Source organism: Rosa chinensis, chromosome 4 (assembly GCF_002994745.2).
Source record: "Rosa chinensis cultivar Old Blush chromosome 4, RchiOBHm-V2, whole genome shotgun sequence".
NCBI classification, from domain to species: domain Eukaryota; kingdom Viridiplantae; phylum Streptophyta; class Magnoliopsida; order Rosales; family Rosaceae; genus Rosa; species Rosa chinensis.
The window spans coordinates 63,753,876-63,822,716 of record NC_037091.1 but is presented as its reverse complement, the minus strand read 5'-3'; the positions used below and the strand labels follow the sequence as shown (position 1 = coordinate 63,822,716).

The window sequence follows — 68,841 nt, the reverse complement described above, 5'->3', positions numbered from 1 at the left end:
CAATTCCTTCTTGGACCCTTAAGCTACAAAAGGGAAAACCATCTGTCATTATGTTCATGAGCTTGCATGCACTTGCTTTGCTTTGCTTGGACCACGAGTCCTACCTTTCCAAACCCAGTTGCATAATATACAACTTTGCTAGCTATAGAAGTACTCATACTTGCATAGACTTTTACACATTGCTTCTATACCTAGCTCTTCATTGTTTCTATCCTCACCACTCTAGTAGATATGATGAAACCCCAAAACTCGTAGCTAGGGCATGGACGAAAGAATTCGAGGAATGGGAAAAGGATAATGGAATCGATTTGCTATCATTGATATGTGCATCCATTTAATGTTTTCCATTGTTTCGTGATCATATATTTTTGGTACTGTATATTTATCTATGAGATCAATCAGCAACTTAGCTAGCTAGCACATTGATATATAATCATCACCGAGTCTAGTGGTTGTCAGATAAGCATTCTTTTCTACTTGATAAGTTGATAGAGACTCGTTCTTCCTTCCATCACCTAGTTTTTTGCTTCTTCTTCTTTTTTTCAACTTTTATAATCTTCTTCCCTCCTTGAAATATGCTAACTGAAAATTTTAGTGTTCTTTACTAGTTAAGTTAATCATTTTTAGCAGGTTTTAGCCCCAGCATGATACACAAACTTGTTCTGCACGTAAATGTGTTAATATCATATTGATTCTTAACTCCTTTTGGGGTTTTCAAGCTTAGGAAAAACTTCATGGAAATACTCTATTTCGATCCGAAGAATTTAGTTTGGTGTGAAGCATGTGAGTGCACCCAAAGAAAACGAAGCTCTATCCAATGTCACTCACATTGTCTTGGCCGGCGACGATTTAATTAAAATACTTGTATAAATGAAATCCACATGCACGTCAATGCGTAATGAAATTCGATCTTGTACATATATTTATGCAAATATACATCTTCGGAATATTAATAAAATTCTATGGACCCTCAGGTCCAACCTATCTGTATTATGCGGAAAATGAAAAGATGCCGTGAAGATGTAGATGTATTTAGCTTAAATAGCTTGGATTTGCATTTTGCAATATATGGACGACAATAACAGACCGATCGATCAAAAATCAGTGTGCTAAGCCACGCCAAAGGTTAGCTAGCTAGGGATGGCTGATTTTGAGTACTAAATATTCCATCTTACAGTTGTCCAGGAAAAAGACTGGCTAATCAAGAGAGATCGAGTATATTAACTCGTTATTACGTACACAAAAATATTGTATGAACTTTAAATTTTCTTCGTAAGATGATAATGTGATCAGATAATTAAAATTCGTATTTTGTCAACATCAAATCCTATTGTTCAAGTCAAGTGACTACAAGAGAGGAACCTGCAGCTAGAAACAATATATACAGCTTTTTTTATCTAATATGCACTGTAGGTATGGATATATTTGCTTGGTTGGTTTATGATATCGTTAACTTTTGGAATTTAGTGTTAAGAGTTTAGATTCGTGACCCAACTACCTTTAGCATTTAGAGTTTAGGGTTTTTGTTAGGGTTAATGCGTTAGGCAGTGCTATAACAATATCTGTGATCGAAAATTAATTCATGTCTTGAAATTTTCTATTTCAGAGTCAATTTCAAAAATGACGTTTCCAAAGAAATAATGTAAGCTAGGATCATGCATGATCATGTGTAACAACCTTCCCCAGAAAAATGTGGTGTTGATTCCAATTTTGAAAAGACCTAATTCAGATGGTCAATCATATGATGGATGTCAGTAACGAATGAAAAAATGTTACAACTTACAACAAGATGAAAACTGTATATAATTGGAGTGATAGAAAGTTGAAATTTGTGGCAATGTGTCAAGCGGGGCTAAAATGCTAAATCATGAAATGGATGGATGAGACCAATCACCAATGCCCCCCTCCATTTCCAACTCCATCAATTGCAGTCATGCTTTGGGCTCCAACAAACCCTATATATCAATCATCTTTCTACCACTATTTTGCGTGTGGACACCACCTACATTATATTTTCTAATTAAAACCACCATTGCAACACTTTTTTTTCTTCTTTTGCTTGTATGTTAGAGTTTTGTTTGTACACATTGCAAAACGTTATTTCTGAAAGAAAGAAAAAAGGTAAGGTAAAGCAAAGTCGAAAAAGGATTAGTTTCATCATCAAACGGTAGCCAAATCGAACCAGGTAATTCAGGCAATTGATGAAACTAAATATATAAGATCGTTCATCATGACAATGAATTGTGATGTTAAATATCCTTTTCTTGTAATATAAGCAATTCCACACTTATATTTAGCCGCCTGATGTGTCATGCTCATGAGAGAGAGAGAGAGAGAGAGAGAGAGGCTTGGCATTTTAGAATAGTTTCGTGGTTAACATGTCGGGAATAAATGATGTGAAAATGGGCCTACAGTATTATATATGCGACCAAAAATATTTTGCAGATACAAAATCTAATTAAAGCGGCAGATCTTATAAAAAAAAAAAACCAAAACCCTAAAGCTGAAGTTGTTGAGTAAGGCCGGTGGTGCCCACTGCCCACCACAAATCCACAATATTGTAAAATCTAGAAAGATTATAATGCATTTCTTTTTGGCCTCATGCGGCTGCTGCTGCTGGGTTCGGTGGAATCTGATGAGTTTTTATACTGTATATCTCCATTTCTGTAAAGAAATAGTAGTATTTGCAGTACGTAGCTAACTCATCGTTTTCCTGCCATTCACCGTGGTTTTCATCTTATTCTGGCCAACGGCTATATACCAAAGAGCCATTTCTTTATCTTCTCGTGTATTTGTTTACAGACCCTCCTTAAATGCTGTCGATCTGTCTGGTGCAATCGTAAGAAATATGTATCTTTTACGTTCTTTAATTAATTGTTGCAATATACTGGGTTTTTCTGTATGAATCTGAATGAACCCTCTGAAAAGTATGTATAGGTTTAAAAAAAGCAAGTGCATAACTACCTCCCATTAAAGTACTACTTCGGCATTTCCCTTGAACATATCCACCTTATTAATTGGGATTACTACTTTACTAGTTAATACTTAATGGTTTATCAAGTTTGATGAACTTTAAGATTTATGGATTTATCAACATAGATATTCATCATTGAGTGGCGCAATAAGTGAATTTCTACTTGAGCACATAAATCACTCTATTTTATTTATGATACAAAAAAATCAAACCAAATAACCTTAAAATTTTTAAAATCCTCTTGAGAACTAGTATTGATAAGATATTTGACACATCACTAGACGTGTCAACCGCTACTCTCTAGTGACTTAGTCCTTCATTTTGCTATTTGTTCCTAAACTACTTTATCCGACCATCCTTAGGGCGACCGTTATACTTTTTGGTTGGCCAGCTTTGCCTTTGTCACATTACTGAAGAAAATTTTAACCTAGAGAGAAAGGCTACTCCAATCCTTTTTTTTTTTTTTTTTTCAATTTGTAATTCAGAAATTTTAAATACACCCCCTCAATTACTTAATATACATCTCTTATATCTTTTCGTCTCATTTTTTCATGAAACTTCCATCTATGCCTTCTTCATTAAATAAATAAATGAGAACAACTTTTTCAAAAATTTGGTCAGCTATGTATCACAAATTTTATCTAATACATTCTTACTATATTTTTTTGATTTATTGTGGAATTAATTGCTAATTAATTCCGGCATATATCAATATGGTAATTATTAATTATATTTCTTCTTTCTCACATTAATAAGGTTGGTATATTGCTAGAAGATCGAATAACTTAATTTTCTTACCTTTGTTGTTCTTCAAGTTGAAAATTTTCATGCCTCTAAGATTTTTAAAGAGTCAATATATGTCAATATCTTCATGATCAATAGTAAAATCGGTAAAGAATGAGCCATGGTGGTTGTTTTGCAAACGAAGTGATTGATGATGATGTATTCATGTATCGAAGATATATTTGATGGTTTTATAACCTCTTTCAATATGTATCAACCAATTTTTTTAGGGCAACAGAAGACCAATCCATTGATGATAAATCATACGACCTCATTCGGTCAAGCATGAAGGGTACAGAACACCCTTCATATTACAACGCAAGCTCACAAAGAGTACTAAATCCAAAAGAAATAAAAAACTAAAGTCCAAAAGACTAAAATCCTAAAAGAACTGCTGAAAAAAAAAATGCAAAATTAAAAAAACCCTTAATCCTACCCTGCCTTAACATGGAACCGATGTCCTGAAAATCTTGACGCCTAAGACCCTCTTGGCGTACGTCGCAACATTCAACACGCCCACGACAACATGTTAGGAACATGTGCATGACAAAGAGTAGGACAGACCACCCCCAAGAAGCCCAAACCCGACTAAGAGTGAGAAAATAGGGGAACTGGGCAAATTAGGCCCAAATCACAAAGACTGCATCTGCTGCCCATGCAGGCAGAGGACCAAGACCCACTGCAGAAACCCTACATTCCCAACCCCCGCCAGCCGAATCTGGAGCCACCAAGAAGTTGTCCGCTACCGCCTCGTCAATCTGGTGGCCTCCCCAGGCAAGGGGCCATAGCAACCATCTCACCGCCCACCAAAACTGCACGCTACAATTGTCTGGTAATCCGGCAGCCCGAAAACCAGACTCTAGCAGACGTCTCCGACCACGCTCCTCCTCAATACCCCGACCTTGTCACTGCCTCCTCCTTGTCGACCCTGAAGCCACCCTAGAATAAAACCGGGTGCGTTTATGATTTCGACGCAATCTGAAACTTCAACTTTCTCTTCCGGCCAAACCACCTCCGTAAACACACTAAGGAGGTGAAGCCTCATCCTTCAATCACTTGCAGCGCCGGAGCGCCCTGCTACAGACGAGATTGGGGTGCCGCTGCGCTACTATACGAAACCTAGAAGGTTTCGGTATCGCTCCGGAAAAACAGGAGTATACAAGACACACACTCAAATTGAATGCGACATAAATCAATATGTATCAACCAATTTGGTTGCTTGCTAATTCTTCATATGGACTACAATTATTTCATTTGCCATTAACGTTCACGTATGATATTGAAGAGAGATTGATTATATCACAATCGAATATGAGAAGAAAATTTAACCTATAAGAAACTATCTAACTAATATTTAGATATATAAAGCATTTGATTCTTATTTTATTTTTGTGGATTCTTATTTGTTTTTATTTTTATTTATTTATTAATGAGAAGGGGTAAAGATTAAAGTTTGATGACAAAAAAATATAGGCGTGTGCATTAAATAACTATGAGTGTGTATATAAATAAAACTTCTCTTCGTAATTAGCTAGATATATGTGTTTCTTTCTTTTCTGTTTCCTAAAGGGTGGTTCTAATTGGACATCCAAATTTGATATTTGGACCTCCATTTTTTTTTTCAATTATTAATAAATTTTGTCAAGTCATATGAAAAGACAAAGAAGGACAAAGTTAGAAAAATGAAAAAAACAAAACAAAAATACTCTTCTTACCTTCCCCAAATATAACATTCAATTAAATTGTTATTTTTTTTCCGAAATTTCCTTATATTGTCATATAGTTTTATAATTTACCTAAAAAAATTAAGTAAAAATAATAATTTATATACATGGCCCACATTTAATACAAAAGTAAATTCAAAATAATCTGATTTGAAATTTCCTTAAACTATATTCATTGAATATTATGATATAGTTATTATTCGATCTTTCAACCCAAAACCCATGAAATCCTTCTTTTAGCAAATTCAAAGGAATTTCAGGAATATATCAAGATCGAGAACCAACCTTCTGATTAATTTTGGTGGAGGAGAGATCTACTCATAAGAGAACAATATCATGTGATTTTGATTCATTCTTTTTCTCATGGTTGAATATAGAGATAAAAAGTAGAGTAACAGATTATTGTATCTTATGTTCAAGGGTGTTTTGGTAAAAATAAGGAGGTCCACTTAGCTTTTCAAGTATTCTAAAAAGTAAATTAGAGATGTACTAAATATAGGAGGTCCAAATAGTAAATTTGGAGGTCTAATTAGAACCATCCTTCCGAAATATAGGGGTACCAACTGCAAGATCATATGGATGGATACAAAAGTTTTATATTTTATTTTACTAGACAAATTACACATGCACGGTCAAACCTCATATCAATTTAGCTGATATTGTCTGTTGGCAAGGTTCATAAGTGACAAAACAAAAAGGACATCATAAACAATTGTTAATTGACTTACATATATCGTTCAATCACAACAAATTTAAAGATGGGTACGTACTCTGTTAAAATAAATCTAGCTAAAAGACATGTATACTTTGGCAATGATTTGTTCTTTTATACGACTAATTAACTCTATAATACTACAACTTGAGACAAGACACCAATTAGCTGAGTGATGAAATGGTTAATATAATTGATGTAGGCTATGCAAAATTAAGATGTACCTACTTATGACATTACCGTCGACCCATAATCAACTTGTTGGGGCAGTAGGATACAACTTTCAAATCTCGTAATCTCATACTCACATGATAACTTGCTTAAAAAGACTTTCGGTCATATGCAATAGTTTCTGACTACCATTAATTCAATTATAATAAGTAGTTAAGGACCATAAAAAATGAGTGAAAGTTAACAGGAAACCAAATATCACAAGAAGGAAAAACTGAAAGCTTGACAACCCTAATTATTACGTGCATGTGATCGACTAGGGTTCACGGTTCTGGTAATCTGAACTTTGGAGCCTTCAAGGTTCACGAAGGTCCTCAATTTTCATGAATTTTATCACTCTAATAATTAATAAAACAGAAAAAAAATAGTTGGGATATTAGACTATTAGTTGTCGAAATTTTGATGAAGCTGGGAAGATTCCAAGTTCGTCATGGTGGTGGGGTTTGTTTTGCACTCCAGAAAATGATAAACCTAAAATCGGCGCTGAAAGAAAGAAAACAAAAAAGCAGAGTCGCCGTCGTCGTCGATGACGTGGTTTTGAGATAATATAAATCTACGCGAATAAGCGTCGGGGGGTTTCCAGATCATCCATGCTAGTGACACGTGGCGGAGGCTCCATCCAACCCTACAGGTCTTAACGACAAAGTGAGAGTGACGGAAAAGCGCGGGGCACGATTTCTTAGACGGCAGGCAAACATCCCACGAGAAGACCTAGAATTACTAATTAATCAGTCTTGGTCTTTGGTGGTTCTGCATGGCTTTGCTTTGGCTTTTTAGCTTTGGGGAGGCAATTAAGCAACTGAAACCTGGTCAATCACAACGTTTAATGCTCCATAAATTCTTCTTCCATCAGTTTTAACTTTTAAGCAAGCATTAGTATGAATATTATTCTATGCATTGGCAATACAAGTTAAGTAACACCTAATAAGCGATCTCAGTTTTTCATATTTATTACTAGAATTACTAAAAATTACACTTAGTATTATCCAGTAATCCGTTTCTATTAATACAAAATACACGTCTGTACTTTAAATCATTTTCAAGTTTAGTCATCTCGAACCAAACCATGCTGGTTAAGGTCTATATCCTCCTCCTCAAAACTAGAGGTAGTCGTCCTCCTTTGAAAAAGGAGATTTCTTTTAACATCTACAAAAATCGAACTAGTGCTCCATTGCCGTGATCACTTAGTTCGATCAACACCATAAATCTTATATTCGTAAGTGTTAGATCATGAGTTTGGTTTCGCCGATAAATAACTGTTAATTGTGCCATCAACGATGAATCCTAACCGTTAAGGGCAGCTTGTCACATTCTCGAGATAAAAGATCAAACGGCTAATAGTGCTTGCATGGCACCTACCAATACCCTCAATTAAGCATGAGCATCATCCTCAATGCACATTGGGATCATCATATGAGACCCCTTACATGTTCCCCAGGCATTGAAAATCCACACCAACGTCTCAACCGCCACCATGCAACATATTCATATTTCATACACCACGGGCGCACATTAGTATAAAGCATGTGGTGTTATCTAACGTGCTCCTGCCCAACCGTTTCCCATGCGACGCAGGCGGCATTCCCATTAAAATGGCCAATGGGGGGCCCAATGGGGGAGAAGCGACGCCGTTTTCGATGGACACGGACGTTAACGAAGCTTAAGGGAGGAGTCACGGGGTTTGATTCGGTTTGACGAGATTGGCCCCGTGATTAACGGCGTTAGGTTCGGAGGGAGGCGGCCAAAATCTCTTTCTTTTTAGGCCATGAATCACGGTCCAAAATCTCTCTCTCTTTTTTATTTTTTTTTCCGTAAAATGGAATGGATTCTGGGTGGGGGCAAGTAACGGCTAGTTGAGAGAGACGGGTTGTCACGTCAGCTGCTGTTGATGGCCATTTATAGGGGTTTGGAAAATTACTTTTTCATCATTTCATGTGGGTGTTGAAATGGAAAACCAAAAGAAATGGAAGTATGTACTTATGAAAAAAACTAATTCAACGGGCTAAATTCTTGGAACAAATTTCTGTTTTTGACCCAAAAATGGATTCTGATTTTTCCTTAACTAAAATACTATCTTATCTTTTGAGGGATAAATGAGAAATTATGTGTCAAATTGATAAATAATAATATAATCACAAAGAGCTTAACAGACAAGAGATAAGTCACTTAATTAGTATCTCAATAAATGTGAGGAAGATAAAAACTGACATATTAATCATAAGGATCGAACATTCTCATATCCAAAAATTGAGACACTTGTACTCAAGCGACTATTAATTCAGAAGAAGCGACAAATTATTGTGAGGCGAAGATCCGGAACGAATGGACCATTGTCCGCCCCCAATGGCCACAATTGGTTTTTTGCATGTTTGTCATCGTCAATTTAAGAGCCATAAAATTGTCCAACGTAACTAGTTATGATAATTCTAATTTATATCAGAGTATTACTATACCACTCATCTTGACATTTTAAAGTAATTTAGCTTTTTATCAGCCAAATTAGTTTGATCTTAAACATATACTATAAATTTAGAAATATCAACATTTCAAAGTAATGAGTTTTTGTGTTTTGTTTGGGTAATAGGATATAGAGTAGAGTTGGTAACGAAGTGGTGTTAGCTCAGTGATTAGAGCACCCACCACCTATGTACTAAGTCATGGGTTCGAGTCACCATGGGGGCAGGAGTGAAACCCTTTGATCCTCTTTTAAATAATGAAAAAAAAAAAAAAGGATATAGAGTAGAAATATGCACAATGTTGCCTCAATTCCCAATTATATTCCAAATCTTTTCTAAAAAGAAAATATATATTCCAAGAAAAAGAATCCGAATATATACTGAAATTAGTCAAATTTTCCTTTACAATCTTTTCCCAAGAAAAAAAATTTCGGAATTTGTGGCAGGTGACCGACCTGTGAAGGCGCGTACATGCGCCGTCCGAGTCAACTAATCTTGACGCGTGTCCACTTAGGGCGCCGAAATTAGACGCGGCGGTCTGAGCCGTTATTGTCTCATTAATACCCTAGGTAGTTCGACCTTAATTACCAGGTTGCCATCACACCGTGTTTGTTTGTGGCAAATCCGTAAATAGTGAGTCAGGTTGAGGGTCTTCTCGGCACTCACCGAAAGCAGGTACATCCGACACGAGCCGAAATTTAGTGCTTTTGGCTAGGTGTCCACGCATCAGTAAATGGCCCAAGATAGTGCATTTTATTTACAACAATGCCATCCAATAATGGCAAATCCGTAAATCTGTGAAACATCATGGGTTCTTGTTGGGGTGCAAAGCCAATAAGGTTGAAAAGGGACGGCGCCTTGGGCGGGGTTACGGTTACCCAATTTAGAATGCAACTATCCCCCTTTTTATTTATTTATTTTATCCTTTTTTGAGCCTCTTTTTATTTTAAAAATAAATTCTTCAAAGGTAAACCTCTTTTAGCCCTAAAAGTCTTGATAATCATTGTTTTAACCCCCAAATGATTCTCATCTCCACTATTCAGTATTCACTGTATTTCTCCACTGCTTTTATTTTTCTACTCTTACTTTCAATACAATCATAGTTTTGGCACTTTATACCTCTTTGAAGAATGAAGACTTCAAAGTTTAATTTTGAAGCTATGAGTATTTTATGTGGAAGTCTTGATTCTTGGAGGAGGGATAAAGTGTTGGGAATCATTGTATATTGAATAATAGGTTTAAGAAGAAATTGGTGTATATGTTGGTGTGTTGACCTTTAACTTTGAATTTTTTTTATTCCGAGAATGTGGACAAGAGATTAGGCCAAAAATGTGGAATAATTGTGTTCTTGTCATAATGCTCGATGGGATCCTAAGTTCTAATCCTTATATGTTAGTTTTGGAGTTGTTGACGTTTGTAATGTTTAATTCAAACAGAAAAATCAATCTCGTGTGTAAGAGGAAAAGAAAAAGTAAAAAATAAACGTTAGGTTGTAAAGACTATGATACTCCAAACCCCTTAAAAAAAAAAAAAAAAGACTATGATAATTTATATGTAGAAGGAAATTTGATTAATGAATGATATGATAAATAATGAAATTATCATATGACCTTCACGGGTGCTTGATTATAGCTAATCTGATTGGTTCAAGTGACATAAATTATTTATCTGTTTGAATTGTTAATTGATCCACTTGGCATGATTCTTGTGTTCTTTTTTCTACCCTATCCAATATCTCTTGATGTATTAGACACCAATTTGTTGTAATTTATCTCTTCTCTTTTCTAAACTACCAAAATAAAATATAGTTGGGAAAAAAAGAAACTTAATAAAGGTGATATGAATATGAAAAGAGAGTTTCTATTGGGACCTCTAAATCTGCTTAATTACTTGACCTCACTCTATTATGAATTATTAAATGACATATATAACCTATTATAAAATGACTATTAAGGACAATAATTATACCAAAAAATATTATATTTATTTTATGTAGACTTTCCAATTCAATAATAATAGATTGTGTTCCTTATCTATTTTCATTTTCCAATTTCACTACATTTTTCATATATATTTAATAAGAATTAAAAATATGATTAAAATCATGTGACATAAAAATATATGATATATATGTTGAACACATATTGGTGAGGGAAAACAAAATAAATCCTCTTATGATTTATGACCTAAATCTAAAACAATCTATTATATTTGCAAAAAAAAAAAAAAAGTATTCAAATAATTAATCATGTGGTACAAAAAATACAGAAAAAAATAAACATTAAAAAAGAATGATTTTTTTGTTTGAGAATAAAAACAAATGATTTTTTTTTGCACAGCTAAAATAGAAAAAATAAAAAATAAAAAAACTAATAGTTCATGGCATTTTCTTATTGATTAGACATTAATTTTTGAAACTCAAGTTTGATTAAGAAATGTATATTTAGTTCAAATTTATAGAATGATTAAATCATTGAAATGACTAAATTTTTTATTTTAAAGATAATAATTTGTTTACAAATTATATGAGTAAGGTTATTTGAGGAAGTTTAGTGAGTAAATTTAGTATTTGAAAATTTGATAAGAGGTGTAAAAAGCATAGAGGTCAAATAAGTAAATTTGAAGGTTCTAATAGAAAAACTCATATGAAAATGACTATATAAATGCCTAATACGCGCTCACTTGGATATACGAGTAGTGTGATATTTATTAAAAGATAGTAAGTAAATTCACACTCACTCGCATTCTACTCAATATCTTACCAGAAACGCAAAATTATCGCCACCGTATTAGCAATTACGTACATCATATGATTACACTCTATTAATTCCAAATACACATTCGAAGAAAACAAATCACCATAGAAGGAAGGAAGGAGATCACGTTAATTGAAGAAAAGGAAGAACAATATCACTTTCTTAATGACAATGGATCACACAAAATCACCTCAAATTAATTCCTACGCGGTGACAGTGCACTGTTAATACAGCATGCATCACAAAATCTTCTGCATTAATGCAAATTTGAAAAATTCTAAAAAAAGAAGAAGAAAAACTTGCCTTGTAAAGAAATAGTACTTGAAAAACTCCTTCAAAATTAAATAATATTTGCTGAGAAGAAAACAGTAGATAAAAAAATTAACCTCTAAAAGAATTGGTATAAAAAAAAATGGTAATTGAAAATTAAATAATTTTTGCCAAGGGAAAAAAAACGAAAAAGAAAAAGGTGGTGCAAATGTGCGTACGAAGAGGACACAGCTCAACAGCTCTCTCTCTCCCACTTGGCACTCTCTCTCTCTCTCTCTCTCTCTCTCACACACACACAGCAATAAAATGAGTTCCCGTTGGCATTGTCCATCTCTCTCTCATTTCCATTAGCCTTTTGGGCTCTCTCTATCTCCCCATAGCTGTAGAAATTTAATTCAGAGAGATACTCCTCCTCCCCTTCGCTCTCTCTCTCTCTCTCTCTCTCTCTCTCTCTCTCTATATTAACCATAACCCACGGAGACAGAGAGAGAAATAAAATACTCAATCAGAAACAGCAGAACCAAAAACCATTTTTGTTTTCAAGGATTAAGGAAGAAGATGGGTTACTACCACTCTCATCTGCGGTTGTTTGGTTTGGTTGTTCTTGTAGCCGTTGTCTCTACCTCAGCCAAAAATTTACCAATTATATCCTTTGATGATGGATATAACAAGCTCTTTGGGGACGACAATCTGATGATTCTCAGGGACGGGAAATCCGTTCATCTTACGTTAAACGAACGGACAGGTCCGTTTCCTTCTTTTTTCTTTTTTTCTTTTTTCTTTTGGTTTATTGTTCTTGCTTGGTGGTTTTTTTTTACCATGGTTTTGTCTTTGTTTGGTGGGTCTTTCTCCTCTTTATAATATTTGCAGGGTCTGGATTTGTTTCTCAAGACCTTTACATTCATGGGTTCTTCAGTGCCTCCATTAAGTTGCCAACTGATTATACTGCTGGAATTGTGGTCGCCTTTTATGTGAGTAATCAATCACCTTTTCATCATTTTTACTCACTTGCTCTATTCTATTCTTGGTTGTATCGAAGACGGAGGTGATTTTTTTTTCTTTACTTCTCATTTGCATGTAAAGATTGCACTTTTAAGCTCTGTTGAGTAATCCAACTATAAGAACCAGATGGTTTCAGTTGTAAATTTGTTTCTGGAGTGGGTTTTCAGCACTCTGGATCTCACCTTTCAATTTGGCAATGCAAGTTTAGTACTTGTATTTTTCTTTCTTTCTTTCAAAGTCTCAGTTTCTGTGATACCCAGAAGTTTACTCTTTAGTTTCTTGAATGTAAACTTCGTTTTATGGCCCAAAGTTCAAATCTTCAAACAAACCAATCACACCCAAATTACTCTGTTACGTGTTCATTAATCCGGACTTTAAAAGATAAGATGCTCATCCGTTTTATTGTGTTTTGTGTTAAACAGATGTCGAATGCTGACATGTTCCCCAAGAACCATGACGAAATCGATTTCGAGTTTCTGGGTAATATAAGAGGCAAAGAATGGAGGGTTCAGACCAACGTTTATGGCAATGGAAGCACTGATACTGGGAGAGAAGAGAGATACAATCTCTGGTTTGATCCTTCGGAGGATTACCACCAGTACAGTATTCTCTGGACTGACTCTTATATCATGTAAGCATCAATCGAAACCCACCACTCCATATTTGGTTTACTCAGCTTTTTGTCAAAGCAAATTTTGTTTCCCAATTCTCACTAATAATGTAAGATTCTAGAGTCTGAAGATTACTGTTTTCGGGGTTTGAAGTTGGCTTTTTTCAGAATATAGATTTCCCGTTTTGATTAGTGATGTTAGATTGTGAAGTCTGGAGTTTACAGTTTTTGGGATGTGATGGCTCTGTTGTAGGGTAGAGGCTATGTCTTCTTCTCTAGGGAGAATACAGAACAGAACTTGCCCTGTTTTTATCCCTTTATACGAGACCCCGGTTTCATCAAAACCAGCAGTCCTCTGTTCGCATGTCTAGAATAGTGTGTTTCCTGTTTGGTATGCAAGTAAAGAAAACCAGAGGTTGAGAACTCTAGTTCGAATGGTAGATTCTTAAGTTTAACGGCAGATAAAACATCTTGGTGTGATTAAGACTCCAGAATTTCCTTTCGAAAAAAAAAAAAAAAAAAAAAAACTCAAGAATGTTGATGCAAGCAAGAAACACTAAAATCTTACCAGCACTAGAATTATCTGCAATTCAATTCATAGTCTTGTTCTTAGTCATTTTTTGACTTCTACAAGTAACTAAATAAATGGAATTGCATTCTTTCCATGAAAAGTTGTCTCTTTCTTTGTTGAAGTTCTCCATCAGTTCTTGTTCCTAGTCATTTCTTGACTTCTATGAGTAACTAAATAAATGGAATTGATTGCATTCTTTCCATGAAAAGTTCTCTCTTTTCTTTGTTGAAGTTCTCCATCAGTTCTTGTTCTTAGTCATTTCTCGACTTCTATGAGTAACTAAATAAATGGAATTGATTGCATTCTTTCCATGAAAAGTTCTCTCTGTTCTTTGTTGAAGTTCTCCATCAGTTCTTGTTCTTAGTCAGTTCTCGACTTCTACGAGTAACTAAATAAATGGAATTGATTGCATTCTTTCCATGAAAAGTTCTCTCTTTTCTTTGTTGAAGCTCTCCATCAGTTCTTATCTACTCTGTAATTTTATATTTTAACTGTGTACTTGTTTCAATTGTGTCTCTTAACTGCAGATTCTATGTTGACAATATTCCCATTAGAGTGGTTAAGAAATCAGAGGCGATGGGTGGTGACTATCCCTCGAAGCCAATGTCATTGTATGCTACAATATGGGATGGATCCGATTGGGCTACCAATGGAGGCAAATACAGAGTCAACTACAAGTATGCTCCATTCAAGGCCGAGTTCTCTGACCTTGTTCTACATGGCTGTGCAGTTGATCCAATTGAACAGGTATCAAAGAAATGTGATAAAACCCAAGGTTCTGAATATATCCCTACCGGTGTTACGCGCCTACAAAGAATGAGGATGGAGAGTTTCAGGAAGAGGCAGATGACATACTCCTATTGCTACGACAGAATACGATACAAGGTTGCTCCACCAGAGTGTGTGATCAATCCCCAAGAAGCTGAAAGACTCCGCGTGTTTGACCCCGTTACATTCGGGCACGGGCACCACCGTCAACGAAAACATCACCGCAGGAGCAGCAGCAGAGCAAGCCTAGCGGATACCACTTCTGTTTGAGAATGAGAGGGAGGGTTGCAGATTCAATTTCTCATATGAGCACCATTGGCATTCATCAACTTTTGTGTATAGAGAGGGTGGGGAGAAAAAAAAATGCATAAATTTTATTGTGGGTGAATAGAGTTTTTATATGGTTGGAGGGTATGTATATAGTTCATACCTTTATTAGTTCCCAGTTTATTATTCATGCTTGTCCTTTTGGTTTTTATAAATTGAATTTAGTGGTGGGTATGTACTTTGACACAACCTCATGGGTTCAATAAATTTTAGCATATGGAAGTTTACTGGGCTTGGATTCTGTACTGTCTCTTTGCATTATTATTCTACTAAATTATTATCATGGAGCATCTTTCATTTTAACTTATGCCTAGTATTTAACCCAAGTTGAATAAAACCTTATCATTCATTCATTGTCTGTTTGCAGGGTTATAAATAAAGTCAGACTGGTGTCATATACTTTGTCAATGGCTAATTGGAATCCAATGACAATTAAGATGTGACAAGTGATGGAAATGGTTCAGCAAATGGCAGTGTTTTTATGTTGGACTGGACTTACTTTCCTTCCACACTTGCACAGTTTTACAGTGAATGCAGAAGAACCAGTAGCAACAGAAGCAGGTTAGGTTAGGTTTGGTTGGATTCATTCATTCATTCATAAAGGCTTTCAAACTTTGCATCCGTGACTTTGAACAAGAGACTAGGAGGAGTTCTTAACCCAATTGCAATACTTTTTCTGAGTCTCATTTCTGGTGGAATAAACAAATTTGAATTATCTGTCACATATATCATATTTTCCATATGAAGATCCCATCTAAGTGTTTTCGACCACAAGAGAAATGAGCTGCTGCCAATATATTTGTAGTGTCTCATGTAATCATCATGTGGTAAGTGGTTAACTAACCCTTTCCGTAAAACACTCGCACTGGGAAAACTCTAAAACAAATCCAAAGTTGGTGAGGTGATGAGCAAGTGTGTCAATAATGAAGGGTGCGTTTCTTCTTTTTCCAAACTGGGAGATACTCCATAGTCCATGGAAAAGAAAGACCACACCTTGCCACCACTCAACTCAGCAACATAAGTTCAGTTGTTTAACCTCCTAAACCTTACATTTTCTTTATCCTCCATTCAACTCATGATTAACAGCCTAACTGCACAGAGAAGAAAACCCTTTTTTCTGTGCAACCTTGGAGGACCGTTCGCCCAAATTTTGATATATCTGCAGATATTTTGTCTTTTTTACTAGGAAAGATATTTCACATATTGCCAACAAAATGTTCTTTACGACCGATATATCTTTGACATGTAAACAACACATCCTTAGTGTCTCAGTCACCTTGGCCCAATTAAAATGTAGTGAGGAAGGCTCTGCTTTTGGCATTCATATCATCCAAGACCGAGTTCAAAGCGACTCCTAAAGGGTTAAATCTGGCATGGGGAAGTTAGAACTGTAAGAACTCTTCAGCCAGAGTCATACTAAGAGTATCATGCAATTTTACTGTCCTCTTTTCACTCCCATCAGAAAATATGTTTGATTAATATGAAGAAAACAGATAATGGTCAAGATTCTGAGACAAATAAACCTTCAGAACCGACCCAAAAACCTTAAGAATCGACCATTTTGGCTGACTCCTGTTGGTGCATGTTTGCATCTGGCACAGCTAATCTTGTCTGTAGCATCATGCACTAGGAATACATTAATCAATTATAGAATCTTACCCAACTTTGTTTTAATAATACGAGTTGCTGCAATTTTTGTACATTTCATTATTCAGAGATGTTACAGTTTCATAATGTTGCTCATTTCCAGCTTTTATTAATAGCACAGCTAGGTCAGCCCTAATGCAGCTGTTAACAACCAACTGTTCTAGCCTAGGTTCTTAATGGGATAGGCTGCCGCAGCAAATTTTGATAATTACATTATAGAATGCCTTGTGGACTTTTGAGCATGTTATTATTGAGCATTGACATTTAGGCTTGCCTGAGAGAGAAGGTTAACTCATTCCACAACTTAGACTACCTTCCCCATACAAGGATGGATCATAGTATTTATGAAATTATGCTGTATGGTTTGGTTTGGAAGGAAAAACTATAAAGCAGGCATTGAAAAACAAGGATTATCTTCAGGAAGTTATGGAAGGATTGATAATACTATAATAGAGTTGAAATACTACATGTCTACATGTGATGAAGTACATTGAAAGAGTTGACGAGAAACATGATCAGCTTCTGACTCACTAGCGAGCTGACTTAAAGGCCCATAAATATATATTGATCCGATACATTACACTGTGTAGACAAACCAAACCTCTAACTAATTCTCAGATTCCGACTCACTTTTCTCGATCAGTTTTACAAAGTTGCGAACGATTGTCCTGCCTTCGGAAGTGATGATACTTTCAGGATGGAACTGGACACCCTGCAATTTTGAATTCAATGGGTTACAACAAGAACACTACATTAAGCTTATAGTGCAGAATCTACAAAACAAACATCACAATAGTCTCGCTCTACAAAATAGAATGTAAAAAGGACGCCAATGTCTTACCTGAATATACCTATATTTCTTGTGACGAGCAGCCATTATCAGTCCATCCTCGGTTCATGCTGTAATTTCAAGTTCTTCACTAGGAAAACTGTCCTTTTCAATTACAAGACTGTGATATCTGCCAGCAGTGAAAGGGCTGAAAAGAAAAGAAAACAAATCTGTTAATAACATTAATTCAGAGCCCATGTAATGCCCAGGGTGTTTAATAAGTATTTGTACAACTTCAAATAATTGCAAATCGGTGAAACCGTTCATTTTTTTTCAATAAAATACCAAACAAAGTTGGGTGTGTTTGACAGGAAAATACTTTGGACATTTAATTCCACCACACTTGCATACATCATTTTTTTAGCAACAAACCAAACCCCCAATATGCTACCGTCAAAAGCATAGATAAGTTTATAGAAAAAAAGTAAGACCCCAGATTGTTTAAAACAGAAGTAAATCCACCAACTCACTTTGATAGTCCAGCAAACAAGCTGTCTTCCTCCTTCTCATTATAATACACGGGAGAGCTCTTCCCATGCACGACACCATAAGGAGAACGAACAACATTCCCTGCAACACCACAAAGATCACTTACAAGGCAAAATAGAACCAATAATTCCACTGATATTTTATGATTTAATTTGCTAATTTTACAAGACATGAAAAAAAAAATCATAGAAGATCTAGGTAATAACATGATCAAATTTATAAACCAAATATTCTGTCTTAGAAGACTTGCCTCCAAAAGCCTCCCCAATGCACTGCAGACCCATACACACACCAAATAAGGGGACAATGGGTCCTAACTCCAACACAGTTTGCAATGATATTCCAGAATCTTGGGGTGCCCCTACAAACGGGAGGATACTATGTGTTAATAAGTACAACATGCTTGCTCACCTAAGGGACAGTTTTAAGGGACTGTGAGGGACAAATGCATCTCAACCACATGTATTAAATATAAAAGCATGTTAAAGGAAAAACATATTGTGTGCCTTCGTCAAAGTGATTGACGGAGAGGGAATCAAGCAATTACCGATTAACATCAATCAGCATAGATTACGAACCAATCAGTAGTTAATGTCATCATTGTAATTGTTCTTTCTATTGTAATCCTCTCTCTATATAAAGGGGTTATGAAATGAAATGAGTAGACCATTCCAATTATCATTTTACTTTAACACGTTATCAGCACGCTCAGAGCAAATAGCCAATAAAAAAAAAATTCTTAATTTTCTAGTTTTCTTTCTAACGAAAAAAAAAAAAACCCTAGAAGAAAATCTTTTTTCTTCTGTCTCTGCCGCCAACAACAATCAAAAAAAAAAAAAAATACGGCAGCAACCTAGCCCATCTCCTCCCATCAGCGCCTCTGATTTGCAGCACAGAATTGCAGCAGCAGCCCAGCGACACCGCTCCACAGACCGGCAGCTAAGTCCCACAGCGCCTAGCCCAGTCGCACAGCCCAGTGCTTCGATCCCGTCAACCCCTACCGGCCAACAGCGTAGCCCAGATCGGCTTTCGTCTCCCTCTCCGGACCGGCCCCAGCACTACCGCCAGCCTAATCGACGGGCCTCACCTCACCGGCCAGACCTTCATATCCTTCTTACGGCCCCTTGCCCAGCACCCACACAGCCTTCGATCAAGCCCCACCTACGCGGCCTCGCCTGCGCAGATCCCAGCAGCCACTGCCCGGCCTCGACATCCCTCCAGATCGACCTTTAGCCTGCTCTACCCGCCTGACAGCAGCTCCGCGTCACTCGTCCAGCGCGCGTCCTCCAGCGTAGCAGCCCCTCAGAGAGCCTCCTAGCCAAAGAAAAGGACCGAAAAGAAGAAGAGAAAAAAGAGGGCGGGTTGACCCGGCCCAAAAGAAAAAAAGTGACCCGGCCAAAGAAAAGGACCGAAAAAAAAAAAAGCATTGTGGCCCAAAGAAACAGGTTGGTCCGGCCCAAAAGAAAAAAAAAAAAAAAACAAACAAAGGCCCTGCGGCCCAGCAGAAAAAGAAGAAGAAAAAAAAAAGTGATAATTCTCAGCCCAACAGAACCCGAAAAAAAAAAAAAAAAAAAAAAGTACTACGCACGCCTGCATCAACACGCGCGTGTGCTAGGATTGTTTTATTTTCTCGAAATCAAGTATGTTTTCTTTATTTTATTTTATAATTTTAATCAAAGCATGTGAATTTTTTTTTTTTTTTTTTTTTTAAGCATGCTTTATACCTTATTGTTTATACATTTATTACATTTTGTTATTGAGCATGTTTAGTTAGATAATTTTGATCATTTCAAGTATGTCTTGTTATTTATGTTTTATATGATTATCTTTAAGCATGATTATATATTTTATTATTTATATTTTGTTATATATTAATTATGCAATTTTGAAGCATGTTTTGTGAATTTTATTTACGCTTGTATAATTATTCCTAAGCATGCCTTTATATTATGCAATCGTTTGTATTTTATTTTACGCTTGATATATATTATGTGTAACATATATATTTGGTATATATTTGTGATTTTGAGCATGCCATGTAGTTTATTTTTATATGCTATATTTAAATGTACTATGATTATTTTTAATACAACATATCAATACCGTTTAGCCATGATAATGAAATTTCATGTGCATTATACACACAACATTACCGTGATAAAGTATTTTCACATAGCATCGAAAAAAAAATGTGACCATTACGAATCTTGGTCTTGAAATCTAATTCATACGTTTGGAAAATAATTCACGTGGATGTCTTTATGACTGCGTAATTTTTTTCCTTCTCTCTTGTTTATGTAGATGGCTGATCCAACTCGACCTGAGTTTGACATTTTGGACTCAGAAGGACTTGAGTACCATCGTTGGGTTTCCGATATGGAAACTGCCTTTGTGGCAAAAGACTACACTGCCACCATTACTGATCCCAAAGATGATGAACTATCTAATAAGGTGAAAGCAGATGCCTTAATTTTTCTGAGGCGACTTATTGATCCTACCCTACACTGAGAGTACCTTCAGTTGAAGACACCCAAAGCACTGTAGGATGCCCTTAAAGGACGTTTTGGGAACATTCACGATACTTTGCTCCCAGGACTGGCTGTTCAGTGGAATGGAATCCGCTTGCTTGACTATAAAAAAGTCAATGACTTCAACAAGGACATGTTGCGCTTAAAGGCACGTCTCAATTTCTGTGGAAGGGAAATCACAGAAGATGATATGATCTACAAGACTCTTACCACCTTTCCTAATTCAGCTTTTATACTAGCGAACCAGTATCAGTTGGATTATAACAACAAAAGAATCACAACCTTCAATAAGTTGATAAGCCTACTGCAAGTGGCTGAGAGACAAAATAAGATTCTCTTGAATAACAATGCCAGGCCCACTAGGACAAAGAAAATTCCCGAAGCTAATTATGGAAAAATGAAAGGTGGAAATAACTCCAATGCAAGGGGGTTTAGACGTGCTGATCCCTACCCACGTGGCAACAATGCACCACGTGGAAAGGGACATGGGGATCATGGAAACAAGATGCAAAAGGAAAAAGTTGACAATGAACCATGCTATAAGTGTGGATTCATTGGGCATTGGTATAAGAACTGCCAAGCAAACAACAGAGTAGCAGCTAATTACAAGAGGTATAGAGAGTCTAAAGAACAAGTGGCTCACTATATGGAAGAAGGAGGTCATGACCTAGACGTCAACCTTACAGTTGCAGACTCCAATGGCAAAGAGGAACTTGCTAAGTCAATGGATGCTCTCAATCTTGACTGATCTGCTTTATTCATTTTATTTTCCAAAGACAGTTGTGAAGGCATAATGCCTCATTTTTAATTAGACTATTGTTTGGTCTTAAAGTTTATTTTCAATCATGGATTGATGAATAAGATTTCTGAACAAGACCTTGATTTGATTATCGTTGGCTTATTAATAAATTTTGAATTTTATTCTGAAGCACTGAATTTATTCAAATTTATTTACTATACACATATTTACATGGTTCGACATAGCACTATAAAGATGTAAAGCAATACATCTAGAGAAAAATTATTAGAATGAAAAGAATACCATTCTACGCAAATAGAAATACTCTAAAGAATATGAGTTATATTTTCTAAATACTTCCCATTTATTTGTAGAAATGAATGGAGGAGAACTTGAGTGCTTAGATGATAGTGGGACTACCCACACAATATTAAGAAATAGGCAATTATTCATTGAACTAAATAGCCTATAATTCCTCTGTGACTACGATGATTGGATTATCAAAACTAATAAAATGGCGAGGAACTGCCAAATTTTTTTTTGTTGCCTAAAGGCGCAACATTTCAAGTCACAGACGCTCTATATGCACAAAGAGCTAATCGAACCTTGTTAATGTTTCAAAGCTATTTGTGCCAACGATTATCCAGTAAAAACACACCGTGAGAATGGAACTGAATACCTTGATATTACATCTAATGATTGTGGAAGGAAACACATCTTAGAGAAACTTATGAGTCAATCTAGTGGACTGTACCTCACTACAATTCGGATCATTGAATCCTATATTGTCACCAACAATGAAATATGGGACACTGACTCATACAGGCTTTTGCATGACCGCCTATGGCACCGAGGTCATGACATGATGATCCGTAATTTTCAAGAACTCACACGGACTTCCCTTCTTTCGAGTGAAAAATGGGAGAAAAATCCGCCACACTATAAGGTGTCGGTTCTAGTATTGCCCAAATGCAGTCATTGCCTTCTGAAGTACCAGATGCACTACCTCCCTCACATTATGCCTCATTGACTATTTCAAAGGCACATCACTCGTTTTGCAAAGCCTGCTCTTTAGCAAAAACAGGATCGAGACCTTCCTATGCTAAAGATACAAAACAAAACATTCCATTCTTACAAAAGATACAAAGAGATGTCTGTGGACCTATCCATCCAGAATGCGGACCATTCAAGTACTTTATGGTTCTGGTGGATACTTCGACAATCTGGTCACATGTCGTTTTATTGTTCACAAGAAATGCTGCAATACTCCTAGCATAGATTATACGTTTAAGGGCTCACCACCCTGATCACCCTATCAAGTCTATAATGCTTGATAATGCTGGAGAGTTTACACCAAAAGCATTTGATGATTATTGCATATCTATTTGGATCAATGTAGAGCATCCTGTACCCCATGTGCATACACAAAATGGTCTCACAAAAGCCACCATCCAAAAGGCTACAGATGGTGGCTAGGGCATTGGTTATGCGCACTAACCTGCCTATATCTGCATGGGGTTATGCAATATTGCACGCAGCTTTACTTATTCGTTTAAGACCCACAGCTAGCCATCCATTTTATGCGTACCAGTTGGTAACTGGATATGAGCCTGACTCTTCACATTTAAGCATATTTGGTTGAGTAGTATATGTGCCTATTGCGCCCCCACAGCGCACTACACTGGGTCCTCAGAGACGATTAAGTATTTATGTTGGATACGAATCCCCAACAATTATCCGCTATTTGGAACCCTTGACAGGCGATCTCTCTACCGCTAGATTTGCGGATTGTCACTTTGATGAGACAGTCTTCCCGTCGTTAGGGGGAGATAGGAAAAAGGATTTTCCAAGGGAACGACAGGAATTGTCTTGGTTTGTCCCCACTCTGTCTCATCTTGATCCCCGCACTTCATAAAGTGAAAGTGAAGTGAAAAGAATAATCGATCTTCAGAACGTAGCAAATTCGATGCCTGATGCGTTTACTGATATCGTAAAAGTGACGAGATCATATATACCAGCTGCAAATGTGCCTGCAAGGTTAGAAGTTCCCTACAAGGGGCACGGTGCCGCAGATAGAGGCACTGCAACCGCACTTAGTGGAGGTGTGGTTGAGGCCGTGGCTCCCCAAGGAAGAAGGGGAGGTCACTTGGTTCGATTGACACTCACCCAAGGAAGAAGAGGGTGAGTAAGGCACAAACCAATCATCAATGTATAGAATCCCTCTCATGAGATTGTCTCTGATTATAGTTATGTCCATGAATCAATACTGGAGGACGCTCCGATGTTTGAAATGATTCCAGAGAATAAAGAAATCTCAAAGGATTACGAGAGTACGTATGAGTTGATAGAAAGATCTTCCATACACATTGATAATATATACTGTTGCTCAAGGAATCATAGAGCACGATGATATCGAACCACGCTCTGTTGAAAAAAAGTCAACAAAGAGTAGATTGGCCTAAATGGAAAGAAACAATTCAGGCAGAATTAGATTCTCTGACAAAGAGACAGGTATTTGGTCTGGTAGTGCTAACCTCACCAAGTGTAAAGCCTGTAGGACATAAATGAGTCTTTGTCAGAAAGCGTAATGAGAAGAATGAAGTCCTGAGGTACAAGGCTCGCCTTGTGGCGCAAGGTTTCTCACAACGCCCTGGAATTGACTACGAGGAGACATACTCTCCCGTAATGGACGTTATAACGTTCCGCTACTTAGTTAGCTTAGTAATTTCCGAAGGACTGAAAATGCAGCTCATGGATGTGGTTACTGCATATCTCTATGGGGTTCTAGATTCAGAGATATATATGAAAAGTGCCTAATGGCCTTACATTGCCCAAGTCAAGTGACTCTAAACCACAGAGTGCGTTTGCAATTAAGTTGAAACGCTCACTTTACGGATTGAAACAATCTAGACGGATGTGGTATACCCGTCTAAGTGACTACTTGATTGGGAAGGGATATAAGAACGATGAATAATGCCCCTGCGTATTCATAAAGAAAACAAGTTCCGGATTTGCAAATTGTAGTAGTATATGTCATAACTGGTACTCTTGATGAAATAAGAGAAACCGCGAGCTATTTGAAATCCGAATTTGAGATTAAGGATCTTGGGAAAACTCGATTCTATCTAGGTCTTGAACTAGAACACCGAGTTTGTGGAATATTAATCCACCAGTCTGCATATGTCCAAAAGTCAGGCGATATAACATGGACAAAGCACATCCTGCTAGCACTCCCATGATCGGTCGAAGTTTGGATGCAAGGAAAGATCCATTTCGTCCAAAGGAAAATGACGAACAAGTGTTGGGAGCTGAAATTCCCTATCTAAGTGCAATAGGCGCATTATTGTACTTAGTCCAATTTACTCGACCAGACATTGCATTCTTAGTGAACTTGTTAGCTAGATTTAGCTCAGCGCCAACGCAGCGTCACTGGAATGGTATCAAGAACATTTTCGATACCTAAAAGGAACCATTGACTTGGAACTGTTCTTTCCCTACAGAGAGACAAGAGGGACCGCAGATGGAACTGCAATCCCTAAAGGAAATGTTGATGGCGAAAATGTCACTCACTACACTAAAACGCCAAATGACGTTTTGGTCGGTTTTGCCAATGCTGGATACGTATCTGACCCACATATCGTTCCCAAACTGGTTATGTATTTACCAATGGGAACACAACGATATTTTGGAGATCAACCAAGCAAACCTTTGTGGCTACCTCCTCGAACCACTCAGAGATCATTGTTGTACATGAGGCGGTTCGTGAGTGTGTATGGTTAAGAACTATCATTGCACATATTCGAGGGACTAGTGGTTTGAGTTCTACCACTGAATAGCCTACTTGCATTTACGAACACAATGCAGCTTGCATCGAACAGATGAAGCTAGGTTATATTAAGGGTGATAACACAAAACACATATCGCCAAAGTTGTCCTACAATCAGCAACAGCAGACTCTCCTCAAGATTCAAATGAATCAAGTAAGGTCTGAGGAGAATGTGGCAGATTTGTTCACCAAATTATTACCTAAGGACACATTTGAGAAACATGTGAAAAGCATAGGAATGCGAAAATTTTCCAAGCTCCCTAGATTAATGTAAGTATCAGGGGGAGGTGTAGACGTCAGGGGGAGTCTAAGACACACATGTCATACTCAAATGTAAAAGGTGCGTTGTGCTCTTTTCCTTCGACCAAGGTGTATTTTTGTCCCACAGGGTTTTTATTGTTACTTGGCAAGGTTTTTAGTGAGGCAACAACTCATGCACTATTTCGTCTTTGACTTGGCACAAGGGGGAGTGTTAAAGGAAAAACATATTGTGTGCCTTCGTCAAAGTGATTGACGGAGAGGGAATCAAGCAATTACCGATTAACATCAATCAGCATAGATTACGAACCAATCAGTAGTTAATGTCATCATTGTAATTGTTCTTTCTATTGTAATCCTCTCTCTATATAAAGGGGTTATGAAATGAAATGAGTAGACCATTCCAATTATCATTTTACTTTAACAAAGCAGAAATTATAACAATTTAAAACTGTGCATTTATTTTCAGCCTTCAGATTCACTTGTCTCTGACAGTCCCTTAAAAACTGTCATTTAGGTGAGCAGGCCTTATAAGTACAATTGGTTACGTGTTTCTCCTTTGTTTCGGTTTTCAAGCATCTATCAAAGGGAAATATCAGCAGAACTAACCTGGCCCTGGGGAGATCAAGACTCCTCTGGGATTTTTCCTATAAGAATGGAAAGATGTTATGATGAGACATTTTACAAACTCAGACATTTTAAGAAGGATACATGCCCATTCATATTTGGTTGCACCCACATTAAATAATGTTTATGGATTGGCAAACAACGATCAGGTAAAGACGTAAAGTATAGCTTCTTACCTTTTTAGTTCATCCACTGTTAATTCATCATTGCGATAAACTTCAAAGTGACATCCGAGCTCTCCCATATACTTCATATCATAAGTAAGATATTAGTACCACGCCTTCTTGACTTGTTGGAACCATCAATAAATATATAACGACAGAAAACAATCATATAGGATCGTTACAGAAATCAGTACTACGCCTTCTTTACTTGTAGGAATCATTAATTAATATAACGATAGAAAATAATCATATAAAAGCATTACAGAAAAATACTTAAAACGCATACATATTCGGGAGAAATTTTGAGTTGTTATATAAAATCTCGTCAAAAGCTCGATACTTTGACAAGTATCACTCCTCATTCCCACATTTCATCTTCATTTTGCATGTGTCATCAACTCAAAAATATCCAACTACAAGAAAGTTCTAATCACTACTCTCATTCTTCACCTCTGTCCAGCTTTCACCATTCCTTGAATGAAATACATCAACTTTTCACTAAAACATCCCTCAGTCCAAAACAAGAACAAGGAAACAGAGAGGTCTAAACCAGGTGTTTCATTTCATTTTCTTTAACCTATCTAATGTTGTAGTCACAGATCTAATACAAAACTCCATGGTATTCCTTACATTTTTATAATTCACAACATAAATGACAAATGAAGAACACAATTCCATGAAAGATCAAATCTTTATCACTGTACACATGCATTTTACTAGCACCAAACATCAAACGAACCATGGCTTATCAAATCCAACATATTGAAAAAAGGAAAACAGAAACAAACCTGGCAGAGATTGTAGGTGAAGCTATCATAATTGTCAATAACAATGATGGGGCTGTTGGCCCTCTTTTCAGAAACTAAAGACTTCGAATTGGTCTCATTGACAACCATTGAAGCTTTTGCAACGAACCCATTTCCCAATTTGAGACCAGATTTCAGTTCTGCACATAAAGATAAGATCTCTGCACATAAAGATAAGATCTTTGAGTCAAAATCAAATCAAAACCCAGATAAGTTTGGGAGACTTACTTGAGTTAGTGAAAGAGGGCACATAGATTAAAGTGGGGCGAGGGTTTTGAGGGGTTTTGGGTGAGAAAGGGAGCAGCTTTGGTTGTTTCAGATAGGCCTGAGATGTCACTGCGGCAGCCATTGAAGCACAGAGTGTGGGGTCTCTGTAATTACCAGTTAATACTACTTGGACTGGAGAGGTGGAAGAGTCCGACGTTTGATTTATATGAAAAATAGGATTGGCTTTACTGAGAAAATAAAGGATGCGACCGCTTTCTCTTTAGGGTCCTTGACTCACAATCATGATCCCCTGGTCAGCAACTGACCATGGATCATTTGGTTAATCACTGTTCGATTGAAATCGGACGGCTGATAGACTATCTGTCAGCCGTCTGATTTCAATCGGATGGTGACTCACCAAATGATCCATGGTCAGTTGCTGACTAGGGGAACGAGACTCCCTTGACTCAAAGCATCAAAATGAGCAAAAATTATCTCACTTACTCTTTCAAAAACTAACCTATTTAATAGCTAAATGACAATTTTACCCTCGGGCTAATTAATAAACTACCTCATGCCATCTTCTCTCTCCTCTCTCTCATTCCATTCCGATCTACAACTCTCTCTCTCTCTCTCCCCGCAACGTGCCCATTGCCACGCGCCACCGCCGTTAGAATCATGAGACGATAGTGCCTTGGAGGTCGAGAGTGTCGGAGACGACGCCGCAGTTCGAGGACTCTGTTGAGATCGGACGGAGACGAGCACGGAGTGCTGAGTCAACTCGGGTAGGAAGCGATCGCCACTGACGTTCTTAGGCCTTGGCACGTGCCGCAAATGCCTCCGTTTACAGCCCCGAGCTTCTAGTCGATTTCGGCGACCTGGCCTTTTTTTTTTTTTTTTTTTTTCGTCTGAGCCGTCGATCAGAGAAGCAGCATCCACTCCTGAAGATGACGAAGCAGCTTCTTTGGAGCTACCTTGCCGTAGTCCAACACCTGGTAGGCTATCTTGGAGTCGGAGGTCCGAAGCACCGGCGAGAATGGGGTCCAACTATTGACGTGGGTGCCCAAATCAGATTTTTTTTTTTAAGTAATGGGATAGAAGGAAAAGAAAAGAAAAACAGTTTTGAATGTCTATTGGGGGGCAATAGATGTTTTTAAATTGATATAATCTCTTCGTTTTTTTCTTTAAACAAAGTTTTATTGTCTAAATTTTGAGAGATTAGTTCATATTCTGGCAACCGAAAGTTCTATTGGAGGATAATAGACGTCTATTAGGGGGCAATACATGGCTGATAGACGTCTATTGGAGGGCAATAGACTTCTATTGGAGCAGTAAACCTTTCCGGTGAGGTTTTTTGAAAAGTCTGTCTGGTGACCAGCGACCGGATTCCGGTAGCGGTCGATGATCGGATTCCGGCTGCCGGTGACTGGGCTCCGGCGAAGTGTCATATAGTTTCTCTCTCTTCCATTTTTTTTCTCTCTCTGTAGGTAACAAAGGGATGAGTGTAAAATGGTATTAAAAAAAAAAAAATCTTAATGGGGTCTTAGGGAAGACCTCCTTAAAAAGTGTTTTGGGTAAGAGGAAATTAAAAAAACTTAATAGGGTAAGTGGGAAAAGAATCTCTAGAAATGGGGTGAATAGACAAAAACCCTTATTTTTATTTTATAATGTACACACCGATGACTTTGATGCTTTGAACAATTTATCAGCGAATTTTTGGGGCAATTCAAATTTTGATGAAACGACTGAAAATCTTTTGACTCAAAGATCCTGTTTGCGATTGTTTCGTTTTTAAAAAAAATCAGCTTATGTTCAAAATTTTAAATTTTATTGTGTTTGGTAAATAAATAAAAAATAGCTTTAATTGAAAGTTATAGGTCACTGACAGCAGATTTTAGAAGCAGCCAAGATGTTGCTTTTAGAAGCTGATGTGGATCAAAATACGTTCTGCAGTTGTTTTATGTACTGACAACACTTTTAAAAACACGTTCTGCAGTTGTTTTATGCACTCAATAGTAAGAAGGAAAACCTTTCGTAGGTAAGTCGGATTCTTGATGATTGTAGAGATTATATGTCTGCTTTTCAATCTGTAAGGGTTCGGCATACTTACCGTGAAGCAAATGGTGTGGCACATAGACTTGCCCACCTTGCTAGCTTATTTTCCAGTTGATGTTTGGTTATATGAGACTCCTGCTATTATTCAGGATGTACTTTACGAGGATTATTCTCTTAGTTCTAATGTAGCACGGGGTTCAGGTATTATGTCCCCCCTGTTGCAAAATTATGAAATTAATATAATAAATGGAACCGGGCGTGGGGCTGAGCCTCCCAGCTAGGTTGGGTTCCAAACCTATTTCAAAAAAAAAAAAAATTATATTATTTACCAAACACGAAACTATTTTAATTCACAACGGATTATTCTCACAATACAGCATTTTTAAAGTCACAACAATCCCAAACTAGCTCAAATTGAGCCTCCTTTTATGGTAGTAGTAGAAATTTAGGCTTTAAATTATTTCCCTTCTATTTTCAAGTTTCTAAATTCTCTATCAATGAATTTGATTACTAAATGTATTATAATTTTTTGTCAATGAATTTTCTTTTCTTGTGGTCAAAAATAGAAAACAAAAGTCAAATAAAATATTTTGTATGCAATCAGCATCACTGTATCAATTTCACTCAATCAATTTCGAAACAAATGCTCGACTAAATGGGAACCCAAAATTAATGAACAACAAAGCCCTAGTGGTACCCTACCCCTACAAACCTCCAACACTTAACCCTACCATCATGGTCCTTATATTGAGGGGCTCAATTTCCGACCACTCTTATTTCTTTGCCTGTTGCACATGCTACAATTCAAGTTAAAAAAACAAAATGGTCGTATTAAAAAAAGCAGACGATAATACCGTTAAAGAAAAATTCGTTTAATGTTGTTAATGAAAAGTTTATTCGCTTTAATTACGTCGATAATGAATATGCGTATTGATTTTTTTGATTGAAAGACAAAATATTGATCTTGCAACCATAAACCACAAACAAGACTGCAAATAAAAATATGTTGGGCATGCACTTAGGATGATAAGAAAATATATGGTTAAGATAATAACAAAACATACTTAAAAGTCCGTAGCAAAAAATGTCACAGAATATGTCGTTAAAAATGTCCGTAGCATATGTGCTTCTTTGATTCTCATGGATGCTTTAGTGTAGTTTTGGCTGAGCTTCATGATCTTTAAAAATGTTAAATTACTTAGGTAGTGACTCTTTTGACAGTCAAACAGGAATGAGTCATTATCAATGCAATGAGTTGATAATTTTCTCAAAAAAAAAAAAAAAACTTAAAAGTTTCCCACCATACTAAAACTAGTGACATCTAAATTAAGTTTAGGACGTAAGGAAAGTGATGAAAAGCCTAGAGCAGTGATGACTCTGGGTCACGGAAATTAAGCTAGCTTTTTTCCAAATGAGTGTAAAATCCAAAACCCTCATCCATTCCAATTCCACGGGGACTAAACTCAGGAAAAACCCTAAATTAGAAAAAGACACAAACACCCCCAAATTCAAGAATATGCTATCTTGGTCCCCTTTCCCTGCCCTCACCTCAAGTTAGAGAGAGAGAGAGCAGAGAGAGTGAGAGAGGGTTTCACAGCCACCATTTAAGACCCTATAACAATATACCAAATGCGTGCTCAATAAGCCAATTCTTCACCTTACACAAAATCACTCCACACACGCGCTCTATTTTTCTTGCCAAACCCTAGATCTTACACTCATCTTTTTTATATATAGAAAACCCCATCCCAGTCTCTACGCCACTGAGACTTTCAAACCCCAACAACAACAACAAATGGATACATGAATTCAAACGCAGACTCACCCTTTTTCGATCTCACTTTCAATTCCCCACAAGCCCCTTTTTTTCCAGATCTGACTTGAGACCTAAACCCACCAAAGCTCCGAGCTTTCACCCCAATTCAGCTTCAAATTTCCACAATTTTGCACGATCGCTGCGGAATTTGAACAACATAAGAGAAACCCATTTCAGGTTTTGCATCGTTTCTTAGAAATTCCCACTCTTTGTTATCGTAAATGTGGTAAAATCGAAGAAAGTTTGAGTCTTTAAGCCGGTTCCTGCTAGATTCTGGGTTTTATTTGGTGGGATCTGCTTGAATTTATAACGTAGCCGTTGTTGGGTTTTTTGGGTGTAGAAGATAGCGACGAATGCTTTATATGTGCTAGTACTGAATCTTGTGTAGTGGGTTCTAATGACAATGCCATCGGGGAATGTGGTTTTATCCGACAAAATGCAGTATCCTAGTGGCGCCGCCGGCGAGATCCACCAGCAGCCTCTTCGGCAGTGGTTCCCGGATGAACGTGACGGGTTCATCTCGTGGCTGCGGGGTGAGTTTGCAGCGGCCAATGCGATAATTGACTCGCTCTGCCACCATTTGCGTGCAGTGGGTGAGCCGAGTGAGTATGACATGGTGATCGGGAGTATTCAGCAGAGGAGGTGCAATTGGACCCCGGTGCTTCATATGCAGCAGTACTTTTCCGTGGCGGAGGTGATATATGCGCTGCAGCAGGTTGCGTGGAGGAAGCAGCAGAGGTACCATGAGCCAGTGAAAATGGGGAACAAGGAGTATAAGAGGTCGAATTCTGGTGTGGGGTTTAAGCCGAGAAGTGAGCCTGTCAAGGAATGGCATAATGCTAGTGTAGAGTATCGTAGTTATGAGGGGAGTGGTTTGGAGAAAGTGGGGAGCGAGATACGTGAGGAAGTCAAGCCTGGTGGAGAGGCGGGGAAAGTGGATGATAAGGGGGTGGCGCCGGCTGCAGAGAAGAAAGGTAGTCTTTTGGGTTTATGATTTGTGACTTGATGCTCATATATATGTTTACGTTATGCTTGTTTGATGGTAATGAAGTCAAGACATTAGAGCTTAATAAAAATGGTAATGTGCTAGGTTACTAGGTTAAGAAGTTTTTAACATTTAAAATTCATAACATGTGCCCTGATAAGGGAAGAGTAGTGCCACCTGAAAATGGCTCATTTGGGACTAGGAAAGTGATGAGAATAATCCACCATTCTGAATGAAGTCTGCATTCACTGAGGGTAAATGTGCTGTCTTGAAAGTTGTACAAGTGTAGTAGCCAGTTTCTTGGTATCTCAATGTGTCCCGGTCTTTACTTGACAATTAGATTATGATAAGATGTCTAATGGAGGTTAACCTACTATAAAGAACTATTATTACCTTCCTGTTTCATGTATGCATACACGTGCATATTCATATTATATGCATGTATGTTGTGCACTGGATCATTGATTCTGAGTTGTAGAAATTAAGAAAGATGTTTATTTAATGCGTTACTGTTATATTCTTCTTTATGGTTCCTCGGACAGGTGCTCCTACAAAACCTCATGAATATATCAGCTCAAGGAGTTCAGGGAATTCTCAAGGGGCGATATCTGGCAATTCAGAATCTGAAGACGTGGTGGTAAATGAAGGATGCACTTCAAGTTCTAAAGGTTATACACCTTGCCATTTTCTTCATATTGTTGTCATAGTATGTGCTTTGCATCATCCATCATGATTTGGATTTCAATTCAATATCTGGGTTATGTGATTTTTTTTTTTTTTCAGAGAATGAATCACATTCTACCCAAATTCAGAATGAGAAGCAGAACCTTTCCCTCATTCCAAAATCTTTTGTTGGTAACGAGACATTTGAAGGAAAAACGGTAGTTACTTCATCGTATACCACCTTTCTAACTTCAAGTTGGTTCAGAATCAGTAGAACTTGTTTGGGGGATCCTAATAATTTTCTTTTGATTAGGTTAATGTGGTTGATGGACTGAAATTGTATGAAGAGTTTCTTGGTGACACTGAAGTCACAAAACTAGTTTCTTTGGTAAATGATTTGAGGGCTGCGGGAAAAAGAGGACAATTTCAAGGCAAGTTTACATATCCATTTTGTTTATAAATACACCACAGATGGGAAAAATGGTATTTAGTGGTCGATGCCGGTACTCAACATAATCAGCTGTGTAAATGTCATGAAACTTACTGTCTTGAAAGACCCTGATTCTCACTCCATCGACTTTCAGAATGACAAGCACAAACTTTGTCTCATTCCAAAAACTGTTGTTGGCAACAAGATATCTGATGAAAAAACGGTAGTTACTTCATAGGATAAGATCTTTCTAACTTGAAGTTGGTTCAGAGTCACTGGATTTTTTGTGGGAAACATATCATTTTCTTTTATCTTACTAACGTCACCATCATCAATACATGCTATGCAATTGTACGTTTTTTAAACTTTTTGTCTTTCTTTTAGTGCTAGTTTCTGTCTGTATCTTAGTCATTTACCTTTTAATATAAGTAGTCTTCGGTTCTAGGTGTATCCAGTAGTTTATGATGTATGTATTCATACTTCATGCAACCTAAATCTCACTCTAATTAGTTAAAACTTCATACTTCCATATATTATGATTTCCTTTTATCCTTACAAGACTGAATATTTGGCTGTTTGATTATGGCCATTAGTTTTCTTGTCCAAGTTTTATGTAGTGGCTACGAGGATGTATCTGCCTTTCAAATTTAACCGCGTACTGTATAATTTAATGCACTTGTTTCCTTAATTATATTATTTCTTGGAAATTCCATATACCTTTTTCAATGCGATCTAGAAGATTTTTGGTTCTTTTCCCATTGAAACTTTTTAAGCAAAGAAAAAGAAAGAGGAAAATAAGTGTACTAGCAATGATGCCATCATAACTTTTATTTTTTATTTTTTTATTTTTTGCATTACATTTCTTTTTTGGCACTTTTGGTCTCTGTTATCAAGCTAGGGTATGGTGTTAACGTCTAACAAAGTTTGGTAATTTTTGTATTCTTTCAATAATGTTGGCCCTTTTTTTTTTTTTTGAGAAGCAGGTCAAACATATGTGGTCTCAAAGAGGCCCATGAAGGGACATGGAAGAGAGATGATTCAATTGGGAATCCCTATTGCAGATGCACCACAAGAAGATGAAATATCTGCAGGAATCTCCAAAGGCATGTTCCAATTTGCAATTATCTTTTGATGGAAAAATTGGACTTCTATTTTACAAACTCACATTCTATATAAGTTCCATGTCTAATTTTTTTTCTTTCCCTTTTTAAATGAAATCTGTAGATCGGAGGATGGAAGCCATCCCCCCCTTGCTGCAGGATGTTATCGATCGCCTAGTTGGGATGCAAGTTTTGACTGTGAAGCCAGACTCCTGTATCATTGATTTCTTTAATGAGGTTAATATTGTACATTTCCCTTTGATATATTAAGAGTTCCATTTGTTTAGAAATCAAAATTTTGTGATGATTGTTTGTAGGGTGATCATTCACATCCTCACATGTGGCCATCATGGTTTGGAAGGCCTGTTTGCGTCCTGTTTCTCACCGAATGTGGCATGACTTTTGGGAGAGTATTAGGAATAGAACATCCTGGGGATTATCGAGGCTCTCTCAGACTTTCTCTTACACCTGGGTACTTTTTCTGACTGCTATCTTCTGATAATTAACGCCCCCCACACCAAAAAAAAGAAAGAAAAGAGTTCTTCTGAAGTTTGGGACCACATACATTAGTAATGATTACAGTAGTTATTCCAGCAGAACGTATTTTACCTTGTTGCTTCTGCTTTCTGTAAGTTTTAGAGTTGCATAATTCAAGATCATGACATAGTTAAGCCTGAATTCTTTTGTTATTTAATCTGTGAATGGTGGGCTCAAAGGAGTTCTCCTCCATAAAAGCTGGAGTAACATGTTAATTGTGGTGAATATAACATCAAAAATTTACATGGCTATACACATTACGTTATCCTGTCTTGTAGACTTCTCAGTTTTGTTTTAGATCAACTGTAATTAATTCTTCATTTTATTCATGACACTGCAGATCCCTCCTTTTGCTGCAAGGAAAATCAGCAGACTATGCAAAACATGCAATTCCTTCCATCCGGAAGCAACGTATACTCGTCACTTTCACAAAGTCTCAACCAAGGAAATCCTTTCCAACTGACAGTCAGCGTCTTCCTTCATCTGGTCCCAGCCAGTCACCCTACTGGAGTCCACCACCAAGTAGATCTCCAAACCACATCCGCCATCCTGTTGGTCCCAAGCACTATGCAGCAGTTTCAACAACTGGTGTATTGCCTGCACCACCTAATCGTCCCCAACTTCCACCTCCAAATGGCATCCAGCCTTTGTTTGTGGCTGCCCCTGTTGGACCAGCCATGCCTTTCCCTGCTCCAGTTGTCATCCCACCTGGTTCGCCTGGATGGGTAGCAGCTCCTAGGCACCCTCCACCTCGGATGCCTCTCCCGGGCACTGGAGTTTTCCTTCCTCCCCCAGGGTCAGGTAGTTCATCAGCTCCTGCTCAACAGTTTCCAAGTTCTGCAACAGAAATGAACCTCACTGTTGAGACTGCTTCTTCAACAGAGAAAGACAATGGGACTGGAAAATCAAATCATGCAAGTGCTTCTCCTAAAGCAAAGTTGGATGGGAAATCTCAAAGGCAAGACTGCAATGGAAATGTGGATGCAACTGGCAGTGGAAGAGGAACAGTGAAGCAAGAGCAACAGCAGAACTCTAACAATCCGGCTGGAGCAGTTTAGGACCAGAGTGAGAGAAACAGAGAGAGAGAGAGGGTAGGCTGCAAACTGCAATGAGTTGGAAGCAAATGTAAAGAGCGGCAAGATTCAAGACCTAAAGATCATACTAGCAAGAGGAACAGGCGGAAAAAGGAACTTTTGAGTTCTCTTTGGATTCCCTTGTCCTCTTTTCTTTCTTTTTTCTTGTCTTGTTATATCAAACTCTTACTCTAGGTGCAAAAGCACATTCTTAAATCACCATCTTTTGGCTCTTCTATCTTGTTCGGAAATTTTGATGTTTCTTTGCTTTCGATTCTCAACACATTTCTATCTTGAACGTACCCTTGACCACTGTGAATACAATCGTACAAGATGGAGTCAAGTTTCAACTGTGTGAGCTTTCCACTATAACACTCAACATGTTCGAGAATGGCCCATGCCGCCTATAAATTGTAGTCTCAAAATAGGATGGTAATCGTATGCGCTTCAAACTCGAGTCTCAGCAGAGCAAAATGTATATAACAAACTAACTAGTTGGCTTCGTCTCCCACACTTCGAGTCTGTGTCACTGTTTGACCTTAATGGCATACCCAGAAGAAGAACATCCTCGGCTTCTTCTCCACAACTTCCTTTCTGTCCAGGAATGCAAGGAACTGGAATATATACACAAAAGCAATTGCACTGTGGGTTACAGACCCAATGTCTTCTCAACAACTCTTTCACATCTCATAGCCACCAACTGTGCCCATCTCATCATGCCCTTCGTCCCCATCAGAGGTAAAACTGAAACAGACCCACCAGGCCACTGCTTTGTAAAGTTTGGTTTCTTTCTGATTGTTTATGGTTTTTTATTTTTTTTATCATGGGTGTGCGATTGACTGACAGAGAGGTTGAAGGAGAAGGTAGAGGAATTCTTTGGCTGCGAGTATGAACTCTTTGTTGAATTCACCGGTTTGATCAGGTAACCTCTCTCCGATTGAATTGCGATCAAGAATCTTAAGAAAAGAATTGAACTTGAAAATATTGTTCTTAAGCAGATTGTTTGTGTTTTATGTTTGTAATTGATTTGTTGATGTTAAAGAAAGTAGTTTTCAATACTATGAAGCTTCTCCATGAATTGCTTACTTTCTGGGCTGCCAATACATCTTAACTGTCTCTTCAAAATGGTGTCTTGGAGTCACTTTCAGTCATCTTTCCGACTACACTATGTGATGATACTTTTCAATTTTCGTCGTATATCAGCTGGAGTAGAGGATCAACCATTGGGTGGCATAGTGATGACAACAGGCCCTATCTCAAACAGCGTGACTTTGCGGTGTGTATACAATTTTGTGAAAATATTCCTTTTTGTTGCAATTGCATCTGTTCGTAATGTTTTTTTTCTAGTTTTTCAGCTGATACTTTTCGTTCTATGTTGTAAAAGGCGGTTTGTTATTTGAACAATTACGGGGATGATTTCAAAGGTGGACTTTTTCACTTCCAGGATGGGGATCTAACAACTATTGTTCCATCAAGTGGGGTAAGTGAAACTTTTAGAAGAAGGTTTTCCAGTTTCTCTATGCATGCATTGGAATCAACAACATTGAGATTCACTTAGGTGCAAAATTAACTACCGGTTTAAATATGTATTTGGAAAGAAAAACTATTTGGGTGACGTGTATTATCAATTGGCTTACTGTCCTGTTCGTTTCAACTTTGGATGAGAACTCATGAACTACTGGATGTTTATCAGGATGTTGTGATATACACGGCTGACAGCCGCAACACTCATTCTGTTGATGAGGTAGATTCAGCTCTCACTCTCCTTCTGATGTGTCTTTAGTGGGGCAAAGAATGTGATTCTCCCATTATGAAGTGAACAATTTGATCTTTTTCTACGTTGATTGAACACCTGGTGGCCTTCCATCATGTTCGGTGAAAAGTTGGGATGTTACTCATTCTGTTTTGTTGTTTTTGCGGTCCTGACATGCAAAACTTGCAGTCTGGAATGACAGTAACTATATTTTCTTTGATAGTATCAGGGTCCATGTATGCTTTGTTTCTGATGCTCATATCACTACACAGATTACTGATGGGGAAAGACTCACAATGGCATTATGGTTCAGTCGTGATGCAGCCCATGATGAAGATGCTAAACTTATTTCGCTTCTCTCACAGACCCCGTTACGAGATAATGGTCCGGAACTATGGCTACCTTTGCCAGCATCGAGTAATATGTACTGGTTTTCACCAGAACAAGCTTCGTCCCATGATCAGTTGGGATTTGATATATGCTGTGCAAGGCTGCATGTTCTTGGATATGATGTAGTATACTCTGAAGACAAGATCTCCTGTTCAAATATTTCTGAGTTACAGATGGAGAAGTTGCGATTAGCAAGGGGAGATGAGTTGTTTGACTATGAGTTTGTCAACATCTTGCATGCACTTCAGGTAGTGTAACCAATGCCAACTAACTACATTTTCTGTCGATGTTTAGGATAAAAGATGAAAGGAAATAATGCAAAGTATGTTTTAAAACTCGAGCAATGGGGACCCTTCGCCGTGTTATTTAACCTGCTTTGCTCGTCATATGAAACAGGTAGTGCAATTCTACCGTTGGAAAGCTTCTGATCTGAAATCTAGCAAAGTAGAAGATAGCAATAAGGTGGTACTCTTATTGCAATCACAGCGGGAGAAATCTCTCTGCCTCAAGTCTTTATTTCTGAAGGATCCTCATCTAGCAGAGTCTGTATTTTCTGCTGAGAGTGCAAAACATTCTAATTGGGACCATTTTACGGTTGCAGTTGCTATGTGGGAAGATTATGCTCACAGGTTACATAAAGAACTGGTAATGTGCTTACCTCACTGGAAAACACATCAATCTATATTTCATGTATTTGATGACAAGTAATACATTTATACTGGAGAACTAAATCCCCAATTATTCAGTAGTTTATGATATCGCTTCCAGCTAGATATGAGTTATACAACTCTTCCTTCATACATCAGAGCTTTTCTTCCAAGCATTGGAAACCTATGCGTGGCTGAGTTGACCTCTTTGGATTTTCTCCATTTGTGCAAAACATTGCCAGAGACATCATAGAATTGTATATCAGCGCGGGTTTTAGTCATTTGTACTGACATAAAACCTTGGCCGTCGTAATACAGCTTCAATTCTCTTGGATCCCACCACTTTATATCACCTCTCCATGCCTTGGAGCCACCTCCACTGGTAAAAAACTCAATTTTACTGCAGTAACTACCAAACCCACGTCAATTTTGTATTTTACAGAAGAATATCTAGTTTGATGTGGGAATTATGTGTACAGATTTACCTGTCCGGATCACTGATGTGTTGCAAGCAATGGTCATGTCCGTTTATATAAAAATCTATTTTGTTTGCCTAAACACGCGTGAAAGAAAGAAAGCAAACATTGAAATAATGAAATTAGTAAGACCTAAATTGCAAGATTCTTTTAAGTAATGGAACATTTGTTTTGATCAATTAAGGGATTACCTTAAGGACTGGGAGAAGGTGGGTTACAAGATCAGTGGTGTTACCATGATGTCCTGCACTTCTAATTGTATGGTGACCGATCACAATTTTCCATTTTGCACGGGAATTTTTCAGTGTTACATCCAGATCCTATGTTATATATATTAATCACATACCCCAAAATAACAATAATGTAGTCGCTGGAAATTGGTTAAAAAAAATGTAATAGTGTTGCAGACCTTCAGGAGTTTTGGAAGGTAATCCTCTCGAGGAAGCACACCTCTCCAGTCATAGACATGCTCCTTTGGATTTGTAAAGTAGTCATCCACAAATGGGGTTGTGTCCACGAAGAAAAACTCTGCGATTGCTGCATAAAAAAAGTGAGACTAATCAACTGTCAAGAACAATTTGATTAATGTGAAATACATATATAGTGATAGTGAGTAGTGTTACCTGAATATATAATGAACAATGGCCTGGAGCAAAACCATCTACGGTCAATTTTTAGTTGTGCTAAAGCATCACCCCTATAGTCATGGTTGCCCAACACTGCATGCCATGCACCCCATTCAAGTACGTGCAGTCAAGGTTTACCGACTTGAACAACAAGATTAAGATTGTATTTTAATATTAAAAATGTTGTAATTAAATTAATTAGTATATATTACCAATGTACCAAGGTATATGTAAGCTTGGGGCAGTGTATATGTTGGAAAATGACTCATTGAAGGCTGGATCATCCGGCCCTGTCAAGCCATCATCGTAGAAATTGTCGCCGGTGGAGATGACGAAGTTTGTCTGTGCTTTCTCTCCAATTATTCCCATCTACACTTAGATTTGCAAGCTCGTTCAAAATTACTGGCTTCATAGTATATCATTGAAGTTGGTGAAAGTTAAAATATTGAACCTGGGTAGCGACTTTAGATTGGTTGTAGAGTCCTCGTCTTCCCCAATCTCCAACGACCAAGAAACTCAGAGACCCATCTGCATTTGCTTGCTGTTGAAAAGGTTGAAGATCAGCTTTAGCAACCAAACAAAGTGAGAGGCAAGCCGTGAGGATCAAGAATTGAGGAAATGAGAAACGCTGCATGGTTCTGTTGGAATTAGAAGAGTACAAAGAAGCCATGAGGTTGATGGAATTTGCTGAATATATAGCTCTGCAGTATTAGACAGTTACCAGAATTATAAGTAAACTTTCATTTATTAAAAGCAACAGAAAATCACATCCGATCAGATCTTCTAGATTCTAATTTGCATGAACTGCATTAATTATACCACCATCTCTTTTTCCTTTTTAGATCTCCTATTATTAATTCTCTTCAATATTTCATGCAATTTTTGCTGCAAAGTAATATATACATCATACTGGGAATTGTAATCCCTAATTATACAATAGTTTATGAAAACTTAATTACTCATATCAGTAAAACGTTTCCTTCATGCCTTGGAACCACCTCCACTGGTAAAAAAACTCAATTTTACTGCAGTAACAACCAAACCCACATCAATTCGTGTAATTTAGGTAAGAATTTCTAGTTAGATATATGAACACCCAAATGGCTAAATTGCAAAATTCTTTTGGCTAATCGAACATTTGTTACCTTCAGGATTGGGAGAATTTGGGTTACAATTTCAGTGGTGTTACCATGATGCCCCTGCACTTGTAATGTAAGGTGACCGACCACAAGTTTCCTGCAGTACGTGGTATTTTTCAGTGTTGAGTTCAGACTCTATACATATAATATGTGCCCCAAAGAACAGAAATGTATATTAGTGTTGCACACCTCCAGGAGATCTAAAAAGTAATCCTCTTGAGGGAGCACGCCTCTCCAGTCCCCTTCGGATTTGTTAAGCAGTCATCTACAAATGATGTTGTGTCCACAAAGAAAAACTCCGAATACTGCATAAAAAGGAATTTGAATTAATCAAATGGTATACAAGATTGAGTAATGAATCCACCACCTGTGATGATTCGATATATTAATTTCTGGCATATATTGCATGTAGTGATTAGTGAGTAGTGATGTTACATTGTTGCCAGCGTACATAACGTAGAATGGCCTTAAGCAAATCCAAGGAAGGCTAATGTCTTCTTGTGCTGATGCATCACCCCTATAATAATCATGGTATCCTATTCCTAACACTGCATGCACCCCGATTAATCATGCAATTAGTTCGATCAGTCGATCGATCAAGCATGCATGTTTCACTGACTTGAACAACATTTTTAAGATAGCATCTCTTTATCCAAAGCATGCATGAAGTAGATTAAGGAATTAGTATAGATTACCAAGGTAATATACTGTCTGTAATCTTGGGGCAGTATAGATGTTGAAAAATGATTCATTAAAGGCTGGATCATCGTTCCCTGTCACACCATCTTCGTAAAAGTTGTCTCCAGTCGAGATGACAAAGTGTGCGTCTTCTCTCTCCGATTATTCCCGTCTACAGTATATGTATTCGCAAGTGAATAAGTTCAAAATTACTGGCTTCATACACTGATAGTTAAACATCAAATTTTGATGAGAATTGATTGATTAAACCAAATAACTATCGCATGCATATGAATATAGAATCTAGCTAATAGCCTAGTCAAAACAACCAGTCCCATGAAGCAGATGGGGTTGTTGGGGATGGTTAGAGATAATGTAAAGCAAATCATGTACGTGGTGGTTGGTTCTGGATGAGCGCTATCTGTGTTACGTGTTGCTATTAAACTAAGTTAGTATTCACGGAATATGCCTGGAATTATACGTACCCTTTCAAATCAAACAACTTGCTTGCTTGCACAGTTGTTACGTTTCGTTGATTCCATTTTGCTAATCAACAGATGATATATGAACAATCACACACCAATCAATTATATAGGGAGAACTCTTGGGTGAAGCCGGCGGGTCGTTTTTGGTGAGTGCCCGCGCATCTTAATATGCATGTCACATTAAACGTTTGACTTACCATCTAAGAATCGTAATTTTCAGTTTTTCACCACACAATAAAATAGCATTAGTTTTGAGTGGTGATGACACGACCGACCCTCCTTAGTTTCTCTCATCAACAGTGCCTCGATGAAAAGGCGTTCCGTGGACAATGATCATGCATTCGCCTTCAAACTTTTGGCAGCCTAAAACTAATATTAAACAAAAAAAGAAATGAGAGGATATTAATCCCTAAAATTCATTCATTCGGTGTTACATGCGGATATTTGAGTGGAACTCTGACCTAGTTATAGATCACTAAGTGGACCAAAATGGAAGTTAATAACGATTGAAAGGACTCCCCCTCAAGGGTCCAACCAAGAATATGCTTCCCATGCGTACAAGGTACAACCATGTTTCTCGTCCAAAATTTGTGGAATGGTCAAAGAATGCAAGTCACATATTTCTACTGGAAATCTTATAAAATCTTGGAGTCTATTTTCTTAAAGAAAAAAAAAGCTTTGGCCCAGAAGACACTACTACAATAACATGATTTAAGGACACCTAAATAGTGTCCTTAAATATATACAAGGTTTAAAGAGTCCTCTATTCTGGTGTCATTGTAAGTCATATACAAGGACACCGGAAAAGAGTCATCTTTTCCCTTCTAGGACACTTAAACTGTGTCCTTAAAAGTCCAAATCAAGTGTCCTCGTATCCAATAGAGGACACTTAAATTGTGTTCTCATATCAGGAAAAATGTGTCCTCTTTACTTTACTAGGACACCTAAACCGTGTCCTTAAAATCTAAAAATAAGAGTCCTTATACCCAATAGAGGACACATAAAATTTGTTCTCATATAAAGAATTTGTGTCTTCTTTACCTTATTATATATGAATGTATGGGAGAATTATAATCCGTACTTAATTACTTATTCATATAATTATCAATCATTTGATGAAAATTCGTACATCATATGATGTATGGGAGAATTATAATCCCTACTTAATTACTTATTCATGTAATAAGCTACCTACGACATATGAGCTCAATAACGTACTCTTCCTTTTTTTTTATGAACCTCGACGAAATGAGGATAATTTATTGAATAAAAAATAAATACAGAGAGGGGGAACTACACCAAACCTCTCGACAACATCAACAGAAACGGAAATTAGGAAGACCCATTTGGTCCCGGTTAAAAAAACTATGAATGATAGGCGGAGCCAAATCCCACCAAACTAAACCTGAAGAAGTAGTTCCAAAATTTGCTAGTGCGTCTGCAGCTTGATTCCCTTCACGAAATATATGAGTAGAACGAAATTGCATTTGAGAAATACGATGCAAACAATTACTCCATTCCACATGAAGTTGCCAAGGTACAAGATGAGGAGATCGTAGAAAATTGAGAACCAGTGTAGAGTCCACTTCCAACCATATGAATTTCCAATCTCGGACCCATGCTAATTCTATTGGTTTAATAACCGCCATGACCTCGGCTGCAATAGAACTAGGCATATCCAAATTAGAGCAAAAGGCACGCAAAACAACACCTTTATAATCCCGAAACAAGCCACCATAACCTGCTCTTCCTTCATACACGTGTACACGTGCACCATTGTTTTTCTTTTAAGCATAGATAAACTTTCTATGCGTGACCGAGTCTAGGACCTTGGATTTGCTCCAATTGTGCAAAACCTTGCCAGAGACATCATAAAATTGTATATCAGCGTTGGTTTTAGTTATTTTGGCCGACAAAAAACCTTGGCCGTCGTAGTACAGCTTCAATTCTCTTGGATCCCAGGGATCTATATCACCTCTCCATCCCAATATGATTAATGTGTAAATTTACGTGATTACTGATCGGATAGTGGATTTCACCTGCATAACCGATATGGAATGATCTATAGCAAAACCATCTACTGTCAATGCGTTTGAGGAGTGGATTCAGTTGTGCTAGAACGTTACCACGATAGTCATGGTTACCCAATACTGGAACAAATTGTTAATCATGCAGTATAATTTGCAGTCAGCTAGATCCTTAATGATGTTTTACTGGTTAGTTAAATAGGATTATAATTTAAATATATGCTACGATCGATACCACTGAACCAATATGGTTTCTTTAAGCTTTGGGCATTGCAGATGTTGGAGAATGATTCTTTAAAAGCTGGATCATAAACGCCTTTCAAACCATCGTCGTAGAAATTGTCACCGGCCGGTGGAGAAAACAAGGTCTATGTTTTCTTTGTTCGCGATTAATCCCATCTACAGTCATATATACATGCACAAGTAAGTTCAAACTTATTGATGATTTAATCAAGCATTAACTAAAGTTGGAGAAATTTCAATTATTAGTTTATAAACCAAATCACCATCAAGTACTGCATATATGAAACTAATATCTACTTGCTAATAGCCTAGCTAGTCAAAACAACCAGTCCCAAAATCAGACGAGGTTGACGGGCATGGTTTGAGATTGATAATGAAAGCATATGATCGATCATGTGGTGGTTGTTAAACGATGGAAGCCAAGTATATCTGTATGTATAGAGAGACACTAAGATAGTCTAATATCTAGGTAAAATTTTACACCATCATATATAATTTAAAGAGAAATGAAGCTAGTGTGATTAAAATGATATCTGGGTAGCAAGCTAGCAGGTAGAACCTGGGCTGCAACTTGAGATTGGTTGTAGAGTCCTCGTCTGCTCCAATCTCCAACAACGAAGAATTTCAGAGACCCTTCGTCGTTTGTTTGCTGTTGCAAACGTTGAAACTCAGCTTTGGCAACCAAACAAAGTGAGAGACAAGCCGTGAGGATCATGAACTGACGTCGGAAGGATAAAAGCTGCATGGTTTTGTTGGAATTCGAAAAGTACAAAGAAGCCACGAGTTTGAAGGAGTTCGCTGAAGAGCTACCTAGCCTAATTGTGTGGCTACATATATGTATACCTTGCTCTGCAGTATTAGCCGGTTACTAGAATTATAAGTAATTAATCTTTATTTATTAAAAGCAACACAAATTACAAAATCAAATCAGATCAGATCTTCTAGACTTTAAATCTGCATGAACCTCTCTCTCTTTTTTCAAAATCTCACACTATTTATTCTCTAATTCATTCTCACTCACATTAATTACTTGAAGGCAAATCATTTTCTGGTTGGGAATGCTATGTACAACCGCATGGGTGTGGCTGGATGATCCAGACTCACTGTCCTATCAGACACTACACGTGTGTTTGCATTTACCAAGCAACATAAACATATTTCTTCAATGGAAATATTTCCAATTTTGCCCCTTTTGCGTTCTCGATTACATAACACACCACATTAAAGCTCTCTCTCTCTCTCTCTCTCTCTGGCTGGGCATGCAGAGGCCCCTTTCTCCTCTTCTCTCTCCTACCCGAATAATCTGTTCTCTCTCATCTGCAACTGGATTCATAGAGAAAGTGGAAACGACTTCCATGTTCATCAATGGAAACTTAGTACGCATCTCCACGATTCCTCAGCTCTAAATACACCTCTAATTGATGTTTCAATTCTCGATCTGGGTTTCTTTTCATACGATTCGCCTTTGTCAATCTTCCACTACACTATTCGATTACGTTCAATTCCAATTTTTTTTGACAAATGTTACATCTTTTTTGTCTGTCTCGGGAAAATTTTGTTGCTGTCAGATCAAACTTTTGATGGGTTTCAAGCCATGTTTCTATTACAACAACATTAGAGCATACTCAGATTGGATTCTTGGGTTTTAAGTTTTGTGGTTTATGCCTGGGCTATTGGGACCTCGTTATAGCTCAGAGGGTGTGGCCAATTTCAAGAATTGCTGACCTGGGTTTGGCTTGGATTGTTATGAGCAGCTGAGAGTTGAGGTTTCTTCATTTTTTGGATCAATATAGTGAATAGAGAGTTTGGAGGATCTGTGGTTGGGTGAGAATTGTTCTATGGTGAGAGACAGAACAAGAAGCCGGTAGTATACCCCTTTTCTGGTGGTATACCGTATTGTTTGAGTTGTCAGTTGTGTAGCTTCATATAAGATAAAATTGTAAATATACATAAGTACAATATCAAAAGAAGACATAATGATCGTATCTAGAGACTAGTTCTCTGTTAATAATATCGAGACCTTGAAGATAAAATTTCATCGATCAACACGGTTGAGTGTACCAAATTTTTTTTGAGTTGAGTTCACTGTCATGACTTCAAGAGTACGTAAAATGCTTTATTAATACATGCACAACCTAGGTTTACACTAAAATTAGAGATTTCCCCGTATATGCAAGCTTGAATCACATTCATGAATCATCTTATTCCAAGCCTTCATTTTCATTTGGTGATGATCAATTGAATCTCATCATGCATACGTAACAAATGTGGTTTATTCATATCATAACATATGAACCGAAAGAATTAGCATTGAGCAGAATTCGTAGGGAAGATTATATAGATTATGGAAATTGGAATCAGAAATTACATTTTCTAGCTTGGCCCCTTAAAAATGATATTTAAGACTTTCCGGGATATATAGAAATCAATCACTGCCATGGGGGCCTCCGATCCTTCTACCATCCTTATTAGAATATACAATCTCACTTGCTTGAGCTCCATCTCTACATATACATGGTAGTAGAGTAAAGGTCCTTTGATGTGCCCCATTTGTGCAACACATTACCAAAAACATCATAGAATGCAATATCTACTTGGCTTGGAGTGATTTGCACTGACATGAAACCCTGTCCGTCGTAATACAGCTTTATTTCACTTGGATCGTACGGCATTACAACGCCCCTCCATGCCTTCGATCCACCACCACTCGTTAGAAATTGAATCGGTCTGCAACAAGAAATGTTTCAAATTAATTCCACGCATAGTTTGTTTAATTAGCTTAATTAATAACAACCAAATGAAGTATAGTATACCTGTTGGGAGTACTGACGTGTTGTAAGCAATGGTCGTGCCCATTGATGTAAAGATCAACATCGTTGGCCTCAAGAATTGGGAGAAGCTGTGATACAAGCTCTGGAGTGTCACCATGTTGTCCAGCACTTCTAATTCCATGGTGACCAACCACGATCTTCCACTTCGCGTTCGATTCTTTTAGCGTTGAATCCACGTCCTGTAACAAACCCATAACATACTCAGTTTCAAAACATAAATTGCTCCCTAAATTATAACCAAGCTAGATGTGTTAATTAAGTAACTAGAAAGTAAGTGCATGTCTTGGGTACTCTACTACCATGTAAGTTTACCTTGAGAATATTTGAGAGGTACTCATTTCTGGGTAATATGCCACTCCAGTCGTAGACATGGTCCTCTGGGTCAGTGAAGTATTTGTCTGCAAAGGGAGTTGTGTCCACGAAGAAAAACTCGGCAATTTCTGCACCCCAAAGATACATAGAAAATTCATTAACAAGACTAATTATCTGTTTAGTACAGGACTAGTTGCTTAATTTAATTATAAGCTAGACGTGTGGATTGATACCTGCATCAACTATGAAGGATCTCATGCAAAGCCATCTGCCATCCAATCCAGTCAGGACAGGACTTAATTGGGCCTCAACATTACCCCTATAATCATGATTACCCAAAACTGCAATAATTTATTGTAGAAACGATAATTAGATTAACTTTAAATAATCACCAAAAATTTGCTTTTTCCTCTCTTAATTATGCGTCTCAACGTACATATGAGGTCCACCGGCCAATTACAATATGTCTAATCACCAAGATTTTGGGATTTGTGGATATACCATTGTACCATTGCTTTTGCAAGCTAGGGGCTGTGTAGATCTTGGAAAACGACTCTTCAAAGGCCGGATCGTCGATGCCCGTCAACCCATCATCGTAAAAGTTATCGCCGGTGGATATTACAAAATCGATATCCAACTTCTCTCCAATTACTCCCATCTACAAACAAATTTTAATTTGCAGGGAATTAGTATTACCTAAATTTACTAGTGAGACATAGTTAAGAGTTAAAACTTGAAAAAGCAGAAGGTAATACAGTGGAAAACATGATTGTTGCTTTAGAATAGTGCAAGCCTGCAAAACCTTTGATGAGGAAGAGACCTGAGAATTGTCTATACAACATTACAACCAGGAACCATATACCAGCTGTGGGCCTGTGGTTGGGTCCTGAGTCCATACATGATACAACCACCAAATTTTGGTGGGTCATTCCGGCCAATCCGATCAAATGTCTCTCCCTAAGTTGATTTTTTTTTTTTTTTTTTTAAGCAGTGGATGAATTAATATTTGAAGAGTGCTAATAATCCGAAGTGTTTCATTATTTTGGAATGAAGAATTAGCCAAGATGAATTATTATACAATTGTGGCTCCACATAAAGAGTTGTCTTCAAGCGTTAATAATATCACTGTCTTGGAATAATATGGGAGAGCATAAGGAATCTGCTTGGAATTATTCCCATAAACAAAAAAAGGAAAGAAAAAAAAAGAGTATAGGAGATGTATCGACTCGCTGGGGAATGGGGGGGATGGATACAAATACTGGTTGGACAAAGCAAAGATCGAAAAGAGAAGTAAATATTTATTCATGAACAGACTCGATCATATAGTCTTGTAGAAATTAAGTATGTATACGTACTAATAGAAAATGGTTACGTAGCTAACTAGGTAAGCTGGTAACGTACGTACCTGAAGAGCAACTCGGGATTGATTGTAAGTTCCTCTTCTTCCCCAATCTCCAACGACCAAGAAGCTCAGAGATCCGTCGGCTTTGGCGGAAGCGTGTTGCAGCCGGCGTAGCTCATGATCTGCATCTGCTGCACAAGAGGATAAGCTGCAGCAGCTTACAAGTACAAGAAACAGAGCAGAGAAGAACAGAAGGTTTGCATTCATGGTCGACTTGTTTTCCATGGCTAGCCAAGCCAGGAACAAGTTTAGGCAGGGAAGAGAGTAGTAGAGAGAAATGTAGAGAATGAGATAAAGGAGCTGGGGTAGCTCCGAAGCAAAGAAAGCAAGGCAACCTCTTTATATATGTGCCCGATCTAGTTGGACTGCAAAAGAATGATAGAGCTAGCACGAGGTTTGTGAGGCTCAGATACATGACATTTACGCTTAATTATACACAAGTGGACAAGACATCTCCACCTCCTTGTCTATGTATAAAGAAAAGCTAGCTAGCTTTAACGCCCAATATATATAATCCAATGGCGCCCCACTCCAACATAGAGATAGAGCCTTACATATCTTGCCACGCATGCTAAAGCTCATCCTAGACGTTATATATTGTGTGTTGTTTGTGAACTTCATTATGTATATTCTACCATGGATAATCTTAATTACGCCTAGCTAGCTGGAACTTACAGACACTGGAATGTACGTGGATTTTTCTTACTTAATGATTGAGTAGAAGGTTCGGTTGTATAATCATTTTCCAGTTCCGTCTCATTTCAATGTCAGTTGAGAATAATTCCGTTTAAGTGATCGATAAGACATTAAAGCTCACAAACAATACTTGAATTAATTTTCAGTCAATAGACACTTGCTTTGTGACCAAAATAAATTTTCCGTGAAATTGTTCAAACAAATATCTGTGTATTTGATGAAAAATTTGATAAATATCCATGATGTGAATCATGCCATTTATTATTGTTTTACAAAATGACAAGTAGAGAGATACTAATGTGTGAATAAGAAGACGATCAAGGGAAGCATGGGGCGTGCAAATTAATTAAAATGACAGAGGGGCTGACATCCACAATACGTGGAGCATGGAATCCTTCTACTTTAGAATTCGTGTCATCCACAGTATTCATATCCATACTTAATCTTCAAAAACAACAAAATGCTTATACATATATATATATATATATATATATATAAATCTATAAATATATATGCTCACATGCAGGATATGGTTTATGATTGATATCCAAAATTTTGTGTGTTCAAATAATTCTGATTTTCCATAGCTAGCGTATCAGCATCAGCATGTATCATACAAGCATCCACTCAACTATGAATTGTTATCTATAATTTGTGTATGTATATATTATCAAGTTTCTGCAAATGATCGATGTGATATGCGTAACGTTTTCCACTAGCCAAACTTTTTTTTAGGTGGATTAATTCACTTTTTAGAGAAAATTCTGGTAACCTCGCGGTTTCTCTTAGCTTAGCCAGCCACTGTTTTGAATCAAAAGCAAATAAAGCTACTTGTTGACGTAGTTGTGGCTAATAATTATGAATGAAAAGCTGATTTATTGAATAAAAGAATAAAGTTGGGACACGTAAAAAAGTCATGTCCCTTTTTTCCATCTTTACTTCTTTGTCAAAAAGCAAAAAAAAAATATAATCTTGTGAGAAATGAAATTCAATAATTAATCTTCAGACAATGGTCATACTATTATTATCGGGCTCATTGTCTCTAGTCTCAATAGAACTCGATTGAAACGCCTTCTCCATGCCGGATGCTCCCGATTTCTTATCTCTATCTAACTTTATTCAACCAAAGATACTACTACAAAAAAAACACACTAAGAAACTATATGTATTCTACTTTTTGTCACATGTATTTGTTTGTTTACTATATATAATATATGAAAGACATGGTTGGCATGGGTATCGATGGAGTACATATCATCAGCATTATTTGGTTCGGACTAGCTAAGCTACCACCCCCAGTTATTATCTGCCTCAGTGGCTACCTATACATGTATATATCATGAATGTCGCTATCGTATGCGATGTTATGTTATGTGATATGATTATTTATTTATTCCTTCATTGAACCTGTCGATTGATAATCTTAATTTGATTGCCATAAAAAAAAATTAAAAAAAAATCCTTAATTTGATCGATATGTCAAGTGAAGTTTAGGCTTATTTGGACTATCAAAGAATGACAATCATTGATCAATGCAACAAAATCATATATGTATTATACTAGGCATTTAAGAGTAGGTCAAAATTCATTACGTTTGCTTCACATGCACAGTGGGGGTTTAAACCTTAAGATATGAGAGTCTGTTCACTTCCATTAATTTGCCTGTAGTCAGCTGTCGTTGAATTGAAAGTTGAACTCTTACACCGCGGACCTTATAATTAATTGGTGGTGGTTCAACGGGACCTTGGTTAGGAAGCGGTATTTCCATAACCTAAACTTTATTCATTAAAAAAAAATCAGCAGAAACTAGTCAATTATATCCATTTCTTTTACAAAAACCTGTACACTATTGTTAAGAGGGTCTAGGCATGTACATTCTTTCTAATTAGAAAGCGGAGTGAAGCTGCTTATTGAGCTTCCATGTATGCAAAATCCTGCCTAAAACGTCATAAAACACGATAAGAGCATCCGATCGGGTCAAGTTCACAGACATGAAACCTTGACCATCATGGAAGAACTTCATGGCCTCACTATTGTATTCCTTAATATCACCCCTCCATGCTTTCGAACCCGCTCCGCTTGTGAAATACTGAATCGGACTGCAAGAATTACATCCATCGATCCCAAATGTTAATCATACTTAAGAGACACTAACAGTGTTGTTTACATTTTTGAGGTTTCCCTGTATTAGTTAGTGTACCTATTGAGGCTGCTAATGTGCTGCAGGCAGTGGTCATGTCCATTTATGTACATATCAACATTATGAGCCTTGAGTATTGGCAAGAGGTGCCTCACCAGCTCCTGTGTCTCGCCGTGATGTCCAGCACTTCTGATTGTATGGTGACCAATCACTATCTTCCACTTGGCACTCGACTTCCTCAATGCTACATTTAAATCCTTGTTAATCAAATGTTGCATATATTAGCATAATGTTGTCCTTGAAGTTTTATGTGTGGGTATTTGAATATAAAAGCAATATATATAGGAATCATAAACATTTTATGATCTTAGGGTAGAAATTAACAAAAAAGTTGCCCCGGCTATGGCCGGATATAATTCACCTTTAGAAGGTTGGTAATGTAAGCTCCATGGGGAGACACACCGCTCCAATCATATTGATGCTTTTTGTCAGTTATGTATTTGGTCGCAAATGGAGTAGTGTCCACGAAAAAAAATTCTGCAATTTCTGCACAATTTTGCATTATAGAAGTGTAAGGTAAAGATTCGTTAATCATCACTGTTTGATGAACGAGTACGTTCTAACTTGTAACTTGGAAGGAAACTTGGGAAATATTTCTTTATAGATACACAAGGTCTATGCATGGTATTAATTACAATGAGCTATATGCATTTACCTGCAGCATTGACAATAAAAGATCTCAGGCAAAGCCATCGACTATCAATCTTTCGGAGGGCAGGGCTCAATTGTGCCTCTGTATTACCCCTATAGTCATGATTTCCTAAAACTGCATGTACCCATAAACATAGAAAGATATAAGAAATCTTTAATCTGATAATGAGGAAGCGATTAATGTTCTTAATGTTTTTCAGTAATTAATTACTACTAGTCACGTACTCACCACTATACCACTGTTTTTGCAGGCTCTTAGCTGTGTAAATGTTTTTAAAGGAATCCAAAAATGCAAGATCATTTACCCCCTTTAATCCATCCCCATAGAAATTATCTCCCGTCGATATCACAAAATCTATATCCAACTTTTCTCCAATCCTTCCCATCTGTCTTGCATACCAAGAAACATGAAGACCTTATCAGTAGCGAATTAATAACTACTGAAACATACGTACCGATTTTTAGTTTTGAAAATCTTGACCTGCCAAGCAACTTTGGATTGGTTATAGAACCCTCTTCTGCCCCAATCTCCAACCACCAGAAATCTAATCGAGCCATCATCTTTCGGTGCGTGTTCAAACCTCTGAAGCTCTGCAAAACTAGAGCTGATCTCCGAAGAAATGCAATAAAGTAACACAACCAAAACCAAATGAAGGCGTGAAGCTCTGGTTCTTTCATAACTAAGACAAGCCATGGCTAAGTTGCTAAGTATCATGGCTTTTCTACGAGACTAGGGTTAATTAGCGAAGAAGGGTAACTAAATTAATAGGAGAAATTTGTTTCAAGGGGGAGGATCCGAAGTGCAGGAAGGATAGATAACTACTGGGTTATTAAGTGAAGACAAATTAATACTAGAAAAAAAAGGTATTAATTTGTCAGATAAATATTTTAAAAGTGATTAATAGAATTAAGAGCCAGATCTGGGATTGTATTTAAGCTTGTATTCATGAGCATGTACATCCTGATCTCTAAGTTTGGGGTGATTCCTTGTTTAGGTCCCCATGCCAGAACGTACAAACATACTGTGGCAGGCCATCTTTCGAGGAGTACTTGCAAGTTGCAACTATTTTAGGAAGCAAATGGTTGGATGTATAACCCATTTAGAATTTTAGGTAAGATAACCAAATACATAGAGTATATCATGCTTTCTAATAGAATTGTCACTTAATCTATTGTAAACCTAATATAATTTGCTATTCCTCGTTTTCAAAATAGAAATAAAGGAATATATTATTATTATTATTATCTTAGCTGAAGCAAATAAGGGCCTTCCTCTTACGTGAATTTATTGAAAAAGTAAGAAGAAAAGTAAGAACTTAGGAGGGGGACCGAACCAAACCTCCCTACAAAAGCAACGAAAAAGAAACAAGCTATCGTAACTAAAATTGAGGAATACACAATTGGTTACTCTGACAACGCGATAAAATAAAAGATGGAGGAGCATTCCACCACACCATATTAGGAGAAGTCGTACCATAATTCGCCAAAGCATTAGCTACTGTAGATACCTCCCACTATGCATGGAGGATTTGCTAAATCACCAAGCATAAGTAACACCCTCTTTGGGACACCCATAAGCCATGGTGAGGCCCAACCGAAACATGCATCCCGTAGCCCTATGTTCAAGCTACGCTGCGGTATCCGGAAGTGGCAAATAAGTCGCCGGGAAGCCACCTTCCCGGCCTTGCCAAGTTGCCTTCAAAAACATGCTTTCTAGATTAGAATAGTGATTTCTACATCCCACATCTAAGAAAATGTAAAGGAGATGGCTTCCTTCACCTATAAGAGGAACTCTCCTCCCACATAAACTCCATCCCATTACATCTCTTGTAATCTCTCTTGGGCCGCAAGGCTCAACACACTAGTTAAACATTCAAGTGGACGTAGTCTCCCGCTAAGGCGGGAGACGAACCACTATACTTCTCGTGTGTGTCTTTCTCTTACTCTCTCTCTCTTTATTTATCATTAATTAGACCCCTCGGTCATAAACATTAACATTGGCGCCGTCTGTGGGAAGCCAACACAAAGGCTTCGTCACGTACCATGAACTTTTGGTCCTCTAAAGAGTCAGCGGCGACATTTTCAACTAGCGGGTCCGGCGGCTACATTTTCCGCTAGCGAGTCAGCAGCGACATTTTTCGCTAGCGAGTCCGGCGGCGACATTTTCCGCTCGCTGGTCCGGCGGCTACATGTTCTACTAGCGAGTCCAGTGGCGACATATTCCGCTAGCGAGATTACTGTGTCCAGCGGTGACATCTTCCACTAGCGCGTCTGGCGACAACATTTTCCTCTAGCGAGTGAGCGGCGACATTTTCCTTTAGCGAGTCTGGCGGCGACATTTTCTACTAGCGAGTCCGGCGGCTACATTTTCCGCTAGCGAGTCCAGCGTCGACATATTTCGCGAGCAAGGCTACTATGTCAAGCGGAGACATTTTCCGCTAGCGAGTCAGTTGCGACATCTTCCGCTACCGTGTCCAGCGACGACGTTTTCCGCTAGCGAGTCCAGCGGCGACATATTCCCCGAGCGAGGCTACTGTGTCCAGCGGCGACATCTTCCGCTAGCGAGTCCGGCGGCGACATTTTCAGCTAGCGAGTCCAGCGGCGACATATTCTGCGAGCGAGGCTACAGTGTCTAGCAGCGACATTTTCCGCTAGCGTGTCCAGCGGCGACATATTCCGCGAGCGAGGCTACTGTGTCCAGCGGCGACATTTTCAGCTAGCGAGTCAGCGACGACATCTTCCGCTACCATGTCCAGCGGCGACATATTCTGCTAGCCAGTCCGGCGGCGACATCTTCCACTACCGTGTCCAGCGGCGACATCTTCCACTAGTGTGTCTGGCGGCGACATCTTCCACTATCGTGTCTGGCGGAGACATTTTCCGCTAGCGAGCCCGGCGGCGACATTTTCCTCTGCTAGCGAGGCTAGGACAACTCCAACATAATTTGAGCACTTACATCAATTCCAACTCCTACTCGCTCCAAATCGGCAAAAGATAAGTGACTATATCTTCCTTCGCTCTTTCTATTTGAGCTAGTGCCATGCCAATGCCATGCTTTTACTACTTCTAAGCATGTCTACAATATATCACACTTGATATGCATTTACATGTCTTCGTGATCCTTAAGCATGTTCACAACAATGCAGAAATGTTTTTAGGAACTTTACTACAAGTACCTGCTATACAAATATGTCATGCTTCTATTTAATTGCAACTCAATTAAATAAACATGTGACACTTGCTTAAACAAACTATGCCATGCTTATTTGTTGTTCATACAACTAGCAAGATTTACATGTATACTGTGTAAATACTTTGTCTGGCCTCTTGGCCACCATATGTTGTCAAACCCTCCCCACGGGAAATAGACCTAAAAGGGTCTAGACTCCACTGGTCTATGGTCTACGACCAACAGCCAAGCGGTAAGACAATGCCTCATAATGACGATGACCGCTACACAGCATTACAGTCAAGCTTTTCTCCTCCGGGAAAGAGTAAAAGGACCGGTTAATATAGCCCGCGACAGCCATTGATTCGGCGGTTAACCCCCGACACTTGGGTATCAAAGATTAGGTTAGCTACCTAACGCCCACCGTCTTCGGGCACCCCCAAGCTCCGCGCTCCCCAGCTCTAACGCTCACGCCTCAGCAGCACCCCCGAGCTCCGCGCTCACTAGCTCTAACGTTCACGCCTTCGCGGCACCCCCGAGCTTTAACTCTCACGCCTCAGCGGCACCCCCGAGCTCCGCGCTCATGAGCTCTAACGCTCATGCCTTCGCAGCACCCCCGAGCTCTAACGCTCACACCTTCGCTGCAACCACGAGCTCTAACGCTCATGCCTCTGCGGCACCCCCAAGCTCCTCGTTCCCCAGCTCTAACGCTCACGCCTCAGCGGTACCCCCGAGATTCGCGCTCACAAGCTCTAACTCTCACGCCTTCGCGGCAACCCCGAGCTTCCTCTCACGCCTTCGGGCAACCCCGAGCTTCCTCTCACGCCTTCGCGGCAACCCCGAGCTTCCTCTCACGCCTTCCCGGCAACCCCCGAGCTTCTGCTCACGCCTTCGCAGCAACCCGGAGCTTCTGCTTATGCCTTCCCGGCAACCCCCGAGCTTCCGCTCATGCCTTCCCTGCAATCCCCGAGCTTCCGCTCACGCCTTCGAGGCAATCCCGAGCTTCCACTCACGCCTTCGCGGCAACCCCCGAGCTTCCGCTCACGCCTTCGCGGCAACCCCCGAGCTTCCGCTCACTCCTTCACGGCAACCCCCGAGCTTCCGCTCACTCCTTCGCGGCAACCCCGAGCTTCCGCTCACGCCTTCCCGGCAACCCTCGAGCTTCCCGCTCACGTCTTCGCGACAACCCCTCAGCTTCCGCTCACCCCTTCCCGGCAACCCACGAGCTTCCCGCTCACGCCTTCTCAGCAATCCCCGAGCTTCCCGCTCACGCATTCTCGGCAATCCCCGAGCTTCCCGCTCATGCCTTCCCGGTAACCCCCTAGCTTCCCGCTCACGCCTTCCCGGCAACCCCCGAGCTTCCTGCTCACGCCTTCCCGGCAACCCCCGAGCTTCCCGCTCACGCCTTCCCTGCAACCCCCGAGCTTCCCGGCACCCCCGAGCTTTCACGCTCTTGCCTTCCGGCATTCCCAACCTTTACACTCACATCCACTCGACATCCACTCACATCCAACCTTTACATTCCCAACCTTTACACTCACATCCACTCGACATCATACACATTAATGGAACATTGAATTTTTCTACCATTTGTCGCTCGCAACAAATCGAATTCTTTTCACGTTCCATTAATACGAGCAACAAATAAACAAACACAAGCGTTCGCGTATTCATCATTCACGAATTACAAACGCTTGTCTTCATGGCACTCATGCAACTTACACCAAGCGTAACCTCGTCAAACTCGACCCCGTTCGTTTTCTGGCGCGCATCACTCATTTATCATATGCAATCCGTTTGCTCACACAACTATATGCGTTCTCGAGTTTCTACGTCATAACCGATCATACTCGGCGCCATTTACGTGCATACATCAGTATGTATCATGCACCTCATACATTCATATATGCCAATGCATATCAATGCAACTCACATACATTGCTAAAAAAGACAAGCATTCTCCATATGCGTGTTTTTGTCTTTGTTGTGCAGGTTAACGAGTCTCTTCTTGCTTACGGAGTTCGGGGACTTGTAGGGGCTCCGTGCCGCCCGGTTACTTATGCTTGATGACTTCATGATTATAACTCCCCAACCAAGAAGCTCCTCTTACTTGGGGACTTTGGGGACTTGTAGATACCTCCCACTATGTATGGAGGATTTACTACATCACCAAGCATAAGTAACACCCTCTTTGGGACACCCACAAGCCATGGTGAGGCCCAACCGAAACATACATCCCGTACCCTTATGTTCAAGCTACGCTACGGTATCCGGAAGTGGCAAATACGTCGCCGGTAATCCACCTTCCCGGGCTTGCTAAGTTGCCTTCACAAACATGCTTTCTAGACTAGAATAGTGATTTCTACATCCCACATCTAAGAAAATGTATAGGAGATGACTTCCTTCACCTATAAAAGGAACTCTCCTCCCACATAAACTCCATCCCATTACATCTCTTGTAATCTCTCTTGGGCCGCAAGGCCCAACACACTAGTTAAACATTCAAGTGGACGTAGTCTCCCGCTAAGGTGGGAGACGAACTGTTAGCATTAAAGCCACCCTCAAGTGCAAGAGGTACAAGTTATAGAATAGGGGATTAAGTAAGGATGTCGAACCCACGAGGATTGGTAAATCCTTTCCTAGCTAGGGAAAACCTAAGGAAAAACTAGAAGAATATGCAAATATACAATCACAAACAAAGGCTCACAAGTGAACCAAAGTTCATGGTGAGTATGTGCAAGATGGTGTATAGAGATTTGATTTTGATTTTGAGATTGGTTTCTATTCAAATTGAAACAATGAAAGCAAGTAATATAAACTAAGCTAAACAAAACAAGTTGTTATCAAATGGATGGGAGTTAGGGCATCGGGTTTCACCTTTTGCCTCCCTTGCAAGCATTAAAGCAATTGAATATGAATGATGCAAAGCTAATTGTCCAACTACCCTCTTAGCATCCGGATAGGACTACTAAGGCTTAAACCCCTTTCATTTTATTAACTCTAACCGGATAAGTCTAGAGCTAACTACCTAGAGACAAATTCAATTACCGGATAGGTCTCAATCCTTTGCCCCTAAATGCATAAAGCTTAGAGTTTAGGTAACCAAGCAAGCAAACCAATCCTATCTCTAGGTGATTTTAGCTCACTACCCTCACATGCACACATGGTGTGCTTTCATGCTCCCTTTTTGCCTAAAGGTAATCAATCTCTAGGAAAAACTTCATGTCATGGCAAACACATAACTCAAATTGATTAGGTCTAAGTAATGCATTCAACTATTGACTTAGCATGTGAGAATGACAACATGAATTTGCATCAATTTATAAACAAAAGCATCAATCCAAGCAAGTTTGGCTAGGGCTTTCAACCCTAGCCCCAACTAGTTCACTACTCACACATAGCTAGATACACAAGCTTCAACATTCTATTAAACATCAAATACATAAAGAGATAGGGAGTAAAGGGTGACTATTGATGATGCCGGAATAGGTGGTGGAGATGGGTCTCCAAGAACATGATGTGGTGGTAGTCACCTCCTTCTCCTTGCTCCAAGCTCTTGATATTGGTGAGAATAGTGAAATTTGAGATCTCTAAGATGAGTTGTGGTGTTGAGTGGTGAAGGAAATGGAGGATGTAGTAGTGGAAATGGAGGTTTTAGAGGTGGAGATGGTGGTTTTTGTGGTGGAGATGATGGTCTCTTCTCTAGAGAGAAAAATGGATCTTGGATAGGATGAAGATGATTGAATGGAGTCAAGAATTCTAAATTATTCACTTTGGCCTCTCCTTGATCAGCTATGTGTGTCCTCCTTGGTCCCAAAGTGTGCAAGAGATGCTCTTACACCTTGTCCCCCAAATGGTCCCAAATAGACAAGGTGACAAAAGGACAAGTTGTAGGGAGATATTTGAATTTCAAGTGATGGGATATTTTCACAACCATGGTCCTCCTTTGCTGGAGAAAAGACCCTCCATGAGTGGCGGCTCGCTGGAAAAGTTTGCCGGAAAAGTCGCCGGAAAAATCGCCGGAAAAGTCGATTTGCAATTTTCTTCCAATCTCCGTGTCTTCTTCTCCTAGCTTCAAATCTCCACATTTCAAGCCTCAAATGGTCATTTTATTCTCAATGCAAGGTTTCCTACAAATAAAAGGAAATGGATTAAAAAGGGTAAAATAGAGTGGAAGACAAATCAATTTTCATAATTATGGGGCACAATTGCATAAGTAATTTGTGACTCAACAAATACCCCCAAACTTGAATATTGCTTGTCCTCAAGCAAAAGCATTAACCCAAATCCGAAAACATAACAACACTAACACAACCTAATCCTTCCAACATTATCCTCAAAGAACACAATTTGCTCAAGGCAAGAAAATCAAGTCATGTCTCAAAAGTTTATGAAGCTATGGGACAAATGCTAGAGTAGAATGTATGTCATGTATGTCATGATTGTCACTTTGATGCACCAAAACCAAGCTTGCACAACAAAACCGTGCTAACCATAAACTCACTAGATTTTCACTCTAATTTTCACACAAGTGTTTAAAGGTTAGCTACACTATCACTCAAACAATCTCATGCAAATGCTGCCATATGCTTGCTTTTCAATCTCATCTCCACGGGTCATGCACAAACCACTTTGGATCAAAAAGGACTTTTATTAGGTTGTAATGAGGCTTAGGGCAAGGGGTTAGAGAAATGAAGTGGATAGGAAATCACAAATTCCGAGAAACTTAGCAAGCAACTCCCTTATTGAGATTTTACGAACTTAAGACCTTAAGATGCTTCATATGATTCACTCTCTTAACCATTCCCCCAAACTTTAAACTAAAAACTATTTATTGATCAACTAGAGAAACTTTCTTTTTGGATTTTCTTTCTTTCTTTCTTTCTTTCTTCTTTTCCTTTTTTTTTTTTTTTTTTTTTGACTTTCTTTCTTGACTTTCTTGAAATGTAAAGACAAATTACAATTGCACAACAAACATAATACTCCCCCATACTTATTTCTTTTCAAGTACCCCCAAACTTTGTTTCTTGAAGCATCTTGACATACACAATCTCACATTGCTCACTAAGAAAACTTGGAAAGGGTAAGGCTAGTGTTTAAGCTAGAAGGTAAGACATTTGTGGTGCAAAGAAATGAACGGCTAACAAAAGGCACAAATGGGCTATCTAAGGATATTCATCTCTTTAGGACAAGAGCTTGTTTGGCCATGGTGGAATTCCTATTGTCTCAATCATTTCCGCGATGTATTTATGCTTGACAAAAGTTTTGAGAGATATAAAGCAAGTTCTAGAGATACAATTCACAAAAGATTGATCACACATGAAGAATAAAGTGCTAAGAGCTATTGGATGCACTTTCATTAGGTTCAAAACTCACATTTGTGGTGCAAATAGTTCTCACAAATCTTATCATGCCAACCATATCTCAATGCATCAACTTGACAATCAAATGTACCAATGAAGTTAAGCATAAGTCCCATAACCTTTATTTGAAAAATTGAATTCGCAAGACATAGACATGCTTTCTAGCTCTTTACAAATCAAGTTCAAGTTTCATCATAGGAGTTGGAGGGAACTAAACACAAACAAACACACAAAAACTAGAAACAACTAAAAGCTAAAAACAAATTGAATTTAAGCTAAACCTTCCCCCCACACTTGAACTTAACATTGCCCTCAATGTTAAAAAGTGTTGTCTTGAAAGCTTTGCAATGAAAGATTCAAGCATGGAAGGAAAAAGCATGCAAACTACCACAAAAACAAAGAAGTAACCGGAATTTAAACACAGTGAAGAACATAAAGCAAGAAAAAGATTTAGGAATGCTCCCCCTTGTAGACCATGAAGTTCATTCAATTCACCAACAATCACCAACATGCAAGGCTTTAAGCCCTTGCCTTCCAAGCTAAACTTTAATGGTGTCATTTTTTCAAGAATGGTTCCAAGAGTTTTCATCCTCCTTCACTTGCATTATGAGCTTGGCTACCTCCAAGTAGGGCTTTGTTTAAGGACTTCTTGCCGGTCCATTGATTCTTCATTCACTCAAGGGGGCTTCTTGAGACAACCATCTCCCTTGTTTACCTTCTTTGAACTTCCAAGGCAAGCTCCCATGTCAACAAGTGCTCCCTTGAGAAATCCTCCAATTTGTTTCTTCTTCTTGATAGGGGTGAGGAGTGACTCAAAGCCTTGTGAACATGGTAAGACCGGAAGAGGTGGCCAAACTTCTTTCTTATTTTTCTCATCTCCCCTTACTTTTGCCTCTCCATAGTAACCCAAAAAATGGCATTCATTCATGTCATCCATAATTTGAAGGGGAGGAAAGATTTGGAACTTGATTTTGTCTCCAAGTACCTTCATGCTCATGGTGCCTTTCTTCACATTAATCTTGACACCGGCAGTGGCCATGAAAGCTCTTCCAAAGATGATAGGAAGCTCATTGTCAACCATGGGGGCTTCCTCCATGTCTAGGACTATAAAATCCACCGGTATCACAAACCTTGCAACATTGACAAGCACATTCTCCAAGATTCCTCTAGGATACCTCACGCTTCTATCCGCCAATTGGAGAGTGATTGAAGTTGGTTTCAAAGCTCCTTCAAGACCAAGCTTATTTAAAGCCGAATAGGGCATTAAATTGATACTTGCCCCAAGATCCATCAAGCAATTGTCAAAAGTAGTTTCTCCAATCTTGCTTGGAATAGTGAAGCTTCCCGGATCTTTGAGCTTTGGTGGAAGCTTTCTTTGAATGATAGCACTCACTTCTTCACAAAGAGCCACTTGCTCATGTTCTTTGAACTTTTTCTTCTTCATGCACATATCCTTCAAGAACTTAGCATAAGATGGGATTGTCTTCACGGCTTCAAGGAGTGGAATGTTTATATGAACCTTCTTGAACAAATCAATCATCTCCCTCAATTGGCTCTCTTTCTTGAGTTTTTTCTCTTGTTGCCATATAGCTTGAGGGTAAGGGAGAGACACTTCTTCATCTTGCACAATCTTCAAAGGAGGATTGAAGGTCATACCTCTTTTGAATGGCCTTTCAATTAGAGTAGAAGGAGAGTCTTCATTATCATGAGTTCCAACCTTGGCATTGAAATTGTCCTTCAAGGCTTCTTCTTGCTTCTCATCGGCATAAGCATTCTTCTTATCATTCAAAGATTCTTCTTCACCATCATTGAAGCCTAAGATGACTTCTCCATGTGACAACTCTCTTGCTTTCCCCTTTGATCTTCTTTCAAAACCGGGTGGCTCCCTTGGAGTTACATCTTCCTCATTGGTAGGCATGTACACATTGTTCTCCACTTGCCTTCCACTTCTCAAGGTGGTAATAGCTTTGGCTTCATGTCTTGGGTTAGTCTCTACTTGGCTTGGAAACACACCTTGCCTCCTTTGACTTAACTCACTAGCTAGTTGCCCCATTTGTACCTCAAGCTTGCTCACACTTTGTTGAATGACATTGATCTTCTCATCTTGCTTTGCTTGATTGTTCACAAAGGCCGCCATCATTTCTTCAAGGGTAGGTGTCTTTCTTGCTTCTTGAATTGGCACCTGGGGTTGTTGTAGAGGTAGAGGTTGTTGAGGTGGTGCTTGATAAGGTGGTCTAGGAGCATGATAAGCATTGTTTGCTCCTTGATTGTTGAAGTGTGAGCTACTTGCACCTTGAAATCCACCTCCTTGCCTTTGGTAACCTTGACCTTGTTCACGGTTTTGATTCCCACCCCAACCAAAATTAGGGTGATTCCTCCACCCGGGATTATAAGTGTTGCTATAAGGATCATTCTTTGGCCTTGTTTGGTTGCTGAGAAGATTGCATTGCTCTATCAATTCTGGGTACATGTCACTTTGTGAACACTCCGTTGTGCTATGGTACACACTTTCGCAAATCAAGCAAGCTTGCTCCATGGATTTGACTCCCAAACTAGGCTCCCGAATTTGGCTTGGTGATGCCATTTGATTGAAGGGTCTTCCTTGTGCTTGTAGAATCATGTCAAGTTTCTTTTGCATTTCTCCTTCTATCCGCTTCAACTCTTGTTGCATTTGAACACTTGGAATATCAACATTATACATGCCTCTCCTTTGCTCTTGCTCCCTCATAGGTACTTGTGCACTCTTCATCATCATTGGCTTTCTATCCGAGGCACTATCATAGAGTTGAGAAGACTCACTCATTTCATCTAGGATCTTCATCGCTTCATCTTCGGTCTTGTTCATGAAACATCCCCCACAAGCATTGTCAACTCTCCTCCTTGTGTCTTGTGAAAGCCCGGTGTAGAAGGCACTTAGAACCGCTACCTTAGAGAGACCATGATTGGGAACACCACCTTCTATATCCTTGAATCTCTCCCATGTCTCATAGAATGACTCATTTGGTAGCTCTCGGAAGTTCATCAACTCATTCCTCAATGAATTAGACTTGTGAGGAGGGAAATAGAACTTGAGGAATACCCTTTGCATCTCTTCCCAAGTTTGGATACTACTTGGGGGAAGCTTGTACAACCATTTCTTGGCTTTGTCCTTCAATGAAAAGGGGAAGAGCCGAAGACGCAAGTTGCCTTCATCAATACCCAAAAGTTGAACGGTTGAGCATGCTTCATTGAACTCTTGGAGGTGCAAGTATGGCTCATTACTTGGCAAGCCAAAGAAGAGGGGTAAGTTTGCAATAGTCCCAGGCTTTATGTCAAAAGCAACGGCACATGGTGGAAGCATGATGCAACTTGGATGATTGGAGATTGTTAGCAAAGTGTACTCCTTCATGGGGCGTGGTTCATCCATTGTAGGTATCCGGGCTATTTTAGCTTGCAACTCTTCCGCCAATTTCTTTATGAGATCAAGAGTTTCTTGCGGTATCCGAGTTTCTTCACCACTATCTTCAAGGATTTGATCAATAGATATGTTGTCTCCACTTGGTGTGCTTGGAGATGATGGAGTGGAATAGTTTGAATTGATCCTTGGGCTACTTGTAGATGATCCGTGAGACATAAACACCTATAAAATTTTAAAACAAAGGTGAGAATATAAGTCAAGATACAAAAAGAAACCAAAAACAAGAAACTGAAAAATTCTGAAAACAGGGGAAACGACCGGTCGGCGACACTTGCCGACTGGTCGGTGAGCTTCTGACCCCTAAAACGACCGGTCGGAAATTTCCGACGACTGGTCGGCGAAACAAAAATCACACGAAATTAACACAAACGACTGGTCGGCGGAGACCAACGACTGGTCGGTGAACAGAGATAAAATAAAAACAAGGGAAATTTCTAGCTAATCCCTAAGACTACCCGAGGTAGGGATTGGATTTTACACCAATCCCCGGCAACGGCGCCAAAAACTTGTTAGCATTAAAGCCACCCTCAAGTGCAAGAGGTACAAGTTATAGAATAGGGGATTAAGTAAGGATGTTGAACCCACGAGGATTGGTAAATCCTTTCCTAGCTAGGGAAAACCTAAGGAAAAACTAGAAGAATATGCAAATATACAATCACAAACAAAGGCTCACAAGTGAACCAAAGTTCATGGTGAGTATGTGCAAGATGGTGTATAGAGATTTGATTTTGATTTTGAGATTGGTTTCTATTCAAATTGAAACAATGAAAGCAAGTAATATAAACTAAGCTAAACAAAACAAGTTGTTATCAAATGGATGGGAGTTAGGGCATCGGGTTTCACCTTTTGCCTCCCTTGCAAGCATTAAAGCAATTGAATATGAATGATGCAAAGCTAATTGTCCAACTACCCTCTTAGCATCCGGATAGGACTACTAAGGCTTAAACCCCTTTCATTTTATTAACTCTAACCGGATAAGTCTAGAGCTAACTACCTAGAGACAAATTCAATTACCGGATAGGTCTCAATCCTTTGCCCCTAAATGCATAAAGCTTAGAGTTTAGGTAACCAAGCAAGCAAACCAATCCTATCTCTAGGTGATTTTAGCTCACTACCCTCACATGCACACATGGTGTGCTTTCATGCTCCCTTTTTGCCTAAAGGTAATCAATCTCTAGGAAAAACTTCATGTCATGGCAAACACATAACTCAAATTGATTAGGTCTAAGTAATGCATTCAACTATTGACTTAGCATGTGAGAATGACAACATGAATTTGCATCAATTTATAAACAAAAGCATCAATCCAAGCAAGTTTGGCTAGGGCTTTCAACCCTAGCCCCAACTAGTTCACTACTCACACATAGCTAGATACACAAGCTTCAACATTCTATTAAACATCAAATACATAAAGAGATAGGGAGTAAAGGGTGACTATTGATGATGCCGGAATAGGTGGTGGAGATGGGTCTCCAAGAACATGATGTGGTGGTAGTCACCTCCTTCTCCTTGCTCCAAGCTCTTGATATTGGTGAGAATAGTGAAATTTGAGATCTCTAAGATGAGTTGTGGTGTTGAGTGGTGAAGGAAATGGAGGATGTAGTAGTGGAAATGGAGGTTTTAGAGGTGGAGATGGTGGTTTTTGTGGTGGAGATGATGGTCTCTTCTCTAGAGAGAAAAATGGATCTTGGATAGGATGAAGATGATTGAATGGAGTCAAGAATTCTAAATTATTCACTTTGGCCTCTCCTTGATCAGCTATGTGTGTCCTCCTTGGTCCCAAAGTGTGCAAGAGATGCTCTTACACCTTGTCCCCCAAATGGTCCCAAATAGACAAGGTGACAAAAGGACAAGTTGTAGGGAGATATTTGAATTTCAAGTGATGGGATATTTTCACAACCATGGTCCTCCTTTGCTGGAGAAAAGACCCTCCATGAGTGGCGGCTCGCTGGAAAAGTTTGCCGGAAAAGTCGCCGGAAAAATCGCCGGAAAAGTCGATTTGCAATTTTCTTCCAATCTCCGTGTCTTCTTCTCCTAGCTTCAAATCTCCACATTTCAAGCCTCAAATGGTCATTTTATTCTCAATGCAAGGTTTCCTACAAATAAAAGGAAATGGATTAAAAAGGGTAAAATAGAGTGGAAGACAAATCAATTTTCATAATTATGGGGCACAATTGCATAAGTAATTTGTGACTCAACAAATACCCCCAAACTTGAATATTGCTTGTCCTCAAGCAAAAGCATTAACCCAAATCCGAAAACATAACAACACTAACACAACCTAATCCTTCCAACATTATCCTCAAAGAACACAATTTGCTCAAGGCAAGAAAATCAAGTCATGTCTCAAAAGTTTATGAAGCTATGGGACAAATGCTAGAGTAGAATGTATGTCATGTATGTCATGATTGTCACTTTGATGCACCAAAACCAAGCTTGCACAACAAAACCGTGCTAACCATAAACTCACTAGATTTTCACTCTAATTTTCACACAAGTGTTTAAAGGTTAGCTACACTATCACTCAAACAATCTCATGCAAATGCTGCCATATGCTTGCTTTTCAATCTCATCTCCACGGGTCATGCACAAACCACTTTGGATCAAAAAGGACTTTTATTAGGTTGTAATGAGGCTTAGGGCAAGGGGTTAGAGAAATGAAGTGGATAGGAAATCACAAATTCCGAGAAACTTAGCAAGCAACTCCCTTATTGAGATTTTACGAACTTAAGACCTTAAGATGCTTCATATGATTCACTCTCTTAACCATTCCCCCAAACTTTAAACTAAAAACTATTTATTGATCAACTAGAGAAACTTTCTTTTTGGATTTTCTTTCTTTCTTTCTTTCTTTCTTCTTTTCCTTTTTTTTTTTTTTTTTTTTTTGACTTTCTTTCTTGACTTTCTTGAAATGTAAAGACAAATTACAATTGCACAACAAACATAATACTCCCCCATACTTATTTCTTTTCAAGTACCCCCAAACTTTGTTTCTTGAAGCATCTTGACATACACAATCTCACATTGCTCACTAAGAAAACTTGGAAAGGGTAAGGCTAGTGTTTAAGCTAGAAGGTAAGACATTTGTGGTGCAAAGAAATGAACGGCTAACAAAAGGCACAAATGGGCTATCTAAGGATATTCATCTCTTTAGGACAAGAGCTTGTTTGGCCATGGTGGAATTCCTATTGTCTCAATCATTTCCGCGATGTATTTATGCTTGACAAAAGTTTTGAGAGATATAAAGCAAGTTCTAGAGATACAATTCACAAAAGATTGATCACACATGAAGAATAAAGTGCTAAGAGCTATTGGATGCACTTTCATTAGGTTCAAAACTCACATTTGTGGTGCAAATAGTTCTCACAAATCTTATCATGCCAACCATATCTCAATGCATCAACTTGACAATCAAATGTACCAATGAAGTTAAGCATAAGTCCCATAACCTTTATTTGAAAAATTGAATTCGCAAGACATAGACATGCTTTCTAGCTCTTTACAAATCAAGTTCAAGTTTCATCATAGGAGTTGGAGGGAACTAAACACAAACAAACACACAAAAACTAGAAACAACTAAAAGCTAAAAACAAATTGAATTTAAGCTAAACCTTCCCCCCACACTTGAACTTAACATTGCCCTCAATGTTAAAAAGTGTTGTCTTGAAAGCTTTGCAATGAAAGATTCAAGCATGGAAGGAAAAAGCATGCAAACTACCACAAAAACAAAGAAGTAACCGGAATTTAAACACAGTGAAGAACATAAAGCAAGAAAAAGATTTAGGAATGCTCCCCCTTGTAGACCATGAAGTTCATTCAATTCACCAACAATCACCAACATGCAAGGCTTTAAGCCCTTGCCTTCCAAGCTAAACTTTAATGGTGTCATTTTTTCAAGAATGGTTCCAAGAGTTTTCATCCTCCTTCACTTGCATTATGAGCTTGGCTACCTCCAAGTAGGGCTTTGTTTAAGGACTTCTTGCCGGTCCATTGATTCTTCATTCACTCAAGGGGGCTTCTTGAGACAACCATCTCCCTTGTTTACCTTCTTTGAACTTCCAAGGCAAGCTCCCATGTCAACAAGTGCTCCCTTGAGAAATCCTCCAATTTGTTTCTTCTTCTTGATAGGGGTGAGGAGTGACTCAAAGCCTTGTGAACATGGTAAGACCGGAAGAGGTGGCCAAACTTCTTTCTTATTTTTCTCATCTCCCCTTACTTTTGCCTCTCCATAGTAACCCAAAAAATGGCATTCATTCATGTCATCCATAATTTGAAGGGGAGGAAAGATTTGGAACTTGATTTTGTCTCCAAGTACCTTCATGCTCATGGTGCC

At 38.6% G+C, this 68,841-nt stretch overlaps 7 protein-coding genes and 1 pseudogene across 10 annotated transcripts; 3 read left to right on the top strand and 5 right to left on the bottom strand.

Annotated features, from left to right (window-relative positions):
• Window positions 1–12,230: 12,230 nt before the first annotated feature.
• LOC112196829 (probable xyloglucan endotransglucosylase/hydrolase protein 28) lies at window positions 12,231–15,422 on the top strand. Its single transcript, XM_024337299.2, has 4 exons — window positions 12,231–12,651; window positions 12,777–12,877; window positions 13,331–13,539; window positions 14,617–15,422. The coding sequence occupies exons 1-4, from the start codon at window positions 12,465–12,467 to the stop codon at window positions 15,125–15,127; spliced, it is 1,008 nt and encodes a 335-aa protein (XP_024193067.1). The 5' UTR covers window positions 12,231–12,464; the 3' UTR covers window positions 15,128–15,422.
• A 1,819-nt stretch (window positions 15,423–17,241) lies between these two features.
• LOC112196828 (anthranilate synthase beta subunit 1, chloroplastic) lies at window positions 17,242–27,564 on the bottom strand. Its single transcript, XM_024337297.2, has 8 exons — window positions 27,326–27,564; window positions 27,080–27,237; window positions 26,304–26,374; window positions 26,110–26,147; window positions 18,400–18,510; window positions 18,131–18,230; window positions 17,683–17,808; window positions 17,242–17,543 (listed from the first exon to the last, which is right to left on the bottom strand). Exons 1-7 carry the CDS (start codon window positions 27,444–27,446, stop codon window positions 17,727–17,729), a joined length of 681 nt encoding a protein of 226 aa, XP_024193065.1. The 5' UTR covers window positions 27,447–27,564; the 3' UTR covers window positions 17,242–17,543; window positions 17,683–17,726.
• A 3,382-nt stretch (window positions 27,565–30,946) lies between these two features.
• Window positions 30,947–36,195, top strand: LOC112196825 (RNA demethylase ALKBH10B). Of its 3 annotated transcripts, XM_024337292.2 has the most exons (9): window positions 30,947–32,149; window positions 32,703–32,828; window positions 32,944–33,041; window positions 33,137–33,254; window positions 34,234–34,356; window positions 34,478–34,590; window positions 34,671–34,825; window positions 35,231–35,691; window positions 35,773–36,195. In XM_024337292.2, the coding sequence occupies exons 1-9, from the start codon at window positions 31,573–31,575 to the stop codon at window positions 35,946–35,948; spliced, it is 1,947 nt and encodes a 648-aa protein (XP_024193060.1). In that variant the 5' UTR covers window positions 30,947–31,572; the 3' UTR covers window positions 35,949–36,195. The 3 variants fall into 3 exon arrangements, with proteins under 3 accessions (XP_024193060.1, XP_024193057.1, XP_024193059.1); XM_024337289.2 differs by having other exon boundaries at window positions 30,948–32,149; window positions 35,231–36,195; XM_024337291.2 differs by having other exon boundaries at window positions 30,950–32,149; window positions 34,237–34,356; window positions 35,231–36,195.
• A 150-nt stretch (window positions 36,196–36,345) lies between these two features.
• On the top strand, window positions 36,346–39,368 carry LOC112196826. Of its 2 annotated transcripts, XM_024337293.2 has the most exons (7): window positions 36,346–36,701; window positions 36,810–36,885; window positions 37,167–37,239; window positions 37,348–37,443; window positions 37,657–37,707; window positions 37,989–38,354; window positions 38,503–39,363. In XM_024337293.2, exons 1-7 carry the CDS (start codon window positions 36,506–36,508, stop codon window positions 38,812–38,814), a joined length of 1,170 nt encoding a protein of 389 aa, XP_024193061.1. In that variant the 5' UTR covers window positions 36,346–36,505; the 3' UTR covers window positions 38,815–39,363. The 2 variants fall into 2 exon arrangements, with proteins under 2 accessions (XP_024193061.1, XP_024193062.1); XM_024337294.2 differs by lacking the exon at window positions 37,657–37,707 and having other exon boundaries at window positions 38,503–39,368.
• Window positions 38,886–40,514, bottom strand: LOC112196827 (purple acid phosphatase 4). The gene is made up of 7 exons (XM_040518828.1): window positions 40,307–40,514; window positions 40,068–40,224; window positions 39,853–39,948; window positions 39,639–39,766; window positions 39,421–39,549; window positions 39,239–39,306; window positions 38,886–39,162 (listed from the first exon to the last, which is right to left on the bottom strand). Exons 1-7 carry the CDS (start codon window positions 40,487–40,489, stop codon window positions 38,886–38,888), a joined length of 1,038 nt encoding a protein of 345 aa, XP_040374762.1. The 5' UTR covers window positions 40,490–40,514.
• Window positions 40,515–40,759: 245 nt separating this feature from the next.
• LOC121052886 lies at window positions 40,760–45,397 on the bottom strand (annotated as a pseudogene).
• A 1,288-nt stretch (window positions 45,398–46,685) lies between these two features.
• LOC112196824 (purple acid phosphatase 4) lies at window positions 46,686–49,432 on the bottom strand. The gene is made up of 6 exons (XM_024337288.2): window positions 48,976–49,432; window positions 48,072–48,228; window positions 47,804–47,911; window positions 47,571–47,698; window positions 47,241–47,437; window positions 46,686–47,154 (listed from the first exon to the last, which is right to left on the bottom strand). The coding sequence occupies exons 1-6, from the start codon at window positions 49,195–49,197 to the stop codon at window positions 46,932–46,934; spliced, it is 1,035 nt and encodes a 344-aa protein (XP_024193056.1). The 5' UTR covers window positions 49,198–49,432; the 3' UTR covers window positions 46,686–46,931.
• Window positions 49,433–51,464: 2,032 nt separating this feature from the next.
• LOC112199753 (purple acid phosphatase 3) lies at window positions 51,465–53,469 on the bottom strand. Its single transcript, XM_040519056.1, has 6 exons — window positions 53,001–53,469; window positions 52,749–52,905; window positions 52,524–52,634; window positions 52,230–52,354; window positions 51,869–52,065; window positions 51,465–51,767 (listed from the first exon to the last, which is right to left on the bottom strand). The coding sequence occupies exons 1-6, from the start codon at window positions 53,232–53,234 to the stop codon at window positions 51,554–51,556; spliced, it is 1,038 nt and encodes a 345-aa protein (XP_040374990.1). The 5' UTR covers window positions 53,235–53,469; the 3' UTR covers window positions 51,465–51,553.
• Window positions 53,470–68,841: the final 15,372 nt, after the last annotated feature.

Excerpts from the sequence above, each read along its gene's own strand:
- LOC112196829 (XM_024337299.2), top strand. The coding sequence starts at position 12,465 with ATGGGTTACTACCACTCTCATCTGCGGTTGTTTGGTTTGGTTGTTCTT. Across the intron at positions 12,878-13,330 it reads GAATTGTGGTCGCCTTTTAT|ATGTCGAATGCTGACATGTT; the intron begins GTGAGTAATCAA and ends TGTGTTAAACAG. Across the intron at positions 13,540-14,616 it reads TGGACTGACTCTTATATCAT|ATTCTATGTTGACAATATTC; the intron begins GTAAGCATCAAT and ends TCTTAACTGCAG.
- LOC112196828 (XM_024337297.2), bottom strand. The coding sequence starts at position 27,446 with ATGGCTGCCGCAGTGACATCTCAGGCCTATCTGAAACAACCAAAGCTG. Across the intron at positions 26,375-27,079 it reads TCACCTACAATCTCTGCCAG|TATATGGGAGAGCTCGGATG; the intron begins GTTTGTTTCTGT and ends TATGATATGAAG. Across the intron at positions 26,148-26,303 it reads ACAGTGGATGAACTAAAAAG|GAAAAATCCCAGAGGAGTCT; the intron begins GTAAGAAGCTAT and ends CCATTCTTATAG.
- LOC112196825 (XM_024337289.2), top strand. The coding sequence starts at position 31,573 with ATGACAATGCCATCGGGGAATGTGGTTTTATCCGACAAAATGCAGTAT. Across the intron at positions 34,357-34,477 it reads ATCTGCAGGAATCTCCAAAG|ATCGGAGGATGGAAGCCATC; the intron begins GCATGTTCCAAT and ends TGAAATCTGTAG. Across the intron at positions 34,826-35,230 it reads AGACTTTCTCTTACACCTGG|ATCCCTCCTTTTGCTGCAAG; the intron begins GTACTTTTTCTG and ends ATGACACTGCAG.
- LOC112196826 (XM_024337293.2), top strand. The coding sequence starts at position 36,506 with ATGGCATACCCAGAAGAAGAACATCCTCGGCTTCTTCTCCACAACTTC. Across the intron at positions 36,886-37,166 it reads GAATTCACCGGTTTGATCAG|CTGGAGTAGAGGATCAACCA; the intron begins GTAACCTCTCTC and ends GTCGTATATCAG. Across the intron at positions 37,240-37,347 it reads TCAAACAGCGTGACTTTGCG|GCGGTTTGTTATTTGAACAA; the intron begins GTGTGTATACAA and ends ATGTTGTAAAAG.
- LOC112196827 (XM_040518828.1), bottom strand. The coding sequence starts at position 40,489 with ATGCAGCGTTTCTCATTTCCTCAATTCTTGATCCTCACGGCTTGCCTC. Across the intron at positions 39,767-39,852 it reads ATTGTTCATTATATATTCAG|CAATCGCAGAGTTTTTCTTC; the intron begins GTAACACTACTC and ends TTTTTTATGCAG. Across the intron at positions 39,550-39,638 it reads ACCTTCCAAAACTCCTGAAG|GATCTGGATGTAACACTGAA; the intron begins GTCTGCAACACT and ends TATATAACATAG.
- LOC112196824 (XM_024337288.2), bottom strand. The coding sequence starts at position 49,197 with ATGGAAAACAAGTCGACCATGAATGCAAACCTTCTGTTCTTCTCTGCT. Across the intron at positions 48,229-48,975 it reads AATCCCGAGTTGCTCTTCAG|ATGGGAGTAATTGGAGAGAA; the intron begins GTACGTACGTTA and ends ATTTGTTTGTAG. Across the intron at positions 47,438-47,570 it reads ACCTCTCAAATATTCTCAAG|GACGTGGATTCAACGCTAAA; the intron begins GTAAACTTACAT and ends GGTTTGTTACAG.
- LOC112199753 (XM_040519056.1), bottom strand. The coding sequence starts at position 53,234 with ATGATACTTAGCAACTTAGCCATGGCTTGTCTTAGTTATGAAAGAACC. Across the intron at positions 52,355-52,523 it reads TTTTATTGTCAATGCTGCAG|AAATTGCAGAATTTTTTTTC; the intron begins GTAAATGCATAT and ends AAAATTGTGCAG. Across the intron at positions 52,066-52,229 it reads ACATTACCAACCTTCTAAAG|GATTTAAATGTAGCATTGAG; the intron begins GTGAATTATATC and ends TTGATTAACAAG.